The sequence below is a fragment of the Pleurodeles waltl genome, chromosome 3_1 (genome assembly GCF_031143425.1).
Source record: "Pleurodeles waltl isolate 20211129_DDA chromosome 3_1, aPleWal1.hap1.20221129, whole genome shotgun sequence".
In the NCBI taxonomy this organism is placed as follows: Eukaryota; Metazoa; Chordata; class Amphibia; order Caudata; family Salamandridae; genus Pleurodeles; species Pleurodeles waltl.
In genome coordinates, this window is record NC_090440.1 from 1095229530 (window position 1) to 1095301618 (window position 72089).

A 72089-nucleotide genomic window follows, 5' to 3' on the forward strand; every position below is an offset into this window, starting at 1 on the left:
CTCTCACTACTGAAGAAGAAGTTCTGCTTCAAGTTGTCTATACCAACACTGTTGACTCTCCGAGCTTGGGGAGGGTGGATGATGATCTTGCATTAGTTCCATTAACAACGACCAACTTAGAAACATTTGATCAAGTCACCATTACTACAAACGTGACAGATGGTGCTGTCCACAGTGTACCACCGCGAGAAACACCAACTCCTCCATTGACTATGGCAACGCCTTTTGCACGAACTGCCTCTGGTTACTTTGCCGACAACAACGATGGTCTATCGGACTCGTTTGCCTCTTCGACTGCTGACCTGCCAGGTCCATGTAAGCTGATACATTGGCTTAACTATACATATTTTGTTTTTCCATGAATCTGTGGCTTTTATTGACTATGCTAGCATTTTGTCTTTGGATTGGGTTTGTCATTACCTTTTTTTCTGTTGATACATGGTCATTTTCTTCCCGAAAGATCAGCGGTTGAACAGGTGGAGGAGGTGTTGAAACCACATTTTTCGTCAAATAAGGTTCGAAGAGACTTGTCCTTTGTGAACATTTCTGCCGTGCCAATTCCAGATGGGATTGTGTGGGATAAAGTATTGTTTGATATATACGGTCCCACTGAAATAATTCAAATACCGTATGTGCTAAAGTTATCTATGAATGATACAGTAATACCAGGCATTGTATCTGATGATTGGGATGTGAAGACAGTTGACTCAATGATGACAGAATTGCAATATTACACTGTCTATGAAAATGAAGATGTTTACCAGTTTAGAGACAATTATGGTGACATGTTTTGCTATAATTATTATGGGCACCACTTCAGACATAAAGCAAGTAGCCCAAAAACAATATTTGACTATATGCAATGCAAACATTGCCCAACTCCCCCGCAAGGGAGTTCCAAAACTTATTTTGAGAAATGTACATATTTTTCTGGGCATCATCAAAAGAATGCTGAGTCATATTATTTTAAGTTAACTCTGACTAAAGATAAACAAATGTTGCTGACCAACATGAAATTCATATATTCAGACTCCTTTGTTTCCCGGTTGTCAATTGAAGGTTATGAATATTGGTAAAAAAAATGTTGATTTGAAAAGTGTTTGGGGAACAAAGAATTGGCAAACTAAGGGTAGAGAAAATTGTTTAGAGCATGTCTCATTCCTGTTCAAATGATTTTTTAAAATGAAACAGTACAACAGACCAGCTGCTTGGGCTTAGCTACGATCAGAGAATTAAACATGCCCAGTATACCTGCCCCTGCAAAAATTAATAATTGGCAAAAGTACACAAATGCCACCTTTAGTGAGCTTACTGAATGGGTCCAGAATAGTACATTTAACACTTCACTGACACGTCCAGGTGGGTGGTTATTGTGGCCAATAGATACCAACGGGTGTCATCAACGTTTTGTCACCTCCTAGGGGGGTTTCCGAACGAGTCGGTTAGACCCTCGCTATATATCACCAGAACATGCTGAAATAATTACGACATATAGTGTGGGAAAATTGTGGCAGCAATGGCTAAAATCATCCTCGCTAGATGCAGTTAAGACACATCTCACTCTCCTGTCTAAAGACACTGAGTTACAAGATTTTTTGTCAGGCCCGAAGATACCACGTAGGAAGCGTTTCTTGTATGAAGTATACAATGAAATATGGAAACTTTCCCAACGAGAGGCTGCAGCCCGGTTAAGGCAGATAGATCAGGAAAATCTGAAAAAAGCATTAGCTGTTGTGGATAATGGAATTCACACCTTGTCCGACCGAATATATACAATTAATAACATTGTTTCTTCTGCTATAGACATTAAACGATCTGATATGTCTTCTTTATATCATGGACAGAGTCAGACCAGGGCCATTATGCAGTTGGGTTGGACACTTCAGACATTGAAGGCGGGTCGCGTTCCGTGGCAGCAGATCAGTGCCAGGGAAATATTTTTTTCCTTTAATTTGACGCGGCAACAACAACTAATGGCTAAGAAGGAGGCGACTTATGTCATGCTTAACATTGAAAAGTTAGAAAGATTGCCTTTTACCGTGGCCGAGATTCCCTCAGCAGAGTGGTTGATACACGGGTTTATTAATCTGCCTATTTCTACATTACAATTCACTTCTTGTTTGAAACATGTTCCGGTAGGCAGATATGAGAAGCTGGGAGATAGTTACATCCATGAGGTGTGGGAGCTTCCCTTCTTGTACAAATGCCTCAATGGCATGAAAGAGGTCTTTCTTGGCGACAGTGAATGTGAGACTTCAGTCAGCCATTCGATGATTTGTAAGCGGCTGTCCTTGCATGGGGTGTGTAATGCCTCGGTTGCAAACTTGGCTTGCTAACTGAAGGGAGTTCCAGTCCCCTTGATTGAACGCACGATCCAGGTGCTTTCAAACGGCAGCTATGTCCTCCTCAATACTGAAGACTGTTGTGTCATGTGGGCTGGAATAGTTTACGTTGTTTCGGTCACTAAGGTTGTTACTTGCTACGGCAACGTGTTGTTTCCCCCGACTAAAATTAGGGAGGTAGCAGATATTTGGCCTCACATTGCTACTTCCAAGGTGAATTTTGACAAGTTAAGCAGACTGAAGGCTTTGTTGTTTCAGAAGCATGTGGCCCTTACATCTGCACGCGAGACCTACACACTTCAGGTGGCAAGGTCATCGGCAGAAATACAGTCCCTGTTAAATACAAACTTTCTGAGCCACTTTGGTGAACTCGTGGGACGTATATTTAATGCTTCCAGCACGGCTGGATTAGCACATTTTTTCAAAGCTGTTGGTATTGGTTTTGTTCACACCTTCTCTTCCATATTCGGTTTAATACCTTTGGCTGTTCATTCAATTTTCGGAAGCATTTTTGGGGGATTTCCGATAACTTTGGCTTTATTAGCCGCCATTTTACTATTGCTGTTGTTTTTCCGCAATGGCTGTCCCGCCGCAACAAGGACGAATGTGGGCGCTCCCATCAGCGCAGCTGTGTCGTGAACGCATGATACAGTATTTTGGAGAAACACTCCTGGAACATTTGGAGTGTAACTGGTCTCTGTCATTCAGACCGGTTTTGGATTGTGTGCAGCCCGTGTTTCGGTGCCGTTGGTGCTCTTTTGAACATGCACTGGACGTTTGTCTCTCACAGCAACACCCCCCAGTGGTTGATGCTGATCTGTTGATGATCTCGATGAGGGCTCATTACCAGACTTGCGCGCTGCGGCTGCATTTGCTTAGAGAAGCTGATTACAAGATACCCTTCCTGGAGGAAGTTGATGTTGACTCGTTCATAGGCACTGCATGGGAATCCGCCTTGGTTGACACTGGGGCTTTGAAACACACCTGCTCCTTGATAGTTTTTGGCGTGGATTTTCCGGTTTTGTCATCTGCTGACGTGGAGAATCTCCTGCTTTCCATGACGAATGCATGATTTTTACTTATTCTAAATTGACATTATCCTTTGAATTCGGCTTTGGCCGCATGCTCATATTTTAAATTGCAAATTACTATGCTTGTGTGTCCTCTTAACTTGTTGAAATTGAATAGGGTTTTACTTATATTTTAGCTTAGGGCATTTTTAGCTTCGGCTTAAACCACTTTCTACCGACAAGGGGAGGGTGTAGTGTAGCCATTTTTTAATACAGCTTCATGCGCGTTAGCTTAACATATTAGGACTCTGTGCACTTTGCCCTAGGTTCATTTTATTCAACCTGGCACTGATATTTTACAATAACCAGTTTTACGGTCTTGTTTTTATTTCCTTCTATCACACTGTTTAGCTTAGTTCAGCACTGTGTTCTCAAACAATGCATTCTTGCTCACTCTATGCTTCAGTCAAGGCTACAGTATGGTACATTGCCGGTAAACGTGGTAGAAGTTTAGTCTCTAGTGTTCGTAGAAAATACACATCCTTACGTAGGGACATTTTCTTAGAACATCTGCGTGTTAGTTATAAAAAACACTTCCTAGTCCTAGTACACGGGAGAGGGAGATTCCGATCAGGAACCTACAACTAGATGCTGACTGCCCCGTTGCAGATGCTGATGCAGAATACAGGCCTTTGCTCAGGTATGAGGGTTGATGTCCTCCCGGGGGAACCTGAGAGGCAGGTTTAGAGCTTTACATGCTGTGCTCAGAACCTAACTTAGAGAGAACCTGATCTAGTTGCACTATGATAGCCTTATTCTTGTGCTTCATTCTCATCGTTACTATTTTAATCTTACTGTGTTGTATAGTTCTGGTTATTGCAGCTCACGCTTTGCTATCTAAAATGCAGTCGTTTTATTAAACCAATCTTTAAAACTTAAACTGCCTTTGTCATTTATGTATGTGAGACCGCACCGTGTATGAGAGAACCGGTTGTGACCTGAGTGACCACGACTTCCCTGGGAAGTACTAAGATGTCATGCGCTCGGCTGCCCAATTTTCTCTTCCCTTTGGGAGAGATGAGGCACTGCTAGTTAGCCAGAGCAAAGCCCGGATTTAGAGCGACAAGAGTCCTTCACTGTGGGTCAGACTTAGTCCCCCACACTGTGAACGATCTTACCGCTCAAAATCCAGTAGTCTCATTAGGATAATGAGAGCCTATGCGACAGCAGAATGCAGAACACATTGATTCTGCAGACTGTTCCAATGGGGAATAGAGTCAATATTGATTTGCATATGGCTGGGCCCAAATTTGAATGGCATGGCAAGCAAAAATAAAATGATGGATTAAACCCAGATCGGTGACTGGAGGTGAAGGTTTGATTTGTTCTGCATTCCGTCCATCATCTGCTGTTTTTGCACTAAAGTTATGGGCAGGGGAAGCCCACATTTTGCAACAGGATTGACTGTATTATGAGGCAGGAAAAGGAAAGTATTCAGTGTAACTGTGATACTATTACTTCATTACTGTAAGGAAATGCCTCCTTGGCATGGTTACCCGCTGACTTTTTGCCTTTGCTGATGCCAAGTTATGATTTGAAAGTGTGCTGAGGCCTGCTAACCAGGCCCCAGCACCAGTGTTCTTTCCCTAACCTGTACCTTTGTTTCCACAATTGGCACACCCTGGCATCCAGGTAAGTCCCTTGTAACTGGCCCTAATGCCAGGGAAGGTCTCTAAGGGCTGCAGCATGTCTTATGCCACCCTGGGACCCCTCACTCAGCACAGACACACTGCTTGCCAGCTTGTGTGTGCTGGTGGGGAGAAAATGACTAAGTTGACGTGGCACTCCCCGCAGGGTGCCATGCCAACCTCACACTGCCCATGGCATAGATAAGTCACCCCTCTAACAGGCCTTACAGCCCTAAGTCAGGGTGCACTATACCATAGGTGAGGGCATAGGTGCATGAGCACTATGCCCCTACAGAGTCTAAGCAAAACCTTAGACATTGTAAGTGCAGGGTAGCCATAAAAATATATGGTCTGGGAGTCTGTCTTACACGAACTCCACAGCACCATAATGGCTACGCTGAAAACATGGAAGTTTGGTATCAAACTTCTCAGCACAATAAATGCACACTGATGCCAGTGTACATTTTATTGTGAAATACACCCCAGAGGGCATCTTAGAGATGCCCCCTGAAAACATACCGACTTCCATTGTGGGCTGACTAGTTTTACCAGCCTGCCACACACCAGACATGTTGCTGGCCACATGGGGAGAGTGCCTTTGTTACTCTGTGGCTAGTAACAAAGCCTGTACTGGGTGGAGGTGCTTCTCACCTCCCCCTGCAGGAGCTGTAACACCTGGCGGTGAGCCTCAAAGGCTCACCCCCTTTGTTACAGCGCCACAGGGCATTCCAGCTAGTGGAGATGGCCGCCCCCTCCGGCCACGGCCCCACTTTTGGCGGCAAGGCCGGAGGAGATAATGAGAAAAACAAGGAGGAGTCACTGGCCAGTCAGGACAACCCCTAAGGTTTCCTGAGCTGAGGTGACTCTGACTTTTAGAAATCCTCCATCTTGCAGATGGAGGATTCCCCCAATAGGATTAGGGATGTACCCCCCTCCCCTCAGGGAGGTGGCACAAAGAGGGTATAGCCACCCTCAGGGCTAGTAGCCATTGGCTACTAACCCCCAGACCTAAACACCCCCCTAAATTGAGTATTTAGGGGCCCCCCAGATCCTCGGAAAACAGAATCCTGCAACCTGAAGACGAAGAAGGACTGCTGACCTGAAAGCCCTGCAGAGAAGACGGAGACACCAACTGCTTTGGCCCCAGCCCTACCGGCCTGTCTCCCCACTTCGAGAAAAATTGCAACAGCGAGGCGTCCCCCAGAGTCCAGCAACCTCTGAAGCCTCAGAGGACTACCCTGCATCTAAAAGGACCAAGAACTCCCGAGGACAGCGGCCCTGTTCCATAAAGACTGCAACTTTGCAACAAAGAAGCAACTTTTAAAGACCACACGTTTCCCACCGGAAGCGTGAGACTTTCCACTCTTCACCCGACACCCCCGGCTCGACCTGTGGAGAAACAACACTACAGGGAGGACTCCCCAGTGACTGCGACCCTGTGAGTAGCCAGAGTTGAGCCCCATGAGCCCCCCCAGCGACGCCTGCAGAGGGAATCCAGAGGCTCCCCCGGACCGCGACTGCCTGCTTCCAAGAACCCGATGCCTGGTAAAGACACTGCACCTGCAGCCCCCAGGACCTGAAGGATCCGACCTCCAGTGCAGAAGCGACCCCCAGGTGGCCCTCTCCCTTGCCCAGGTGTTGGCTTCCCCGAGGAGCCCCCCCTTGCCTGCCTGCTTCGCTGAAGAGACCCCTGGGTCTCCCTTTGAAACCTATTGCAAACTTGACGCCTGTTTGCACCCTGCACCTGGCCGCCCCCGTGCCGCGAAGGGTGTACTTTTTGTGCTGACTTGTGTCCCCCCCAGTGCCCTACAAAACCCCCCTGGTCTGCCCTCCGAAGCCGCGGGTACTTACCTGCTGGCAGACTGGAACCGGGGCACCCCCTTCTCCATTGAAGCCTATGCGTTTTGGGCACCACTTTGACCTCTGCACCTGATCGGCCCTGAGCTGGTGGTGTGGAAACTTTGGGGTTGCCCTGAACCCCCAACGGTGGGCTACTTTGGACCCAACTTTGAACGCTGTAGGTGGTTTACTTACCTGCAAAACTAACAAATACTTACCTCCACCAGGAACTGTTGAAATTTGCACCGTGTCTAGTTTTAAAATAGCTCATTGCCATTTTTACAAAAACTGTACATGCTATTTTGCTGATTCAAAGTTCCTATGATACCTGAGTGAAGTACCTTTCAATTGAAGTATTGATTGTAAATCTTGAACCTGTGGTTCTTAAAATAACCTAAGAATAGATATTTTTCTATATAAAAACCTATTGGCCTGGAATTGTCTTTGAGTGTGTGATCCTCATTTATTGCCTGTGTGTGTACAACAAATGCTTAACACTACCCTCTGATAAGCCTACTGCTCGACCACACTACCACAAAATAGAGCATTAGAATGATCTCTTTTTGCCACTACCTTACCTCTAAGGGGAACCCTTGGACTCTGTGCATGCTATTTCTTACTTTGAAATAGTAGATACAGAGCCAACTCCCTACAATTACTTCATTACTTTTTCATTTATTCAGAAGACAATACTGTCTAGGCAAATATTTCAACTCATTAATGCCCGTTTAACAACCAAATGCAACAATATTCAACTGAAACGTGACTTGTCAACCTTTGTGAAGTATCTTCAATTGTGCAGGAACACTTTTCACCACGTTTTAGTAACTTTAGATACATTTGCTCTGGAAACAATTTTTTCAAGGAATAAAATCTGCAGATCATGCAGCAGATGATGTATGTGGCAAATGCAGCAAATCCTTAACTATGAAGAAAACGTTGCAGCTGCAGAATCTCATAGTTCCAGTGGCCCTGTTTATTATGGCTTTATATTTTTCTATTGTAATATTCTTTTCTTCTGAAAGTGGTGGGAGGAGGAATTATGTACATACTGAAGCAGCAGGTAAGAATGGTCTTGGAGCTGGTATATTGTGTGAATACAGCATACTTCATTGACTACTTTGACATCTATACGACTCCCGTAGATAACCCTGCTTCAGACAGAATGGAAGTGCATACTACTAAACCATGCGGGGACCTGAGTTTTCTTCAAGGACAACTAGGCCCCAGGATCCGTATTATCCCTTTTAGTGTAGGTGTTAGCCAATAGCTGACACCCACGCTGCCTCCCCAGTGAGTTTGTCGGCCATTGGCCAACACTGGGGGGGTTGTAAATAAAGCCACTTCTGGTGCAAAGCACCAGAGGGATTCCTTTATTATTTTTTAACCCCAGGCTGCTCAGAGGAGATTGCCACAAAGCCCTGTAAACTGCAAGCTTTGACTAATAACACATGCTTTTCTCACATATCTGTGGGGAAAACTTCAGGAATCTGCAGGGAACCAAACATAATTTCCCAAGAGCTTAAGATCACAATGACACCTCACTTGTGTGGGTGGGCCAAGAGCCCTTGACACTAAAGGCCTTAAAGAGGTATGTGGAGACATCAGTGACAAAGTTAGCTGTGGGATTTGGGGCTGTGCTCAGCTGCCACCTTTGGAAACCTACCATCTGCACACATTTTGAAAACTTATATTTGTGGATTCCTGCTGATTTCGGAAGTTACCATAACTGAAATGTAAGGAAACTGTGTGACTTAAGGCATAGTTTTAAGTTTGTAGTGCTGTGGGTAAGAAAAGCTCTTGTGATGCATATAAGGCATACCACCCTGGAATCCTCTGGTTATGTTGTTTTCAAAAATGTCTGTGGTTCAGTAGGTTTGACCAGTTGGCACCACAGCACGGGCACAAATACCACAGCTATCCTGATTGCTTATCTCTCAAAGTAGACCTTTAGGGCCTTTTTGTGTTGTGGTCTAGTGGCCTACCTGCACAAGTGGGGTACAATACTTATTAATGGACAAGTAGGAGCTCAAAGTGGTAGGAGGTATGTGGCTCCCTGCAAATTCCAGAACTTCCTGACACACAAATTTAAGGAAAAATGTATATTTTTTTACCAAACTTTCTGTGTAAAATTACCCAGTGAGAGTTACTCCAGTCACCCCACCCTGGATTCCCCCCGGGGTTGAGTTAAAAAAAAAATGTGCACGTTTTCTAGGTTTCTCTACATGCCGGCAGAGGTCAGACCCAAAATCCACAGCTACCCACTTTGCAAAAAAAGGAGTGTAAAAATGTGATGCATCCACGTTGCATTGTGGTCTGTTTTCTATTGTGGCCACTAGGCCTACCTACACAATTAAGGTACCATTTTTATCAGGAGACTTTGGAGAATGCTGAGTGGAAGGATGTTTGTGGCTCCCTATAGATTCCAGAACTTTCCATGGCAGAAAGGTGAGGAAAAGGTGTTTTTAGTGAAAGTATGAAGTTTGCAAGGGATTCTGGGTAAAAGAGCCTGGTGAAAAAATGACGCTAATGTGGTGATAGTCAGAGCTAGGCCCTTCTCACATTTGGGCTGTAGTCTTAAAAAATGTGTAGGTTTGCTAGGGTTCTGTATGTGCTGGCTGAGCTTGGGCCCAAAATTCACAGCTACTCACTTTGCAAAAGAAGGGTCAGTTTTCAATGGAAAAAAAATGTGGCGCCTATTTTGTGTTTTGGACCATTTCCTGTTGCAGGCATTAGGCCTACCCACATAAATAAAGTACCTATTTTATTGGCAAACCCGTGGGAACGTAGGATAGTAGACTATTTGTTGATACCAATTGGAGTTTGCTGCATTTGGGCCTTCCAAATGTAAGCCAGTGTGCTCCTAAACTCTATATCTTGTGCCCATTTGATAAATGCATAGGTCTCCTTAATATCCATTTTTTGGTCTACATATTTCACCATTTGAATCAGTCTATACCCAGTACACAATGAAAAACCATTGTAAGGTGCGACTTAGTTGTTGGCTTAGGGTACCTTGGGTTCTTGGAGAACCTACAAACCCTATATATCTCCGCACCGAGAAGGGTCTAGTGGAAGTAATGGTAGATTGGTTTTGGAAATTGGCCATTGTGACATTGTAACAAAAAGTTATAGAAGAAAAGGTAACAAATGGCACTTTTCCTACTCTTTTTCAGTATTTCTTTATTTCAGCAGTTAGTTTATTTTGGAAAACCTAATGGGATCTACACATATGACCCTTTGCTAAATTCAACTTTATCTACTTTTCAGAAGTCTACAGCCCAAATTTAAGGATGGCCATCTAATGCCACATTACCATCATTTTTCTGATGCTAATGTGGCATTAGATTCCCCAAAACGCCATGCCATAACTACAAAGTGCACAACGCATGTATTACACCACTTTGCAACCCTTTGCGGCACATTATGCATGCCCAGTGCATAATATATGCAAAGGTGGCGTTTCGGTGCAAGGAGGCCCGCAAAAACGGCTCAGTCAAATGTACTTCTTCATTGAGCCATTTTTTGTGGATGCACGTATTGGAATCAAAGGGCCTACTTGCACTTTGCTCCACTGGGGTCATTATTTTTGATGCTAGTGGAGCAAAGGCCACAATAGCATAAAAAATTTTGACGCTATTGTTCCTAATACTGCCAGGGTGCGCTGTATCTTAAATACAGCGCACACATGATGGCGTGGGGGGGGGCAAGAAAATTGGTGCTTCATGATGTGAAGTGCCACTTTTCTTAAATCTGGGCCTATATTTTTTCTAGATCACCCATGAGTTTCACACTTGTTTCCACCACAAACTGGAAGTAGGTTGAGAGCACATAAAATAGGAAACATTGGCTATTTCTTTGAAAAATGCCAAAACTGGTGTAAAACATTCGTTTTTATTGTTCAGCTTTGCATGTTCCTGCAAGCTGTGAAGATGGTGATTTTAGCACAGCCACCGTTCATTGATGCTATTCTAAAGGAAAAAAAGAAACTTTTTTGCTATTTTTCTCAAAAACATTCAAAATGTAGCTTTATTTTTTACGTATTTTCTCCATCCTTTGCGGGGTGGGGGTTTTGGTGTGGATATTTTATGTGCAGGGCCACTGGAATTATGTGATTGTGTGGCCGCTGTGATTTATAGATTTGCCGCATTTGTCACATAATCCATTATTCTGCCTCATATTCTCCAGATTTTAACAAAAAAATGATTTCAAGCTCTAATAGTTCAAAAGTTACAAAAAATGCAGCAATGTGTGTTGCAGCGCAGTGAAAAGCTCTTTGCAGACCTAGACTTGTCACCTTTTTGTTGCTTTTAGTGCAATATTTAAATATTAACGAGGTACTCATAAGGTGCAACCAATGCCCAGACAGGGTTACCAAATTTAAAAATGATGAAATAATGATGTGATGCTACTACAAATTCTGCCTCCATATTATGCTGCATGATTTGCCTTTTCTCACCGCATACTGTACTCAACTCTGCAGCATAATTTGTCCATTTCCTGCTGCATAATTTTAGTGGCCCTGCTTTTGTGAAAAAAATGTAATGGAGCCCTAAGCATAAACTACCTCAGTTGGCCAAAAGAGGGCTCAGCAGTGGGGGATGGGGAAAGCTCCAGCTGTTAAGCGGTTAAAATAAAGATGTAGTTAGACGCAGTGGGTTAACAACACCTCCGAACCTCAGTGTCACTGCACCTGCTGCACTAATAACAGATGTATCCCTACTTAGATGTCTTAAGATTCTCCCTTCTGCTTTTACTTATATTCTCCCTATCTCAACCCCTCTCTCATCTCCCTCCTCCCTTTCATGCTCTCCTCCCTACCCCGTTCCTCTTTCGCTCTCTTCCCGTTCTTCTGTAATTCACTCTTCGTAATCTCCTTCCCCCCTTCTTTCCTGACATCCTTTTTCTGGCCCATTTTCTCTCTTCCTCTACCCCTTTTGCTTATGTTTATCTTATTTTTCTTTTTCTCTGATTCTTAACTCATTCTCTTATTCTGTTACTTTTCCCTCTTCTCCCCTCCTTTCTATTTTTCATCTTCCCATTTTCTTTCACCCCTTTCCTCTCTTACATGTCTCTGCCATATTTTACTCTCACCAAACCCTTCCCCTTATAAATCTCTAATGAGTAAACACAGAGCTAGGCCCCTGGCAGGCTCTGTGTTTGAAACATTAGGAAAGGGCACCCTACAATATAAATGCAGCGAGTGCAGTGTAAACTGGTATTCCTTCCACTTCTGGACCTTGGTGTCAGTGCACTGGCTACTCTAATTGTAGCTATGTCCCTTATCTTTTGCATGTTGTACACTCAATCAGACTTTCGGATATTTCATTTAAGTGGACCACTGTGAAATACCAGTTTTTGGTGGTTGGAAAAGAAGAATTGATGCACTGACAATTTGTACCATTTGAAAGAATTGCAGGGCCGCTGCATTACATGTTATTTCATTGAGCCATCCACCACACAAATAACCGTGATCCCAATATGGCATCTATGAATCTTTTAACTGTACCTCCAGAGGAAAGATTTGGACTGGTTCGCCTTCAGAGTTGTAGGTGAATTGCCCCAGAAATGTTCCGTTTTCCTCAGCCTCCTCATTCAGGCCCTGAAACGTTGAGGATCATGGTTATTAAACGTGGTATACATGAAAGAGACAACGTTGAATCCTGACCCAAAATGAGATTTATTTCACACCCACTTTTAATTGTTTTTCACTCTCCTTACAGTCACCACATCTTTCCACACATAAACTAACATGCGCCAGAAACCCAGCCACACAATGATCCGAAAATCACACGGAAGAAAAGGGAAGGTTTAGACCTGGCACGTGGGTACACTTGCCATGTCAAATTTACAGTTAAATCTGCACACACAGACACTGCAGTGGCAGGTCTGAGACATGATTACAGAGCTACTTATGTGGGTGGCACATCCAGTGCTGCAGGCCCAATAGTTCCCTTTGATTTACAGGCCCTGGCACCTCTAGTGCACTTTACTACGACTTACTAGTAAAACAAATATGCCAGTCATGGACTGTCACGTTGGCTCTCATTATCCTAAATGAGACTACTGGATTTCTAGGTAACAGTCTCGTTCCTGGTGTGGGGTACTAAGTCTGACCGACTAAGAAGGAACCCTGTCACCTTTAATCCGGTTTTGCTCCGGCTAACTAGCAGTGCCTCATCTCTCCCACGAGGAAGGGATGATTGGGCAGCCGAGCGCATGACTTCCTTAGAACTTCTCAGGGAAGTCGTGGTCGCTCAGATCCCAGCCAGCTCTCTCATTTATGGTATGATCTCATATACAATGACAAAGGCAGTTTAAGTTTAATAGATTGATTTAATAAAACAACTGCATTTTAGATAATAAGGCGTGAGCCGCAATAACCAGAACCATACAACACAGTAGGATTGAAATAGTCACGATCAGAGTGAAACATAGAAATAACACTATCATAGTGTTGATAGATTACGTTCCCTCTAATTAACTTCTATTTCGAGCACAGCATGTTAAGCTCTAAGCTTGCCTTTCAGATTCCCTGGGAAGACATCAACCCTCATACCTGAGCAAAGGCCTGTGATCTGGATCAGCATCTGCAACAGGGCAGTCAGTGTCTAGTTGTGGTTCCCTGGTCGGAATCTCCCTCTTACGTGTATTAGGACAAGGAAGTGTTTTCATAACTAACCTGTCGATGTGGTAACAAAACGTCCCTACGCAAGAATGTGTATCGTCTACATCCCAAAGACTAAACTCCTACCACGTCTATCGGCAATTTACCAGACCGTATCCTTGACTGAAGCACAGAGTGTGCGAGATTGAGAACTCCAGTGCTGAAGTAGGCTAAACAGTGTGATATAAAAAATAAAACAAGACCGTAGAACTGGCTATTGAAAAAATAACAGTACGAAGCTGAATAAAATGCATCTAGACAAAGTGCACAGAGGCCCGATGCTGTGAGCAAAGGAATAAAATGCATCCACGGCAAAGTGCACAAAGGCCTAACGCCTGAAGCAAACGCGCAAAGGCTACATAAAAATGGATACACTACACCCTCCCCTTGTCGGTAGAAAGTGGTTCTAATCGAAGCATAAAAAATGCCCTATCTACAAAACACACATTTCGACAAGTCCAGAGGACACCAAAGCACAAAACTCTAAATTTAAAAATAAGCATGTGACTTGAGAGCCAAATTCAAATAACAATGTCAATTTAGAACAAATCCAGTTCAAATGGAAGTCACGGAAAGCAGGATATTCTCCACTTCGGCAGATGACAAGACCGGAAAATCCACGCCAAACACTATCATGGAGCAGGTGTGTTCCAAAGCCCCAGAACCATCCAAGGCGGCATCCCGTGCAGGGCCTATGAACGAGTCAATACCATCTTCCTCCAGGAAGGGAAGCTCGTAAACTGCCTCACGAAGCAAACGCAGTCGCAGTGCGCATGTCTGAGAATGAGCCCTGACCAGGAACATCAACAGATCAGCATCAACCACTGGGCGGCGCTGCAGTGAGAGACAGAGAGCTAGTGCATGTTCAAACGAGCACCAAAGGCACCGAAACACGGGCTGCACACAATCCAAAACTGGTCTGAACGACAGGGACCAGTCACACTCCAAATGTCCCAGGAGTGTTGCTCCAAAATGCTGCATCATGCGTTCACAACACAGCTGCACCGATGGGAGCACCCACATTCGGTCTTGTTGCGGCGGGACAGCCATTGCGGAAGAATAACAGCAACAGCAAAACACCAGCCAATAAAGCCAAAGTTATCGGAAATCCACCAAAAATGCTTCCGAACATAGAATGAATAGCCAATGGTATCAAACCGAATATGGAGGAAAAGGTATGAGCAAAACCAACACCAACGGCTTTGAAAAAATGTGCTGGTCCAGTAGTGCTGGACACATTAAATATATGTCCCACAAGGTCACCAAAGTGGCTTGGAAAGTTAGTATTTAACAGGGACTGTATTTCTGCTGATGACCTCGCCACCTGAAGTGCGTAGGTCTCGCGTGCAGATGTAAGGGCCACATGCTTTTGAAACAATAGAGCCTTTAGTCGACTCAACTTGTCGAAATTCACCTTGGAAGTAGCAATGTGAGGCCAGATATCTGCCACCTCCCTCAATTTAGTGGGGGTAAACAACACATTTCCGCAGCAAGTAACGACCTTGGTGACCAAAACCACGTAAACTATTCCGGCACGCATGCCACAACAGTCTTCACTGTTAAGGAGGACGTAGCTGCCGTTTGAAAGCACCTGGAATGTGTTTTTAAGCACGGGGACTGGAACTCCCTTTAGATAGCAAGCCAAGTTCGCAACCCAGGCATTACACGCCCCATGCAAGGACAGCTGCTTACAAACCATTGAATAGCTGACAGAAGTTTTGCATTCACTACCGCTAGAAAAACCTCTCTCATGCCATTAAGACATCTGTATAAAAAGGGAAGCTCCCATACCTCATGTATATAACTGTCTCCCAATCTGTCATATCTGCCCACCGGAACATGTTTCAAACAAGAAGTGAATTGTAATGTGGAAATAGGCAGATTAATAACTCCGTGTATTAACCATTCAGCTGAGGGAACCTCCGCCACGGTAAAAGGCATAACATATGTCGCTTCCGTTTTCGCCATTAGCTGTTGCTGACGTGTCAAATAAAGGGAAAAAATATCTCCCTGGCCCTGATGTGCTGCCACGGAACGTGACCCGCCTTCAGTGTCTGAAGTGTCCAACCCAACTGCATAATGGACCGCGTCTGACTCTGTTTATGATATAAAGAAGACATATCTGATCTAATAATGTCTATAGCAGAGGAAACAATGTTGTCAATCGTATATATACGGTTGGACAGGGTGTGTATTCCATTATCCACAACAGATAATGCCTGTTTCAAATTTTCTGATCTATTTGCCTCAACCGGGCCGCCGCCTCCTGTTGTGAAAGTTTCCATATCTCATTGTACACTTCGTACAAAAACTGTTTTCTCCGGGGCACTCTCGGGCCTGACAAAAAATCTTGCAAGTCAGTATAATTAGACAGAAGCGTGAGATGTGTTTCAACTGCATCTAGCGTGGCTGATTTTAACCATTGTTGACATAGTTTCCCCACGCTATATGTAGTAATGATATCAGCATGTTCAAGTGATATGTAGCGAGGGTCTGCCCTACTTGTCCTGAAACCCCCTGAGGAGGTGACAAAACGGTGATGACACCCATTAGTGTCTATGGGCCACAATAACCACCCGCCTGGACTTGTCAATGAAGTGTTAAACGTACCATTCTGGACCCACTCTGTAAGCTCAATAAAAGTGGCAATAATATATTGCTGCCAATCTTTCATTTTGGAAGGGACAGGTATGCCAGGCATATTCAACTCTCTAATCGTTGCTAAGCCCAAACAGCTAGTCTGCTGTACAGTGTCATTTAAAAAAATCATTTGGACAAGAATGAGACATGCTCTAAACAATGTTTCTCTACCCTGTGTCTGCCTATGTTTAGTGCCCCAAACACTTTTTAAATCAACATTTTTCGACCAAAAATTCATACCCCTCAACAGACAGTTGGGAAACAAACGAATTTGAATACAGGAATTTTGTATCATTCAACAGTATTTGCTTATTTGCATGTGGAGTTAATTTAAAATAATATGACTTAGCACTTGTCCGATGATGCCCAGAAAAATATGCAAATTTGTCAGAATATGTTTTAGAACTCCCTTGCGGAGGAGTCGGGCAATGCTCCCATTGCGTATAGTCAAATATTGTCTTAGGACTACTGGCTTTATGAATAAAGTGGTGCCCATAATAATTGAAACAAAACATGTCACCATAATTATCTCGAAACTGGTAAGCATCTTCATTTTCATAGACAGTATAATATTGCAACTCTGTTAACATGGAATTAACTGTCTTCACGTCCCAATCATCAGATACAATGCCTGGTATTACTATATCATTCATTGATAACTTTAGAACATACGGTATTTGAATTATCTCAGTGGGACCATATATATCAAACATTACTCTATCCCACACAATCCCATCTGGAATTGGCACAGAGGAAATGTTCACAAAGGACAAGTCTCTTCGAACCTTATGTGATGAAAAATGTGGCTTCAACACCTCCTCCACCTGTTCAACCTCTGATCTCTCAGGAAGAAAATGACCATGTATTACCAGAAAAAAGGTAACAACAAACCCTATCCACAGAAAAAAAGCCATTGGTGTCATGAAAAGCCACAGATAGTTCCAAGGAAAACTAAATAAGAATCTTTAAGCCAATATATCAGCTTACGTGGACCCGGGTCAGGTGTTGAAGAGGACAAAGAGTCTGATAGACCATCGTCGTTGTTATTAAAACATCCGGAGGCAGTCCTCGCAAAAGGTGCCACTGTAAACAAAGGAGTAGTAGGTGTCTCTCGCCGTGGTACACTGTAGATAACACCCTCAGTAACATCAGCAGTCACAGCGACCTGAGCAATGGATTTCAAATTATTTGACGTCAGTGGAACAATCGTAAGATCATCTTCCACCCTCCCCATGCCCGGAGAGGAAGCAACGTTGGTGCAAACCACCTGCAGCGGAACATCTTCCCCAGTAGTGAGAGGGATTCGGGAACTACTGAGCGTTCCTCTTGGTCTGCTGTGCAGAATCGGCCACATGTTGTAACTTGACATTGTCGATGGAGACAAAGCGATTTTCTTTGGCACCTGCCAACGGCGGTAAAATCACTGTTCTTGTTCCGTGGATTCCCAGTACAGGGACTGGTGCTCGAAACGAAGGGCCAAATTCTTTTTTCACTGCAAACTTTTCACGCACAAGATCCCCAACTCTGGGAATCCAACCAGTAGGTGTTACTGGCTCATCCTTAACTCCAGTGGAGGCAGCACTGGCAGAAGAGTTATCTTCACGGAATTGTTGTAAATCCTGCAAAACAGTGACACGATCATGTATGTCAAAAGGCGTTTCCGCCGCCTCCACACCAGGACCATCTAGATCTGGAACAAACATTCGTCTTCCAAACAGGCACTCATATGAAGTACGACCCCAAAGGGACCTTCTAGGCAAGTTATTCAGTGCTCTCTTTACTCCATACAGGTGGGCTAGCCAACTACGACCTGTACCTATAACTCTAGCCGTTAAGGATTGCTTTAAATCGCGATTTAAACGCTCCACGACAGAATTTCCCTCGGGATGAAATGGAGACGAGAACTGGAGCTGGACCCCCAACGAAGCCGTGGCGTCCCTGAACGCCTTAGAGGCAAAAGCAGGGCCCTGGTCCGAATGGAAAGACGCAACTGCATATGTACCGACAAAGATACGCAAATCTTTAATAACAGTTCAAGCGTCAACCGAGCGTTGTGGCCACACCCACACAAATCTGGAGCACAAGTCTACAGCTACCAAAATGAATTTGTATGCACTATCTGGTGTCAGCGGACCACAATGGTCCAAGTACACACGCTGTAATGGATTATTTGATATCAGAAGAGGCGTCTGCGGCGGGCGTTTAGCCGTCAAAACTTTAATTTGTTGACAGATGTCACAACAAAGGACATACTGCTTCGTCTCTTTATAAAGACCAGGCTACCAATACCGGGCCTGTAACAGCGAAATTGTCGCAGCCACGCCAGCATGTGCAGACGCCATCCCCTCATGTGCTGCAGTAATCAATTGAGGTCGCACTATTTTATTGGGCATTTTGCGTACACCTACGCCTGGAATCTTAACCTCAACGTTCAGCATACCACCCAATGAGTAATGATATTTAGATGGAAATCCTCTAGGATAAGGCGTGCCATCAGCTGTAGCTTTTATGGCTGCCAAAATCTCTGTGTCTGGTTTGGAACTCGAACGAGTAACTGCGGCCACAGTGGCAACTGCCACTACCGATTTCGCGGCTTCATCAGCCAATGTATTTCCAGCAACGTGTATTCCAACACGCTGGTGTCCAAGAGTATGTACAACATGGACTTTAGGAAGCTTCTCCTTCAGATCCGCTACCTTCCCCCACAGCAAACTGTGTTTTATGGTGTTACATTTGGAATCTCTGAACCCATTTAACCTCCAGTAATGCAAATATTCATTAAAAGACTGAACACAGTAATAGGAATCACAAACAAGCAGTGTAAACTGTGCCGGATCCGTATGTTCCAAGGCCAATAATAGAGCTTTCAGCTCAGCCAACTGTGCCGTACAGTCCCCCAATGTCTGTGTATAAGTATGTTGGGGGCAGAACTTCTCCCCCTCCATATGGCCGCTCACCACTGCACATGCAGCAGAATATTAGTGTTTTGTTCCCACCGCAGGTTGCGCAGAGCCATCGGTGTACATGCCTACTTGATATTGATCAATAGGCAACGTGCCAGCGGGAACAGGGTATTCAATTTCATATTGGAAAAATTCCTGTGTCTATAGCTTTGGGTCAAAAATGTAATCTACATCAGTGGCTGTCAAAGACGTAGCCCATTGAATCCATCGCGGGTGAAATGCTTTCGCATTAGGAACACTCGCTTTCGTAACAGCCTCTAGGGCCGGAATCGGGGAAACGACTATGATGCGTTTGCCCTGGGCAAGAGGTCGTTCTTTAATAACAGCCATCTGTACAGCAGTGAGAATCTTCTCTGTTGGTGCAAATCGTTGTTCTGCAGTAGAATACACGTGAGACTTGTAACCTATCGGGACTGTCTCACCTTCATTAAAGGTGACATACGTAAACCAAACGTCCCCAGCTACAACCCTGATGACCAGATGTGTCTTATTGTCCTGTGTGTGTAAATGCTTTTCAGCTAAGAGATCAGTTTGCAAGTCTCGAAGAGTATGTGTATGCTCAATCGTCCAAAACCTACTCGAGAAATCCAGACGAATCAACTTGTACAATTGTTTTATACGTGTAGCATATTCAGCAATGTAAGTTCTGCCAAAATTTAGAAATCCCAACAACGACTGGAGTTTCTTAATCATATTAGGAGGTTGCAATTGTGCAAATTTTTCTAAAAAGTGTGGCGCTAGGCTCTTACCTTCATTCGACAGCTCATATCCCAAGAAAATGACGCTGAGAGAGGCAATTTTCGATTTTTTGAAGTTAAATTTGTAGCCAATGTCTGCAAATCCCACAACAATGCGGGCTACCCGCCTCAAATGGTGTAGTAACTCGTCATCTGTGAGATATATATCATCAACATATGACAATGCTTCAGGGTCTAGTTCGTGCAATATTTCAGTCACACGAGCCGAAAACAGTCCTGGGCTATTCTTATACCCCTGAGGCAAACAACATTTTTTTTTCTGGGAGCCAAACGCACTGAAGCTCGTAAAATCCCTGCTTTCGGGCGCTATATTTTGGCAGAAGAAACCATTCGAGATATCTAAAGTGGTTTTGTATTTTTTACGCACAATATTATTCATGAGTGCTGCGCTATGTGAATTTTGTATAGCATATGTACGTGCATGCCCGTTCAAATGTCTGTAGTCCACCACTATTCTATAAGAATGGTCTGGTTTAGCTACTGGGAATAAGGGATTATTTATCGGCGAGACACAGGGTTCAATAACTCCCTGGTACTCCAATTGTGTAAGTATGTTCCTTACCGATGCCCTTGCTTCATATTTAATAGGATATTGCGGCTGTGGCTGAGGTTCGCCCTTAATCAGAATTACATGATAAGGAGAATCCCTATCCCACCCCACATGATTTCTATATAAGGCAGGTGCTTGTGCCAGAGCCCATATAATGCTATAGGACTCCGCGAGTTCTCCCGGAAGAAGTGGTGAGAACGAAGGTGTAGTAACCTCCTCCCCAACTGGACAGTCGTGTACAAAGTCAGGGGGCCAATCCTGTTCGTCCAGCAAAATGTCATATACCTTGACTACACCATCCCAAAAGATAGCGTTTATAGTGCGCTCAATGTCTCCTTCCAATTGTAAAGTGACTGTATAAACTCTATCGGGATCAGAGACACGCATATCTGCAGTCTCGACTTGTATGAAGTCATCAGTTGCTTTCACCTCCAGATGCTTTAGAAGATTCCGGCGAACTATTGTGACCTCTGCTGCGCTGTCTAACAGTGCTAGTGCCCATGTCTTGTTCTTCAAGAGAACTCTCTTCCTGTGTGGCATGTCTAACTGAGACTGCCACCACTTTTTTATTTTTAAACTGTTGTTTTTGTTGGATCGGTTTCTCTTCCTTTTTTACAGAAACCTCCGAAGAGCGTTGTGATTCCTGTCGGGGTTTCACGTACTCTGTTCTCCGCTCTGATCGCCCACCTCTCTCATTTCTCTTTTCCGATGAGTCCTGAAAGGAACGAGATTGGCGTGCATCAGTATATTGATATCTATCAGGCGTTTTCAAATTATCCCTATTTCTAAGATTATATTTAGACTGAGGGGTGTCCGGTCTCGGAGAGTCTCCCCTTTCCTTTTTAGGTGTCTGTTGTTTTTTCTCCCAGTGCCTCTTATTACCCTCAGGTTGCTGTCGTTTAGTAGTATCTTTACTACCCTTACCTTGAAACTGTGGTTTCTGCGGTCTAGCCCCAAGGCTATCACGACCGATACTGGAATATGTTTCCGCTATTATTCTCGGCAGCTCCCGCTCCTGATCTAATTGCGGGACGTCACGAAGACGCATACGCACCGCTAGCGCCACTGCCTCACCTTTTAGATTACTCAATATAATGGAAGAAACCATGGCAAAATTGCCCATCAGTTGCATCCCCAAATCTAAGGCTGGGGCAGCCCCATATTCATCTTGAATTTGTTTGAGCACTTCCAGTAAGTTGGCTAATGTTGTTGTACTGTGTGCTGTAGTGTAGAGCGCGGCAAACACCGAGCCCCAAGTAATACAATGGTCCACAGTGGGAACCATACCAAACAGTAAACATATCGTCAATATTCTATGTTTATCCTGAGGGCCCGTATGGGGAAATACTGCCTCCAACGTATTAATTTTTTGTGCCAGCCAAAACGGAGTCTCCTCTCGCTTAGCCTGTACTTTACCCATAACAGAGTGTACAGTCGCCGGGTTGATACCCGGAACCACTGCATGTTGTTGCGCTGGGGCAGCACGCGCTGGGTTTGTGTTTAGTGTCTGCATCACAAATTGTACTAAGCGCCTATATGTAGCCGTTAACTCTATGTATAAACGAGGAACTTCAGCCACCACCATGTTAGCAACCGCCGGATGTGGTGTATATGTAGCCAATAAAGGCCAGGTAGGACCATCGTTACTCAGTGGACCTAACCGAACAGGTGCTATGGTGTGGGTAGGGTGCCATCAAGCCAATTATTATGTTCTTGATAAGATAGAGGTATTTCTAAATTAGCATATGCCCTGTACTGTCCAGTGGCATTCGCAAATGTGTAATTGTGAAATGTGTTTGAATTCCCATCTACAGCTGGAAATATGAGCCAAGAATAAAAAAGTTCTGTCCTATAGGCTCCATGGGTGTCCACCACAAACGTGACCGGACCCCCCTGGTTTGTTAGACCATGTGCTAGCACATGAACCGTGAGCGGTTGTCTCATATTAACTGCTATTTGTATTGCCTGGGGGTTCGCCATTATAAAAACAGCGATAGTTCAGAGAAGGCACACCAATATCGGGGTTTTCCTTTCAGAGTTCAAGCTTGAACAACCAACCGCTATAATTAGGATCTACCTATATTGGGTGGCGGAAGTGCCATGGACGTCTCCGTTAACGGAACCGAGGAGTCAATATATATATGAGACCGAGAGAGTCAGCCGGACCCGAAAATTAGAGCCAGACCAATCGTTGGCGGCGCCATGTCACGTTGGCTCTCATTATCCTAAATGAGACTACTGGATTTCTAGGTAGCAGAGTCGTTCCTGGTGTGGGGGACTAAATCTGACCCACTAAGAAGGACCCCTGTCACCGTCAATCCGGTTTTGCTCCGGCTAACTAGCAGTGCCTTATCTCTCCCAAGGGGAAGGGATGATTAGGCAGCCGAGCGCATGACATCTTTAGAACTTCTCAGGGAAGTCGTGGTCGCTCAGATCCCAACCAGCTCTCTCATATACAGTATGATCTCATATACAAATGACAAAGGCAGTGTAAGTTTTATAGATTGATTTAATAAAACAACTGCATTTTAGATAATAAGGCGTGAGCCGCAATAACCAGAACCATACAACACAGTAGGATTGAAATAGTCACGAGGAGAGTGAAACATAAGAATAACGCTATCATAGTGTTAATAGATTACGTTCTCTCTAAGTAAGTTATATTTCGAGCACAGCAGGTTAAGCTCTAAGCTTGCCTTTCAGATTCCCTGGGAAGACATCAACCCTCATACCTGAGCAAAGGCCTGTGATCTGGGTCAGCATCTGCAACAGGGCAGTCAGCGTCTAGTTGTGGTTGCCTGGTCGGAATCTCCCTCTCCCCTGTATTAGAACTAGGAAGTGTTTTTATAACCAACATGTCGATGTGCTAACAAAACGTCCCTACGTAAGAATGTGTATCGTCTACAAACCAAAGACTAAACTCCTACCACGTCTATCGGCAATGTACCAGACTGAATCCTTGACTGAAGCACAGAGTGAGCAAGTCTGTACTATTTGAACTCCAGTGCTGAAGCAGTCTAAACAGTGTGATATAAGAAAATAAAACAGGACTGTGGAACTGGCTATGGAAAAATAACAGTACGAGGCTGAATAAAATGCATCTAGGGCAAAGTGCACAAAGGCCTACCGCCTGAAGCAAACGTGCAAAAGCTACGTAAAAATGGCTACCCTACACCACCACCCATATGGCCAGTACAGTGGACCAGGATCTCCTGGGCATGGCCATTGCACCCAGTGCCATGTAGAAGGTCCCACTTCAGGGCCCCCAATGGCACTAAAACAAATAAATAAAATACTTACCTTTACTTACCTATACTTACCTGGGATGAGGTCCCCCATCCTCTGCTGTCCCTGTAGTGTGGGTGTTCCTGGGGCCTGGGGAGGGCACCCTTGGGCTTATTCCATGGAGTTTCACCATGGAAATAGGCCCACAGGACCCCTGACCCAGGCGTTAAATAATGGTGCAAAGCCAGCTTTCCACCATTATTTGACCCTTCCTCCTCCCTGTGTGTGATTTTAGCACAGGGGATAAATATGGTGCTAAGGCCATAGAGTCATTTTTTGTACGGGAAGGCCTACTTTGCTTCTCATTGACGCAAAGTAGGTTTTCACTTCCAAAAAATGACTTTAACTCCATAAATTTGGTGCTAGACAGGTCTAGCGCTGAAGTATAAATATGGAGTTAGTTTTGAACTGAATTTGCGTAAAACAAGATGCACATTCTGTGCAAAACAAGTATAAATATGCCCCTAAAAAGAATGGTTTATAATGGTTGGTGGTTGGGCACTAAGCTTAGTTTATAATTGCTGACAGCCATTAAGCATGGTTTAGAATGGCTGATGGTCATGCACTAAGCATGATTTATAATGGTTGACAGTCCGGCACTAAGCATACACTTAGAATACCCTTTCTGAACAGCATGTGCAACATTTGTAAAGTAGGGGTCCTTCCTCTCAGCAGCATCTAGTGCTTGTTTGAAAAATACAAAAGACTCCTTCTAGCCTCTTTACCTTTTCTCTTTATATGCTCTGTTCCCTCTCTACTTTCTCATTTAATAAATTCCTTTTCTCTTCTGCACCCTCTGTCATTACTTTTCGAGTTGTCTTTGTTTCCTCTTTTTACTTTGACCTGCCTTGTTTCTTTCCATTTGTGCTTGGTATTTTTTTATTGTTAACTGCCTGCCTACATCCTCACTCTTCTTTGCTTCATATTTTTGTGTCCCATGCCCCCATTTCCTTTCTTAAGCTCTGCAAGCAGAGTAGTCATGGCAAGGCAAGGGACTCATCTGAGATGATGACTATAGACTTCTACACTTCGATTTTTCTTACACTGTCCCTCAACAGCAAAGACTCAATCCTATATCAAGTAGGAGAAACCAATGATATCCAGAAAGAAAGGAGGACAAGATGGAAGCACAGGGCCAGAAAGGATGTGGAAGTGGGGGAGCCAATGGAGAAGTTTTATCAAATTAAACTATGGTGTTAATTAGGAAGAGAGCACCAGAGTTGGAGAGAGTGGAACAGAGTAGGAAAGTGTTGAGATCTATATTCTGCTACTACAGATAGACTATCCCCTTGCTAAAAGGCAAAGATACCACCACGGGGAGGGGTGCTGATCCTCCTGCCACTTAAACACTATGTAGGGGGTCCTGGCTTAAGGCAATACTTTAAGGCTTTGTGGATAAAAGAATAACTAGAGCATAGCACTTTAGTTCATAGCACTCATGAAAGTGTGGGTCAAAGGGAGAGCAAGGAACAAAAGGAGAGCAAAACTAACTTATAAGAAACCTGCATGGTTACTAGTGTCCTGGAGAAGCAGGTAGAAGAGAAACAAGCATGAGAACACTACTTTGATCTGGCACCAAATGTATGTCACTGGTTATTATCTAGATTTAAGATCTATTTAAGATCCCTTCATTCTTTTTACATGCCTTCTTTCAATAGATCAGTTGTACATTGGAAAAGATGGGTGTACCATACAAAACCGCCAAGCGGTGACAGCACTGCACCTGTAGCGAGCCCAACCAGACTGAAATCTAAGTCTTGTTCGGGTTGTCGGTCACAATATTAAATACAGCAATATTGTCTGACAAAAACGTTCAGTTCTGAATATTGTTTTAAAAAAGTTCATCCATTAAGTGTAAATTTCCTAATGTTTATTGAAATTGGAAATTGCTTTGCAGACAATATTTAGGAAATGATATTTATATCTGACAAAATTCTGAGAATTATATTATGGTACCACAACTGTATGGAACACACCCTTTAATGTTTTACTACACTGTATTTTCCTGGATTTGGTATTCTGCCTCTTATTTCCTGCTCAGTATTTGACTTACATAAATAGCGAAATCCTTGGGGGCACTACTGATCTCCGCTAGACGGGGGATTGCCATGGCAATGTGGTGCAAGGTTACAGCAGCTGGCTGGAACTTTTCTGTCAGCTTCACCAGAATCTGGCTCTGATCACTGGAGAAAGGCCAGCAGTTTCCGGGATGGACGTCAGGCTCCAGAATGACCTCTGGGTTTGATGTAAAGCTCCACAATGCAAAGTTGTGCCAACGCATTCGGGCAAGGTTCTTCTTGTAGCCTTTTGAGGTCCTGCTCCTCACAATGTTGGCGCGTGCCGATTTTAAGGCATAGTCGGCTATACGAATATAATTTTCATGCACTGTTTTCATGGCGTCATTAACAATTCCTGTAACTTCCTGTGAAAATGAAAAATATATCAACATTCTTTAAAGAGAAACAAGAGTTCTGACCTAAGAGTTATACACACCTAATAAGGCATTCAGGAGAGAGATGGTATGGTGCAATTGAAAAGGGTTATGTAATGGTGCAAAGGTACACTGAGGAAATCTGCAGTTATGGAATGGGTCTTTGGACCAGACATAGTTTTGTTAATACACAGCACTGGGTTTTGTTTGGATAAACAGCCGTTTGATGGTCCATATCGATCACTTGGTCTCTTTGTATACACAGGGTCATTGGGACTTAGTAAAAACACAAGATTATTATAACTCCAGAGTTACACAAGGCCACTTTTAATCCAGATTTCCATAGTGTCACTGAGACTCAATTGAAACACAGGTCAATGATCTTCAGTGGAAACAAAGGGTCACTGGGACTCTGTAGAACAGTGACACTAGAGTTAAAGAGAGTTACTGGGACTCCATATATGGACATTCTCACCTGAGGAAAATGGAAATACAGGTGGTGTGGCATTAGGATTCAATAGATACACAGGGGCCTTCAATCCAACACATACAGTGCCTGGACCTTCAAGTCAAGAAATACACAGTGACAGGAAGCCTAGTCATGAAAAGGGTCACCATGACAACATGAATAATGATAATGAATACGAAGACAGGAATTCAAAAAAGTGCCCAGTACTCCACAGGTACACTTGATCACTAGTTCACCAGGCCTCACAACGATCAGCAAGATTCCTAGGACTCCAAAGATAAACAGGGTCATTGAAACACAGTGTTACTCAAGGCCAATGCCTACACATGACTGTCCCTGTAAAAACATTGTGAATAATACTCCAGGGATGCACAGGATCCTTAGGACTATACTGATGTGGCTGCACTGATTTCAGATTCATACATTCTCAGTGTAAATTGGAGCCATTAGATATCATCAGTCACTGGAAGCCTGTGCATATAAATGTCCACAAGAACACCATGGATTAAGATGGTGACAAGTACTTTGTTGAGACACAAGATGCACATGACTCCACAGATACACATGAACACTATGACTCCATGGGTATATGTTATCACAAAACAAAAAGGGACTCTATGGCTCCATGGAGGCATAATGCAACTGGACATTAGGAGTCCATGGATGTACATGTTGACTGGGAGTACAACAATACACATGCGTTTTGGGACTCCGTGTGTATTCAGGGTCACCTGCATGCCAATTCTCCGTAACATCACTTTAACCCTGTTAATAAAATGGATTGCTTGGACTCCATAGATACTTAGGGGCATATTTATACTCCGTCTTGCCCCGTATTTAAACTTTGACACCCGTGCCCTCGGACGACAAAATTCCACTGTGTGCGTCATTTTGGATGCGGCAACCCGCCTTGCGTTACTTATATGCAAGGTAGGCGTTCCCGTCCCAAAAATGGCTTAAAGGGCCATGCGTCGTATTTATGCTTTCGGGCAAAAATGACACACAGCCGGGAGGCGGAGCCAGAAAATGATGCACAGCCCGATTTGCGTCAAAAATGAACGCCTGGGTCAGGGCAGGCATTAAAATGGGGCATACACCTCTGTATTTAATCAGAACACACAGAATAAACAGCAGAGCAGCAGAGCAGCAACAGGGAGCCATGGAGGTGATTCTAATCCAGCATGCACGCAGACGCAGACCCCAGCAGCAACAACAGCAGCTGCAACAACACTAGCAGGGACCCCAAAGGCAGCGCAGAAGGCAGGAGAGGATATTCCGCCCAAGAACAACCCTTCAGGGCCTCAGGGAACACAACATCATACAGATGTACCGGTTGAACTGGCAGGCACTTCAGCAACTGCTGTGAAACATTGAACAGCAGTTGGCCCCCACTTTGGTGACACCCCGCACCATCCCAACAGAAACAAAGCTGCTTGCCGTACTTCACATGCTGGCAAGTGGCTCTTTTCAAACAACTGGTGCCCTGGTTGGCGGAATATCACAACCATCATCCTCTGCCTTTTTGCCCAAAGTACTGGACGCCATCATTCAACTGACACCCCGCCACATCTGCTTCCCTAACACACTGCAGAAGCAGCAGGAAACTAAACAGGGGTTCTACGCAATCAGTGGCTTCCCACATGTCCTTGGTGCAATCGACTGCACACATGTACGCCTTGTGCCACCTGCTGCAACTGAACACCTCTAACGCAACAGGAAGCATACACATTCCATCAACGTGCAGGCCATTGTCGATCACCAAGGATTGATCACTAACATCGTGGCTAAATATCCTGGAAGTGTACATGACTCATACATCTTCCGTCACTGCACCATCAATGAACACTTCCAGGATGGACGGTATGGCAATGGACTACTTGGTGGTAAGTACAAAAACCTACTTATTTACACACTGCACAGCAACCCTCTAGGACACACAACACATACACCACAACAGCAACATGTCGACAGGAACACACTGAGGTCGTGACATCCCTAGCCATGTTTCTTAAGTCACCATTGAACCTGTCACACATCGGAATTTACTGTATAGCCTAATGTGAATATGTCAATGAGTGTGGTTGCCTAAATGTCACCTTGCAAATTGTAAGTGTCCCAATGACCTTTACATTAATACATTGCATAAGTCTAAAGGTATGGGATGTCCAGGGTACTTCCATATGAACGTGTTAACAACACTTTCAATTTTAAATCTGTATGGAACTATCATCTCACCCCCCAGTGAAGACACACGGACACCTGTATCACAAGTCACAATGCTAGGGAGGGCAAACTGTACTGAAAATCCCAAAACATACTGCTGACAAACGGTTAGCAGACAAACACTCGTTCAGCCAAGGAAACAACACAATGCAGATGGTACAGCCTACAAGCATAGGATGTCACATTAGTACACAAAAGAGTCACAGACAACACAAGACAACTACTGCCATTAAAGGTCTTTTCAATAGTGCCATCTACATCAACATGATCCCATTCATTTTCTCTTGCAGCTGATCAGGGGTATGGCATCCAGCCATGGATTATGACACCATTTGGCAACCCGAGTACAGCTGCAGAGCGTGCATACAACGAGGCCCATAGGAGGACACGCAGCATTGTCGAGCGGACCTTCGGCATCCTCAAGTCAAGGTTCTGCTGCCTCGACATCACTGGTGGTAGCCTCCTATATTCCACCGAGATGGTCTGTAGGATCATCCCCACATGTGCAATATTGCACAACATTTGTATCAGAAGAAACATTCCCCTCCTGGAACCAGAGCCACACATGCCTGAAGAGGAGGAAGAGGAGGATGTTGACCTGCAACAGGAGGGGGAACTACAGAACACAGCTGCTGGTATACGCAGGCGGCAATAGATTGTAAATAATTTCTTCTGAATATGATCACCTTCACCACTTTAGTTAACTAATTTAAATAAACACCTATTATAATCACCATATCATGGTCTGGCTATTCCTTTTTACACACCTTCATCTCTACTTATCAGAATAAGATTGTTGCCTCATTGCTGAGATACTGAGTAGGACACGGAACATCCCAGAGCTTATGTGATGCCTAATATACAATGGTCACATACACACACACTCTTAATGACATATATCATATACATTTCTCCTTTGAAGGCCTATAGCAGAGGACCACAACTATTTCACACATGCATGTTGAAAGCAAGGTCCAAAGCAGCATATGGCACACAACTATGACACCATCACTCAATAAGGGGAAAACAAGCCTCATACGTGAGGATGTTAATGTGCTTTGGCATCACTAACAGGAATGTCTGACAAGACCCTTGACAGCAGTTAGTCCAACTGCATCCAATATTTGCAAGGAATATCTGTGACTAGAGTTCCATAGAAGCAGAACATAGACAGCACAAGTGCCACACATATGACATGCATTGCGCACATGACATTCCATGTACATGTCAGCCCATTTCCTAACTCCTGACACACCCATGCACCAGGTCACAACCCACCTGTCGGAAGAGGTCCCTGGAATACTAAGATGTGTACCCTGATAATACCTCCTCTACAAACACAGACCAACATTAGCCAACCAGTGTGCTACACCCTTTCCTAAGGTATGCCATTGTCAAAGAACTTCTGACAGCATGGACATCAGGTAAATTTATACACTGTCTTCTAGTTTCAAAGCCCTGTTAGCACATGTAGATTGCTTCCCCTTGTGAAAATGTCTGTTGGCCCTTAGAATGCAAGTCTCACCTACAGGACTGGTGAGAAACAGATGCAGCCCACACTTGTGATCACCTCCATGCACACCACCCATAACAAAAAGCACTGCCACTGATGATGCCTGGAACAGCATAGGAGTTGCCATTATGTCAAATACATCGTCAACCATTGATAGTAATTAAGCTGTGTAACACAGCCCTTGGGTTCATTTGTCACCTTCAAAAACACAGGACATACACAGATTGACATGTCTAGTTTGTCCTCCAAACAGTCTAATTTAGACCACTGATTATGTAACTTGTCCAGTAGCTGGCTCCTGAATCAACTTTCATTCTGTCAGCCTGACTGGCAACTGTCTGTGCGTCACACTAAAGTATTCCTGTGTCTACATATGTACCACACTTGCGTTAGCAAACCTGCCATTCATCAGGGGGCATTGGGCATGGGCTTCTACCATGCATACACAAATACATTGTAAAGCATCATCTGCCTTTTAACTGTACCATTTGAGTTAAATCCTCTTGGAAATGCAAAATTCATGGCCCATCCCTTTTCTGGGTTGCATTTATGCATGAATGACAAAGTGTGACAGTGTCCCAGGGTCATAGGCAGGGCTTGGGTACGGGGCTTTCAGCACAACGAGCCACCTCTGATAATGTACATGACTAATACACAAATGTCCGAACCATGACAGTTCACACACAGCATCACAGTGCGCACAACATAATGATGGGCTGTGTGTGGTGAATAGCTGCGAGAATAAACAGCACAGAGGCTATGATGTTCCCAGATTCAGTGGGAAGTGCAGAGGCCAACCTGTGTACAAATGTTGTAATGACACCTGCCGGAAATGAAATTGAGACATTATCTCACTTAGCACACCAAGGTTGCCCTGTTGACTGTCTCATTACACGTCTTTAGTGACAGGGTGGGACCATCCACATGTTGGTTCACATGTCCACATCTACTTTACTCACATTGATCAACAAAGGATACTCAGTAGTTATAGGAATAGCTGCCACTGACTCATGATGAGTCCTGGTCCGAACTGTGACAAATTATACCCCAAACAATCTACAGGATCATCATTGGACCACACACATGAACAAGACACCTATGTTCAATTGATCACTGGAAATATGTGGACACGTGCTGTCTTGTATGCTGGTCCACCACAGCCACTTGATAGTTGGGGCTTACTTCTACGGCCTCAACTGTGGTGTCATCATACATATGAGATTGACCCTTGTCTGTCTGTGCAAACAACATGGTACCCACTTCCTCAATGCATGTGTATGACTCACTGTGGGATTCATCAACTAGTGCTTAGGAAGCTCTTACCAATACTCTAGGACATAGGATGTAGAAATTGTGGACCTTTGACATGAACATGTGTCTGCCATCCATCTGGTGCATGCTATGTCACATGTGGTGTCTACGTGACCCTTAAACTTGGAAGTATACTTTGCGGGTGTTGTTACATGTATGACTAACACATGCCCTTGCTCATTCCAATTTTTACTTGCATCTTAGGGTTGGACACATGGACGTCACATTCATACAACCAAATGTACAATAATGCTTCATGTGATGTACACACACACACCTGTTCAACCAACAAATTAGTTGTCAAAGCACACACTTTGAGCCAAAGGCAATTAGGTATTGTACATATGTGCGTCACATTGCTATCCTCTCCTTATGGCCAACATGCACAATTTGTGCCACACATATATGTAGGCCACACTTATGACCATCTATGACGTCAGGCAACTGTAAACATACTGTGAAGGGTGTAGTGGATGATGTTCCGTTGCAGTATGATGTCGCACATGTGAACAGACACCATCAACACCATACTGTCTTCAATTAGCCAATCTCTGATGTGTTCCAAATGTAAAATAACCAAAAAAGAAGTAAAAATGCCCCGAACCAGTCAATGCACTGTAATTTTGACGTCCCTAGCGGTGTGCGTCATTTTTTGTTTAACAAAACTGTATTTGCGTCATTTTTTTGGACACACAGGAGTGAAATATAGCCCGCATCCAGATATTTGTACAGTCCATGTATCATTATGTGGATGCGGGTTAATATTAACGTCTGTGCATCAAAAAAAATGACGCAAATACAGTTTTGTGCAACAAAAAATGACGCATAACGCGAAAAAGGCGGGACTTTTCATTCAGGAAGTGATGTAATAGGATATCCTGTTTACAGATCATGTACAGTGGGTGTACTTTCACTTTGCAGTCTATGATCCTTCTAGACTTTGTGGCTGTGTAGAGAGTGTTGTCCAGAGATTTTGTGCTGTATGTGTCCTGTGTGCTATCTGTAAAGTCCTTTTGTGAAATAAATTTTGTTTGTGTATACTGTAGTACTGTGTTTTGTCTACATTTGTCCATTTATCTTGTGTATTTCTTGTTTGTGGGAGTCTGTTGTGGGTAGTGTTAATTTGGGGATAGTTGGGCTCTTTTAGTGCTTAGGTTTACTTTTTTTCTGTCTTTTTACCCCTACTTTCACCCATTTCCCCTTTCTATTTCTTTTACCCCTATTCCTTCTCTTCAATTAGAAGTATGTCTGGTAGGCCACGTCTTGGCAGGATGGGGGAAGAGGAGTTGGGGGGCTGCATCTGGCTGGTGACACATTTCTTGCCGCTCATGATCCAGGCAGGGTCATACAGGGGCACCCTACAGAGGCGCGCAGAATTCGATGGGGAAAGGTGCTGCATCACCTGCAGCGTGTGTATGCCAGCCAGAGGAGTGACCACCAGCTGAAGCACCGGTGGGCTGACCTCATCACCAGGGACAGGATCTCTTGGACCACCTGGGAATCATGATTGGTGGCACTGTTGGTGAGTACGACTATTGTTATTGTGCACAAATGAATGCTTTGTAGTGACATCAGTGGATTAGTGCAATGTCTGCCAGCTAACTTGATGACTGTGTGTAATTTTGGGGACATATAAGGGGATCATTGATGCACTATGGCACGGATCACAATTGCTAGCTGTCAGGTAGCACGTGCTCAGCAAACTTACAGGTAACTTTACCATGAAGGAAATTGGTGCGGCCTTTCTGTCAGCACAGCTAACAAAATAGGAGCCAATCATGTCTATATAGGGTACTATTGACAGAGAAGTACAGATGTACCAACATTTAGGCCAACTATGTTGACGCAATTGCTAGACTGACTTTAGAATCACTACATGATGCTGAAAATGAGTGCTGCCTTCACAACAATTTATAATAGCAAAGTGCCTCAAACATTGGTCTCATGTGAGTCTGGTGAGTGTGGAAGGGAAGCATTCACAGAAGTACTATGAATGTGTGGGATTATAGTGTTTCTTAATCTTTTTGGATAAATGTCAGTTCATGATTTGAATACATTGTGTAAAGGTGTAAGGTGCCCTCAGCTAACATCGTAAGATGTTTGTTGGAATCGGTTGAGCCACAATCCAAATATGGATGGCAGTCCAAGTGTATGCACATGGCTTTACATCTCCATGGTTGGTGCAAATCACCATAGCTGGGCCACATCAATTGACTATACTGTAACAACAGGATGGCTTACAGGAGTCCCTGCCCCTCCCTCTGTACATTGGTCCTATGTGCACTAAATGTGTCACGGCCAAAAGACATGTTTGACTGGTAATGTAGTCCTCAAGTAACCAGGCGTTGGATGTTTCTCTTGGATGCACATGATGAGATGATTACACTCCATATTTTTTAGTGCTCACCAATTATGGGGCAAGTGTGCAATCACATGATAGTTAGGACCAATGTATGTGTGCAGATATGTGTGTAACTGTCACAGGAGACCCATGCTATGTACAAGTTGGCCATGAAATATCAGATGCAGTACCATCATGTCTGAATGGCTGCCATTTACTTATTCAGCCTACACATTGTAAATGATACTGAAAATGTTGCACTGTGCACAGATTTTGAGCACATTTCTTCCTTCCATATCTTACAGGTGGACCGGCGCCCTACACTGTGGGAGAGGTGGCGATATTTGAGGACCCCGACCACTACAGTAAGTGTTGATATGTCTGTTATGTGTTGTGTTTGCTGGTTATGGACTCGTGTGAGTTGGACGCATAGCAAGGTGTGATGCTGTGGGCAAGTTTTTCACTTGTTCCAGGAGTGGGAATGCAGTTTTCACATGTTTTGAGTTAGCCAATGCGTATCCAATGGTATCATGTAGGGATTGTAGGACATCCCTGTAGGCCCCATTGTGAGTACAGGGGATTGTCATGTCTCTGACACTTGTATCACCAAGAGTCGCAATGGAAGTCAGCCCCTATTTAGTCAGCCTGTCAGACCCACATTCTCTAAGATTGGTGGAGCTAATAGCTTCCCAATAGACACCTGCTTCACTATTTACCTACGTAATTTTGAAACAGTAGGTAGAACCTCCTAGCATCATGTACTTCCATATGTAGTGCATCAAGTCTGTGGAACCTGAGTGTAATGGCCTAGGTGTGCATGAAATTCATGATCATGGGCGTTCTAGCAACTCTGTGTCTGATGTAAGTCAGGCCTCACTGGAAGTATATGTTGTGTACTAAGTTCTGTTTTTCCTGACATGTCTGACCCTATGAGTGCTCTAGGGTTTGCTGACTCCAAAATGTAGGTAGACCTTACCTGTAGTGTGTCTGTAGAGACAAACATGTGTGGATTAGCCTATACACTCCTCGGTGTACATGTTGTTGGCAAATTATAGTTGTGTATCCACCGCCCCCCTCAAACACGGCCATGGGTTTGTGAATGGGGTACCTAGTATTGATGCTACCAGTATGTTGCACATACCTGTGAATAAGTGACGGTTTGGTTGCATACTAGTATACACACTCAGGTTTGGCACTTGGTACCATACTGGAAAGTCCAGTTACAACTTGCAGACCATGTGGCTTTAATTTTGCTTTCCGTACACTGACATTTGTTGCCCAGCTCTTGGTGGAGGATATGCAGCATGATTCTTAGATGTTAACTGTCAGAACTCAGATAGCAAGTCAAGGCCAGTTGTTACCCATCTTGTGGGTTATGAATGTGCTTTGTGTGATGTGACCTTTGTTGTCTGGCCTGCCATGTACTTCCTCAGGGACATTCGATGCTCTGTATTGTGATATGAGCTGTTATAAGTACAGTTGATGTATTGTCTGATTAACTTGCTGTGCTGTTTCAAACAATTCAGTTACTAATGTGGCATATCTGCATTTGTCTTCACAGCAGCTAACATGACTCCAGACCAGGTCCGTGAATTTCAGTGTCGGGCCATGCGATACCAGCACATCCTGCTGGTGGAGTCGGGGTTCCGGAGGATGGCCCGGCGATATCGCCATGAACGTGCCTCCGGGGCATGGCGAGCCTTCCCACAGGGTGGGCCTACTGTGCCCACCACAGCCACCACAGAAACAACCACCAATCTGAGCCAGGTGGCCCCACCCACAACTGCCTCTGTTGAATCTACATCTGCTGGACATCCTGGCCCCAGCATTGCCACCGGTGCAGGACAGCCCACACAGACCTTCCCCACCGGTACCCAGACTGCCACTGCTCCAGCTGTTGACCCTGCAGCCTTCAATAGACTTGAAAACAAGATGGACAAAGTGCTGCGCAAGGTGAGCCACCTGAGCCGGGAAGTGCAGCACATTAAACGGCGGGTCAAGGATATCAAGAGGACCCTCCGGAGGGCCAACCTCTAGGCAGTTCAATAGATGGACATGATACCCTCCTCTCCCTCCTCTTTCCTTGTTCTTATACTTAGTGGGCTTAGGGGGCTTAGTGTTAGGTTAGTATAGGCTGTTAGTTTAGTCAGTGTTAGTGGGTGGGGGTAGGGGGTCGTGCTTCTTTCTTTTTTGACTTATTACATGTGTGGGTGGGTGGGTATTGGGCTATGTTGGGGTTCTTGGGAGTAAAAAAAAAAAAAAAAAAAAATGACCAAAAAGAGATATATTTGTTTAGGATAGTATAGTATGTGTTTAGGTTAGTATGTGTTGTCCTCAATGTGTACCGTCTCATAAGAGGGGTAGGGGTGGGGGGTAGATGTTTAGAACATTTCGTTTCATGTGATAAGTAAGTGTAGCTTAGGTTAGTTAGGGACAGTTGTGGGTAATGAGTAGTCAGGGTAGATTAGGGTAGGTAAGATTTTTTCCTCAGTTTCCTCATCTATGGTTAGCTTTTAATAAATATTTGGTTACCCCTTAACCCCTTCGCTGCCAGGCCTTTTCCCCCTCCTGTGCCGAGCCTTTTTTTGGCTATTTGGGACAGTTCGCGCTTAGGCCCTCATAACTTTTTGTCCACATAAGCTAACCAAGCCAAATTTGCGTCCTTCTTTTCCAACATCCTAGGGATTCTAGAGGTACCCAGACTTTGTGGGTTCCCCTGAAGGAGGCCAAGAAATTAGCCAAAATACAGTGAAAATTTCGTTTTTTTCAAACAAATTGGAAAAAGTGGCTGCAGAAGAAGGCTTGTGGTTTTTCCCCTGAAAATGGCATCAACAAAGGGTTTGTGGTGCTAAACTCAGCAGCTTCCCAGCTTTCAGGAACAGGCAGACTTGAATCAGAAAACCCAATTTTGCAACACAATTTTGGCATTTTACTGGGACATGCCCCATTTTTGCAATTTTTTGTGCTTTCAGCCTCCTTCCAGTCAGTGACAGAAATGTGCATGAAACCAATGCTGGATCCCAGAAACCTAACCGTTTCTGAAAGGTAGACAAAATTCTGAATTCAGCAAGGGGTCATTTGTGTAGATCCTACAAGGGTTTCCTACAGAAAATAACAACTGAAAAAGAAAAATATTGAAATTGAGGTGAAAGAAACATACATTTTTCTCTACGTTTTACTCTGTAACTTTTCCCTGCAATGTCAGATTATCAAAAGCAATATACCGTTACATCTGCTGGACTCCTCTGGTTGCGGGGATATATAGGGCTTGTAGGTTCATCAAGAACCCTAGGTACCCAGAGCCAATAAATGAGCTGCAACCTGCAGTGCGTTTTCATTCTATACCGGGTATACAGCAATTCATTTGCTGAAATATAAAGAGTAAAAAATAGCTATCAAGAAAACCTTTGTATTTCCGAAAAGGGCACAAGATAAGGTGCTGAGGAGCATTGGTTATTTGCACATCTCTGAATTCCGGGGTGACCATACTAGCATGTGAATTACAGGGCCTTTCTCAAATAGATGTCTTTTTTACACACTCTCCTATATTTGGAAGGAAAAAATGTAGAGAAAGACAAGGGGCAATAACACTTGTTTTGCCAATCTATGTTCCCCCAAGTCTCCCGATAAAAATGATACCTCACTTGTGTGGGTAGGCCTAGCGCCCGCGACAGAAAATGCCCCAAAGCGCAACGTGGACACATCCAATTTTTTGAAAGAAAACAGAGGTGTTTTTTGCAAAGTGCCTACCTGTAGATTTTGGCCTCTAGCTCAGCCGGCTCCTAGGGAAACCTACCAAACCTGGGCATTTCTGAAAACTAGAGACCTAGGGGAATCCAAGATGGGGTGACTTGTGGGGCTCGGAACAGGTTCTGTTACCCAGAATCCTTTGCAAACCTCATAATTTGGCTAAAAAAAACACATGTTCCTCACATTTCTGTGGTAGAAAGTTCTGGAATCTGAGAGGAGCCACAAATTTCCTTCCACCCAGCGTTCCCCCAAGTCTCCCGATAAAAATGATACCTCACTTGAGTGGGTAGGCCTAGCGCCCGCGACAGGAAATGTCCCAAAGCGCAACGTGGACACATCCATTTTTTGAAGGAAAACAGAGGTGTTTTTTGCAAAGTGCCTACCTGTAGATTTTGGCCTCTAGCTCAGCCGGCACCTAGGGAAACCTACCAAACCTGTGCATTTCTGAAAACTAGAGACCTGGGGGAATCCAAGATGGGGTGACTTTTGGGGCTCTGACCAGGTTCTGTTACCCAGAATCCTTTGCAAACATCAACATTTGGCTAAAAAAACACATGTTCCTCACATTTCTGTGGCAGAAAGTTCTTGAATCTGAGAGGAGTCACAAATTTCCTTCCACCCAGCATTCCCCCAAGCCTCCCGATAAAAATTATACCTCACTTGTGTGGGTAGGCCTAGCGCCCGCGACAGGAAATGCCCCAAAGCGCAACGTGGACACATCCAATTTTTGGAAAGAAAACAGAGGTGTTTTTTGCAAAGTGCCTACCTGTAGATTTTGGCCTCTAGCTCAGCCGGCACCTAGGGAAACCTACCAAACCTGTGTATTTCTGAAAACTACAGACCTAGGGGAATCCAAGATGGGGTGACTTGTGAGGCTCTGACCAGGTTCTGTTACCCAGAATCCTTTGCAAACCTCAAAATTTGGCTAAAAAAACACATGTTCCTCACATTTCTGTGGCAGAAAGTTCTGGAATCTGAGAGGAGCCACAAATTTCCTTCCAACCAGAGTTCCCCCAAGTCTCCCGATAAAAATGATACCTCACTTGTGTGAGTAGGCCTAGAGCCCGCGACAGGCAATGCCCCAAAGCGCAACGTGGACACATCCAATTTTTTGAAAGAAAACAGAGGTGGTTTTTGCAAAGTGCCTACCTGTAGATTTTGGCCTCTAGCTCAGCCGGCACCTCGGGAAACCTACCAAACCTGTGCATTTTTTAAAACTAGAGACCTAGGGGAATCCAGGATGGGGTGACTTGTGGGGCTCTGACCAGGTTCTGTTACCCAGAATCCTTTGCAAACCTCAAAATATGGCTAAAAAAACACATGTTCCTCACATTTCTGTGGTAGAAAGTTCTGGACTCTGAGAGGAGCCACAAATTTCCTTCCACCCAGCGTTCCCCCAAGTCTCCCGATAAAAATGATACCTCACTTGTGTGGGTAGGCCTAGGGCCCGCGACAGGCAATGCCCCAAAGCGCAACGTGGACACATCCAGTTTTTTTAAAGAAAACAGAGGTGTTTTTTCCAAAGTGCCTACCTGTAGATTTTGGCCTCTAGCTCAGCCGGCACCTAGGGAAACCTACCAAACCTGTGCATTTCTGAAAACTAAAGACCTAGGGGAATCCAAGATGGGGTGACTTGTGGGGCTCTGACCAGGTTCTGTTACCCAGAATCCTTTGCAAACCTCAAAATTTGGCTAAAAAAACACATGTTCCTCACATTTCTGTGGCAGAAAGTTCTGGAATCTGAGAGGAGCCACAAATTTCCTTCCAACCAGCGTTCCCCCAAGTCTCCCGATAAAAATGATACCTCACTTGTGTGGGTAGGCCTAGCGCCCGCGACAGGCAATGCCCCGAAGCGCAATGTGGACACATCCAATTTTTTTAAAGAAAACAGAGGTGTTTTTTGCAAAGTGCCTACCTGTAGATTTTGGCCTCTAGCTCAGCCGGCACCTCGGGAAACCTACCAAACCTGTGCATTTTTTAAAACTAGAGACCTAGGGGAATCCAGGATGGGGTGACTTGTGGGGCTCTGACCAGGTTCTGTTACCCAGAATCCTTTGCAAACCTCAAAATTTGGCTAAAAAAACACATGTTCCTCACATTTCTGTGGCAGAAAGTTCTGGAATCTGAGAGGAGCCACAAATTTCCTTCCAACCAGAGTTCCCCCAAGTCTCCCGATAAAAATGATACCTCACTTGTGTGAGTAGGCCTAGAGCCCGCGACAGGCAATGCCCCAAAGCGCAGCGTGGACACACCCAATTTTTTGAAAGAAAACAGAGGTGTTTTTTGCAAAGTGCCTACCTGTAGATTTTGGCCTCTAGCTCAGCCGGCACCTCGGGAAACCTACCAAACCTGTGCATTTTTGAAAACTAGAGACCTAGGGGAATCCAGGATGGGGTGACTTGTGGGGCTCTGACCAGGTTCTGTTACCCAGAATCCTTTGCAAACCTCAAAATATGGCTAAAAAAACACATGTTCCTCACATTTCTGTGGTAGAAAGTTCTGGAGTCTGAGAGGAGCCACAAATTTCCTTCCACCCAGCGTTCCCCCAAGTCTCCCGATAAAAATGATACCTCACTTGTGTGGGTAGGCCTAGGGCCCGCGACAGGCAATGCCCCAAAGCGCAACGTGGACACATCCATTTTATGAAGGAAAACAGAGGTGTTTTTTGCAAAGTGCCTACCTGTAGATTTTGGCCTCTAGCTCAGCCGGCACCTAGGGAAACCTACCAAACCTGTGCATTTCTGAAAACTAGAGACCTAGGGGAATCCAAGATGGGGTGACTTTTGGGGCTCTGACCAGGTTCTGTTACCCAGAATCCTTTGCAAACATCAACATTTGGCTAAAAAAACACATGTTCCTCACATTTCTGTGGCAGAAAGTTCTTGAATCTGAGAGGAGTCACAAATTTCCTTCCACCCAGCATTCCCCCAAGCCTCCCGATAAAAATTATACCTCACTTGTGTGGGTAGGCCTAGCGCCCGCGACAGGAAATGCCCCAAAGCGCAACGTGGACACATCCAATTTTTGGAAAGAAAACAGAGGTGTTTTTTGCAAAGTGCCTACCTGTAGATTTTGGCCTCTAGCTCAGCCGGCACCTAGGGAAACCTACGAAACCTGTGTATTTCTGAAAACTACAGACCTAGGGGAATCCAAGATGGGGTGACTTGTGAGGCTCTGACCAGGTTCTGTTACCCAGAATCCTTTGCAAACCTCAAAATTTGGCTAAAAAAACACATGTTCCTCACATTTCTGTGGCAGAAAGTTCTGGAATCTGAGAGGAGCCACAAATTTCCTTCCAACCAGAGTTCCCCCAAGTCTCCCGATAAAAATGATACCTCACTTGTATGAGTAGGCCTAGAGCCCGCGACAGGCAATGCCCCAAAGCGCAACGTGGACACATCCAATTTTTTGAAAGAAAACAGAGGTGTTTTTTGCAAAGTGCCTACCTGTAGATTTTGGCCTCTAGCTCAGCCGGCACCTCGGGAAACCTACCAAACCTGTGCATTTTTGAAAACTAGAGACCTAGGGGAATCCAGGATGGGGTGACTTGTGGGGCTCTGACCAGGTTCTGTTACCCAGAATCCTTTGCAAACCTCAAAATATGGCTAAAAAAACACATGTTCCTCACATTTCTGTGGTAGAAAGTTCTGGACTCTGAGAGGAGCCACAAATTTCCTTCCACCCAGCGTTCCCCCAAGTCTTCCGATAAAAATGATACCTCACTTGTGTGGGTAGGCCTAGGGCCCGCGACAGGCAATGCCCCAAAGCGCAACGTGGACACATCCAGTTTTTTAAAAGAAAACAGAGGTGTTTTTTCCAAAGTGCCTACCTGTAGATTTTGGCCTCTAGCTCAGCCGGCACCTAGGGAAACCTACCAAACCTGTGCATTTCTGAAAACTAAAGACCTAGGGGAATCCAAGATGGGGTGACTTGTGGGGCTCTGACCAGGTTCTGTTACCCAGAATCCTTTGCAAACCTCAAAATTTGGCTAAAAAAACACATGTTCCTCACATTTCTGTGGCAGAAAGTTCTGGAATCTGAGAGGAGCCACAAATTTCCTTCCAACCAGCGTTCCCCCAAGTCTCCCGATAAAAATGATACCTCACTTGTGTGGGTAGGCCTAGCACCCGCGACAGGCAATGCCCCGAAGCGCAATGTGGACACATCCAATTTTTTTAAAGAAAACAGAGGTGTTTTTTGCAAAGTGCCTACCTGTAGATTTTGGCCCCTAGCTCAGCCGGCACCTCGGGAAACCTACCAAACCTGTGCATTTTTTAAAACTAGAGACCTAGGGGAATCCAGGATGGGGTGACTTGTGGGGCTCTGACCAGGTTCTGTTACCCAGAATCCTTTGCAAACCTCAAAATTTGGCTAAAAAAACACATGTTCCTCACATTTCTGTGGCAGAAAGTTCTGGAATCTGAGAGGAGCCACAAATTTCCTTCCAACCAGAGTTCCCCCAAGTCTCCCGATAAAAATGATACCTCACTTGTGTGAGTAGGCCTAGAGCCCGCGACAGGCAATGCCCCAAAGCGCAGCGTGGACACACCCAATTTTTTGAAAGAAAACAGAGGTGTTTTTTGCAAAGTGCCTACCTGTAGATTTTGGCCTCTAGCTCAGCCGGCACCTCGGGAAACCTACCAAACCTGTGCATTTTTGAAAACTAGAGACCTAGGGGAATCCAGGATGGGGTGACTTGTGGGGCTCTGACCAGGTTCTGTTACCCAGAATCCTTTGCAAACCTCAAAATATGGCTAAAAAAACACATGTTCCTCACATTTCTGTGGTAGAAAGTTCTGGACTCTGAGAGGAGCCACAAATTTCCTTCCACCCAGCGTTCCCCCATGTCTCCCGATAAAAATGATACCTCACTTCTGTGGGTAGGCCTAGGGCCCGCGACAGGCAATGCCCCAAAGCGCAACGTGGACACATCCATTTTTTGAAAGAAAACAGAGGTGTTTTTTCCAAAGTGCCTACCTGTAGATTTTGGCCTCTAGCTCAGCCGGCACCTAGGGAAACCTACCAAACCTGTGCATTTCTGAAAACTAAAGACCTAGGGGAATCCAAGATGGGGTGACTTGTGGGGCTCTGACCAGGTTCTGTTACCCAGAATCCTTTGCAAACCTCAAAATTTGGCTAAAAAAACACATGTTCCTCACATTTCTGTGGCAGAAAGTTCTGGAATCTGAGAGGAGCCACAAATTTCCTTCCAACCAGCGTTCCCCCAAGTCTCCCGATAAAAATGATACCTCCCTTGTGTGGGTAGGCCTAGCGCCCGCGACAGGCAATGCCCCGAAGCGCAATGTGGACACATCCAATTTTTTTAAAGAAAACAGAGGTGTTTTTTGCAAAGTGCCTACCTGTAGATTTTGGCCTCTAGCTCAGCCGGCACCTCGGGAAACCTACCAAACCTGTGCATTTTTTAAAACTAGAGACCTAGGGGAATCCAGGATGGGGTGACTTGTGGGGCTCTGACCAGGTTCTGTTACCCAGAATCCTTTGCAAACCTCAAAATTTGGCTAAAAAAACACATGTTCCTCACATTTCTGTGGTAGAAAGTTCTGGACTCTGAGAGGAGCCACAAATTTCCTTCCACCCAGCGTTCCCCCAAGTCTCCCGATAAAAATGATACCTCACTTGTGTGGGTAGGCCTAGCGCCCGCGACAGGCAATGCCCCAAAGCACAACGTGGACACATCCAATTTTTTTAAAGAAAACAGAGGTGTTTTTTCCAAAGTGCCTACCTGTAGATTTTGGCCTCTAGCTCAGCCGCACCTAGGGAAACCTACCAAACCTGTGCATTTCTGAAAACTAAAGACCTAGGGGAATCCAAGATGGGGTGACTTGTGGGGCTCGGAACAGGTTCTGTTACCCAGAATCCTTTGCAAACCTCAAAATTTGGCTAAAAAAACACATGTTCCTCACATTTCTGTGGTAGAAAGTTCTGGAATCTGGAATCTGAGAGGAGCCACAAATTTCCTTCCACCCAGCGTTCCCCCAAGTCTCCCGATAAAAATGATACCTCACTTGTGTGGGTAGGACTAGCGCCCACAAAAGGAAATGGCCCAAAACACAACATGGACACATCACATTTTTTCATAGAAAACAGTGCCTACCTGTGGATTTTGGCCTGTAGCTCAGCCGGCACCTGGGGAAACCTAGAAAACCTGTGCATTTCTGAAAACTAGAGACCTAGGGGAATCCAAGATGGGGTGACTTGTGGGACTTGGACCAGGTTCTGTTACCCAGAATCCTTTGCAAACTTCAAAATTTGGCTAAAAAAACACATGTTCCTCACATTTCTGTGGTAGAAAGTTCTGGAATCTGAGAGGAGACACAAATTTCCTTCCACCCAGCATTCCCCTAAGTCTCTCGATAAAAATGGTACCTCACTTGTGTGGGTAGGCCTAGCGCCCACGAAAGGAAATGGCCCAAAACACAACGTGGACACAACATATTTTTTCACAGAAAACAGAGGTGTTTTTTGCAAAGTGCCTACATGTGGATTTTGGCCTCTAGCTCAGCCGGCCCCGGGGGGGGGAAGAAATGCCATAAAATAAATTTGAACCCCCCACCCACCCCAAACCCTCCCTGCCCGGGAGTGACCCTTGCCTACGGGGTCGCTCCTCCTGCGTGACATTGTCGCCAAAAAACAAATCCCCAGTGCCTAGTGCTTTCTGCCCCCTTGGAGGCAGATTGACCTAAAATTGACCAATCTGCCCCCAAGGGGGGCAGAAATGGTCTAAATACAATTTGCCCCCCAGGGGAGCCACCCTTGCCTGATGGGTCGCTCCCCATCTCTAAAAAAACAAACAAACAATAAAAAAACACACAAAAAAATTTGCCCTGGCGCCTAGAGGTTTCTGCCCCCCCTGGGGGCAGATCGGCTGGGGCAGAAATGGCCTAAAATAAATTTGCCCCCCAACCCCCTCCCCCCCTGGGAGCGACCCTTGCCTACGGGGTCGCTCTCCGTGTGTGACATTGGCGCCAAAAAACAAATCCCCGGTGCCTAGTGGTTTCTGCCCCCCTTGCATCCCTGACTTGGGGGGGTAGGGGGGAACCCCACAGAGGGAGCGCTAGCGCTCCCTCTGGGCTCTGTGCACAGGACGTAATGGTTACGTCCTGGGCACAGCAGCACTGTGCCTCAGGACGTAACCATTACGTCCTGGGCACAGAACCGGTTAATAGTATGTGTTGAATGGTACTTGATCGTGGGTGTGGATTCCGTGTACATCTCTTTTGTACTATAACATCTGTGTCCAATGCTACACACAAATCCCAACTGAGCTGTACGATTGGCAGCTAACCCAGAGCTACCTTGCAAAGTGTCTACCCTTTGTTGCAACCACCAATCATAGTTAATATGGATGACAATGTGTTTCTGTTGATAAGTGTGTTTTCAAAGTCACTAACAGTGCTTCCAGACTTGATATTGGGGAAACAGTTTTAGGTCTGACTGCAGTGTGATGATCATGCACACCCTTATAAGATGATTTCTCATTAGGAATCTTGTATTCTTGTCTTCATGACCCTCATACATCATTTGTGACACAGTTCGGCATGATTACCTATTTGTATGTTAACTCAGACACCTTCATTTGTGCAGTTTTTTTAGTGTTTACTTAGATTAGTGTGGCATGTTTATTGTGTTATTTTTGCACGTTGACAACATTTAGCGGGCACTATTTGATGACTTACTTATCCCCTGAGGAAGCATTCTTCTGTCCAACACAGCATGGTGGTGTATAGTTTCTCACTTCATCAGATTATTCCCTCAGGATCGGCAGAGTATGATGCAATCATGGTCACTGTGCAGATTTCTCTAACTACATAATTTCTGGACAGTTGTATTGACAAGCTACGTTATTTGTCAGTAGGGACATTTCAATTATCTACTGCGCAGTTGATATGTCACATTACCCAGAGACAGATTTGTTGTGTAAGTGCTATTTATTGAAAAGTGCTGTAGTGCTATATGTACATTGTCCATGATTGTGAGTCCATTATAGTGATATCTTCCATTGTGATCCAACACAAGGGTTTACCAATATGCTTTTGTCATGCTGGGGTTGCTGTTTCAGACAGTGCAGAGGGACAGACTTAGCCAATGAGTAGGAGAGAGACAATCACTGGGCTGGGTGACAAGATATACAGTGGTTAGCAGAACAGTGCTTGAGTACAGTTGTTATAAGACTGTCATGTTTCAAAACGCAAGACTTTGGCAATAGTTGGCCATGTGGCATGGACTAGTGCTTCCGGGTACTTTTCCTTGTGAATGTGATCTGTTCCATGTCTTCTTCTTCTGATGTGTGTGTTGCCTGCTTTGTCCTTGTTGTTGTTGGTTGTGAAGGGGCAACACACACCTCAGTGTTAGAAGACGTGGAGTCAGTCATCCCGGTGGCTGCTCCCTGTGAAGGTCTTAAGGGCAATACTGCTGCAAGGAGGGCCTGCTGGTTCTTGAGAATAGCAGCCACATCATGATGGTAGGCAGCCAGGTCGGCCCTGAGGGGTTCAATGTTGCATTCCTGCACGCGTTGACAGGATTGCTGTTGTAGGTGTTGGGTCAACTGTATTACAGCTGTGCTGATTTCCGTCTGGTTTTTCTGCAGTTCCTGCAAGATAGATGTTAAGGCTTGCATAGCTGCTGCCTGATCTGCAGATGACATCATGCACAAACGCACCCCCTCAAGGCTGGCTGCCATATTTTGCATCCCCACCCGCACCTCCTTGGCCAGCTCCCGCTGTACTCCAACTACAGTTCTCTCAAAGCTGGTGCCTGTGTCGTCTGAGTCCTCAGCTGTATTGGAGCTGGCAGGTCTTACAATTGGGGTGGCGGGTGGATCCTCTGTGATGGCTGCTTGTTCTGTGCTCCTCCTTTTGACTGAAGGTGGGTCTGGAGGGTTTCAAGGACCTTTTGGATAGTCTCCTGGGGAATGTTTATTGGCTCGTCATCCATGTCATCAGGGAAATCTGGGACAAGCATATCAGCAGGAGATCCATCTTCCTCTGCAATGAAACAGGGTAAAATGAGTGTGTCTGTGTTGTGACAATTTTGACGTAACGTGCCTGTCTCATGATGAATTCACTTTGTGATCTTGTTTTGTATTAATATCTGCAGTCGTTCAGATGGGAATTGTTTCAGGCATATGGCCCACCTGTGTGTCACATGTATGTTATTGAGTTATCAGACTTGTCAGCCTCATTGCCTCTAGGTGTTGCTTTATGCCAAATAGAGAATTGCCACCTTCTTTTCCTACTCGACCCTCCGTGTATATCCATTCTCATGGTGAGACCTTTCACTGGCTGTGGGTGTTCTGATGGCCCTGGCAGCACACTTAACTATCAGGACCTGCCCTAATCCCTGATCGTTCACATCGACTTCAATGTAATTGACATGTTGCATATCCTATGCATGGCATAGTTATGATCTGATATGGATGTTGACATTGTTAATGGGTCCTGCTGATGTTGGGTAATGTGTGTTACATTGGATTGCCCTGATAGTCGTATCAGTGTCCTATTTCGTCCTCTGACTGTGCAGGTGTATTTCAGTGACCAGTTACATGTGTCCCCTCCTCAATGCTGTTGTCTGAGCAGTATGACATTTGTGATGTTGCCTTGTTACCCAGGCACAGGATGGACCCTGACATATACAGCATGGGTGTGTCCTTAGTGCTGTGTCGCTCCTATTGTTGTTTACTTTGGCTCATGTTTGTGGCAACTATGGGCATTGACATTTGAGTGTACTGGGGCCTTTGTCTTGTTTCAGGAGATTGTTGCAGATGTCATCCTCACCCCCTAATTTAGGTATGAATGTTCCGTGGGGAGGTTACTACCATTGGCTACTTGAGCTGCACACAGATCAGAGGTGGTAGTGGCAACTGTTGTCGCAGTTATATTGCAGTTGTCGGTTTGGCTAGAGGATTGCTAATAGGGCCCTAGTTAATGTAGGAGGTATGTTGGCTGACGAGTGCCAGGATGTCAGTTTGATGTAGTGGCCTTCCCTCCTGTCGTGGCTTTCTCTTTGCTCCATCGTTGGCATGACAGCATGCCCCCATGGGACTGTTGTTGGTGTTGTGTAATGGTGTGCGGAAAAGATCGTGAAAAAGAGAGAAGAAAGAAGAAAGAAAGCCAGGTCCCTGGAAAATTAATTATTTTGGAACAAGAGCCCTCACTCACCAAAGGTGACATACTTCATCCTCGGGCTTTGCTCCACGTCAGGCCGGCGCTGCAATGCCTGACGGGCCCCTCAAGGGGGGCTCTTTGCCGGAGATCTTTTGAGATATATGCCCGGTTTAAAAAGAATAGGGTATAGGATTGGAAAAATTCTATTTAAAAATAACTAGAGGTTAGGCAAATTTTATTAAATAATCCAACCACTGTCATGATTAAAACCAAAGAGCGGGGAGAGAAAAGAACAAGGTCTACGCTTTAATCATGACAGTGGTTGGATTATTTATTAAAATTTGCCTAACCTCTAGTTATTTTTAAATAGAATTTTTCCAATCCTATACCCTATTCTTTTTAAACCGGGCATATATCTCAAAAGATCTCCGGCAAAGAGCCCCCCTTGAGGGGCCCGTCAGGCATTGCAGCGCCGGCCTGACGTGGAGCAAAGCCCGAGGATGAAGTATGTCACCTTTGGTGAGTGAGGGCTCTTGTTCCAAAATAATTAATTTTCCAGGGACCTGGCTTTCTTTCTTCTTTCTTCTCTCTTTTTCACGATCTTTTCCTTAGATCAGGACCCAATGTGGTTTTCCTGATTATAGTTACGTTGTGGAACTGTGTATACCTTGTTTTTGTACATGTATTGGGAGCTCTATACACAGGACCAGGATTTTTCTATCCAAATCTCCCTTTTTCCAAACCCCTCTTTTAGTTGGTTTTTGGTGTAATGGTGTGCCCCAGGTCTTCTCAGAATGGGCCATGCCCCCCTGCCATGCCCCTTTACCCATGCCACTCCATGTATTAGATGACTTCCATGCAATGTGTAGTAGGTATTCCCCCCCCCGGTTGCAGTTGACATTAGTGCATTTCAATTCCCCATGCGACTTACCCTGCATGTGTGTTGTGTCCTGGTAGTCTGCACTGTCCTGTCCTTGAATCCCTGTGATGATCTCCTCAGGGATGACGGCTGCGACCATCTCCTCCATGTGGTCCAGGGCCTCCTGGTGTGCTGGACTCCCCCCTCCAGTCTGCAGTGCTGCCTTCCTGTTCCTGGCCATCTTTTCCTTGGTCCTGCGTTTGCAGTCATGCCAGCGTTTTTTGCACTCGATGACTGTTCAGCGTACTTCAGCCACACTGTTAATCTTGTCGACAATTTGTTGCCATATAGCCTCTCTCCTACTGATTGGCAACTTTGATGTGACAAACAGTTGGTGCTGGTGTTCCATCACCTCTTTAACCAGGATTTCCTGCTCCTCTGCACTGAAGCGACACTTTCTTTTCTTCTTAAAAGTGTCCTGGTTCTTGTGTGGGTCCTCCTGGCTGGTTCCTGGTCTGCTGTCATCTTCCTGGGGTCTGTAGTGGCATCTGGGATGCATTTTGTCTCTCCTCTGGTGAAATGGCTGTGTTCGCTGTGTTTTTTGACGCTATTACGTAAAAAAAATGGCGCATATCCGGTTTGCGGTGTCGCAAATCGACCCACAGTCATTTCCGCTGCGTTAACGTTGTTTTCCTTTACGACTTGACGCCGCGGTGTGCGTCAAAAATAATGACTCCCACCTGTTGTTTGCGCCGCCGAGCGTCAAAGTATAAATATGACATCCGGAAGGCGCACCAAAATGGCGTTAGCCGGCGGTAATATTTTTGACGCAAAACTGCGTAAAAAAAAATGGCGCATATCCGGTTTGCGGTGTCGTAAATCGACCCACAGTCATTTCCGCTGCGTTAACGTTGTTTTCCTTTACGACTTGACGCCGCGGTGTGCGTCAAAAATAATGACTCCCACCTGTTGTTTGCGCCGCCGAGCGTCAAAGTATAAATATGACATCCGGAAGGCGCACCAAAATGGCGTTAGCCGGCGGTAATATTTTTGACGCAAAACTGCGCCAGCAAAGTTTTGCGTCAAAAAGTATAAATATGGGCCTTAATGTTACTAAAGGTTAATTCACATGCAAGGTCAGTGGGACTCCATGGATACATAGGGGGTGATTTTAACCTTGGCGGACGGCGGAGGCCGTCCGCCAAGGTACCGCAGTCAAATGACCGCACCGCGGTCAAAAGACCGCGGCGGCCATTTAAACATTTCCGCTGGGCCGGCGGGCGCTCTCCGAAAGAGCGCCCGCCGGCCCAGCAGAAATGCCCCTGCAACGAGGACGCCGGCTCAGAATTGAGCCGGCGTAGTTGCAGGGGTGCGACGGGTGCAGTTGCACCCATTGCGTATTTCAGTGTCTGCAAAGCAGACATTGAAATACTTTGCGGGGCCCTCTTACGGGGGCCCCTGCAGTGCCCATGCCATTGGCATGGGCACTGCAGGGGCCCCCAGGGGCCCCGCAGCACCCCCTACCGCCATCCTGTTCATGGCGGGTTTCCCGCCATGAACAGGATGGCGGTAGGGGGTGTCAGGATCCCCATGGCGGCGGAGCGCGCTCCGCCGCCATGGAGTATTCCCCCGAGCAGCTGAAAGTCGGCGGGAGACCGGCGACTTTCCGCTTCTGACCGCGGCTGATCCGCCGCGGTCAGAATGCTCGTGGGAGCACCGCCAGCCTGTTGGCGGTGCTGGGTCAGAATGACCCCCATAAAGTCATTCAAGGTCCATGTACACACAGGGAAAGTACGACTCAGAAGATAAGCAGGTAATTAGCACTCCAAGATTACGTCCCCATGTGTATACAGGATAATGTAGAACCCAGAAAGTCATTTGCAGTTTACAGGTAAATACAGTCACCTCAGTCCTATGCATTAATAGGACTACTATGACATCGTAATTATAAATGTTAAATATGTCTTTGTGGACACACACCATGCTCATAATACCATATATATCCATATCTTCCCCAGTATCTCTCCACAAAGAATGGAGGCACATATTACTAAACCATGGCCACTAGGATTCCTTGGAAACAGAGTATCATTAGGGCTACATGGATGTACATGAAAACCTCAATCCTATTGGTATACAGGCTTGATACAGATTCAAAAAAAACCATGGCCTTGGGAATTTGTGCTCAAATCAGACTCTTAATCCTATTGACAAATCCTGTGCAATACAAAGTCTTTGATGTACATGTAAAGCAAAGAAAAAACAGGTATTAAAGTAATAATGCAGTTTCTACACTGCAAACAAGGATTTCAGAAAGTCACCTTTTTAATATGATGTGTGGTTGGGTTTTGGATTGTAGATGGACCCATTGTTTGTCATAAGCTTCATAATGTCTCATTGTGTTTTGTATTCTACAATTTTGTATGATGTCTTGCTGAGTTTTGGATTCTAGAATATACTTTTGCTTGGTGTGTGGTTGAGGTTTCTATATTCTTAATGATGTCTGGCTGGATTTTGGATTCTAGAAATTGATTTCACTTTTGAATTATTGAATATCTCTATGTTTGATTCCAGGACGTTTATTATTTGTTATGTTGTTGGGGTTTGGCACAAGAGTGCCCCTGAACACAATTCAGTAGAAGGATGAGTTAACTATAAATTTCACCCCAGGATAGAAAGTCATACATCAGGAGGACAGGGAGTCAAGGGGGATCAGGAATCAAGGAATTAGGGGGCATATTTATACCCCTTTTGCACCAAATGTGCGTAATCTTTTTTAATGCATATTCAGTGCAAAACTAACTCCATATTTATATTTTGATGTTTGACCCGTCTAAAATCAAAATATTGCAGTTTGCACCATTTGTTAGATGTGTGAACCTACCATGCGTCAATGAGATGCAAGGTAGGTGTTCCAATCTAAAAAATGGTGCTAACCCATAGCACTATATTTATCCTCCCATACTAAAATGATGCATGTGTGGGAGGAGTAGCTTATTTAACTCCTGGGTCATGGTTAAACACCATGGAATGGGTCCACGGGTGCCCTCCTCAAGCCCCAGGAACAGCCACACCCACACCAGAGGGACACCAGAGGATGAGGGACCCCATCCCAGGTAAGTAGGGTAAGAATAGGTAAGTAATTTATTTTAAATTAAAGTGCCATCGGGGGCCCAGCTTGGGGCCCCATGCATGGCACAGACTGCAATGGCCATGCCCAGAGGACCCTGGTCCCCTTGCTGGCCATTGGGGTGGTGGACATGACTACTGTCTTTACTAGACAGGAGTCATGTGGTATGAATGGTTTTGCATCAGAAAGTAACGCTAGGCTGGTTAGAATCATCTTTTTTACTCTAACCAGTCTAACGTCATTTTTTGGGGCAAAATCCCCTTCTCCGATACTACCAGCCCCAGCTAGCTAACATCATTTTTTATTTATGCTAGCTCACCCTTTGCACCGGCTTGCACCACTCCATAAATATGGTGCCCGGCTGGTGCTCAGGAATAGCCCAAGCCGGTGATAAACGTTTTGGTGCAAAACCTTGTTAGTGCAGTTTGCACCAAAAAGTATAAATATGTCCCCATGAGTCTACGGGTTATGATAGTGGAAGGCAATGTAGAATGGCAAATTGGAAATAAATCAGACATTAAAACCAGGGCAAAAAGTGAAAGGGAAAGAAAGAGGACCTTCAAATGCCAAGAGAAAGGACCCGTGGGTCAATGCATAAGAGCTCACTAGAATTGTCCCAGTAAATTAAAATTAGCCATCCATGTTCAAAGTATCTAAGAATTTAGCCAGGAGCCAAATACTCCATTCATGAAATAGTTCTCCCTCATTCATCAAACTACAACTATTGATAACATGTTCCCAGCAAACATTATAGAATGACTTCAGTTCAGTTTCTGATCCAGCAGGATCTCTAAAGATGACCAGGAAACACCACTATAGCTGCTCAGTTTAGAGAGAGCCATGATGTGAAAGCAGTCAGCCTCAGAAATAGACTTAAGTAATTTGTAGTGTCACCCCATGCTCCTCTTATTACAGATGACTGTCAATGTAGTGGCATTTGCTGTTCTTCCAATGGAAATTAGCCCAATTACCCAGACGTTATTACTCTTGAGTGTACTGAGAGGTTGCAAGAGAAACCCTAAAATATTAAGCCCTAGATATAGGTGATATAGATCGTCACTTTTACTAATCAGATTACATCTCTGTACAGTCACACTAATACTTCCCTTCTACAGGACTCTTTCTTTCCATGTTGCTCAAGAGGTTTGTTGAAAAAGAATATGATCAACTTGTATATCAAAAGCACATTGGAAAATCAATTAATACAATTTGACTGAAATGTAGTAGGACATTTTGAATCCAAAATTTCAACGAGGCAGAATATTGTTAAAATATCGAGGGAAAACATAGTGAAACGTAAGTGGACAGAGAGGGGTAAGGATTTACCATTCTTAAGTCCACATCTACGTCGTCTGTATATATACAGCCAAGGTACATATATATATGGAGTTAGGTATAGAAAATGTATAGAAACTTGGGCCATATGTACAAACACATTTTCCCATTGACACAGAATGGGAAAATCCCTTTGCTACATCTGGCCCCTTATCTTTTACTATTTTGTTACTTGATATTGTGCTAACAATATTCTGTTCTTTTGATATTTGGGATTCAGTATTCCCAGCCTACATCTGTTAACTAGCAATGTAGAAGAGCTACACCTCTAGTATATGCCAATCACATCCTTATATTGTACCATTGCATCTTATACTTCTGTCTATCTCTATACACAAAGGCTGTTGTAATGTCATAGTCCAGCTGCTGCTTGATATTAGGACTGCTGTTAGGTCAATATAGATCTGATGCAATGAACGAGATTGTGAGATATTAATTTGAATGTGTACGATTTAAATCTCAAAACAATAAATACAATTATACAATTCTAATTTTAACAACATTACAGAAACAGCATAATATTTTTCAGCGATTACGGCATAAAATATTAAACACACAAGTAAAATGTCTAAATAGAATTAAAGGAAGAGATAAATAAAGAATCATTGTTCCTTGTATACACAAGTACTTATTGTTAGGCTGATAAAGGTTCTGAATTTGGGGGACTTTCTCCGGTTGTCATGCTTTGCCAAGTATCTCTAATGCGTGCTTCCAAAACATTTCTACTGGGGATGATACATTTGAGACCTGATTTATACTTTTTGGCGCTAAACTGCCCTCACACAGTTTAGTGTAAAAAAGTATACCACCGGCTAGCGCCATCCCAAGACGCCAGCTGGGCACCATATTTATGGTATGACGGTAGCTGGCGGAAAGGCCCGGCTAGTGTAATAAAAAAGGATGCTAGCCGAGGGGGGGAGACGTAGGGGGAACAGGGGAGTTAGCATCAAAGGATGATGCTAGTATAGGCAAAGGCATAAATAATGCCTCGAACCAGACCAGCATCATTTTCTGATGTTAAAACCACATGGACATGACTCCTTGATAGGAGTCATGCCCACCACTCCAATGGCCATGCCCAGGTGACATATGTCCCCTGGGCATGGCCATTGAGCCCAATGCCTTGTAGGGGGGCCCCAGTTTGGCCCCCCTATGGCACTACAAAAAATAAAAAAATATACTTACCTCTACTCAGCTATACTTACCTGGGATAGGGCCCCCCATACTCCTTTGTCCCTCTGGTGTGGGTAGGGGTGTCTCTGGGGCCAGGAAAGGGCACCTGTGGGTTCTTTCCATGGTCTCTGACCATGGAAAGAAGGTCCACAGGTCCCCTCACAGCTGCCCTGACCCAGGCATTAAATAATGGCAATAAGCAAGCTTAAGGTCCCCATTGCATGTGCTTGATTTTAGCACGGGAGGATAAATATGGCACTGAGGCCATATCGTCATTTTTTGCCCAGGAACGCCTACCTTGCATCTCATGGACGCAAGGTAGTTTTCCGTAGGCAAAAAATGACTTTATCTCCAATATTTCTGCGCTAGACATGTCTAATGCCAAAATATAAATATGGAGTTAAGTTTGCGCTAAAATAGCATTCAAAATTGACGCTAATTCAGCACAAACAGAGTATAAATATGCCCGTTGGTTTTGCTGAACAACTTAATTCTACAGCTGATGGGAGGGTCATATATGCCTCTTAGTTGAAGAGCAGTGACATATATGTGTTACACAAAACTGGCTTTGCTGGACAGAGGCAGGTTAGATGGCGCATGGTCTCTAAGCTCGGGCACAGAGGTGGCATACAGGGTCTGCTCAGGAATCCATCTGCGACAGTCCTCAAATTCTAGGACAGAGATACACAGGAAACAACAAACTTTTACAGTTGTTTTACTTAGCCAAATCCGTGGTGGTGTGAATACACCTGACACTGCCACTTACTTAATGCTGAAGATAGTCAATACCTTAAAAGAAATCAGATAGTAAAGTAATCAGAGATTAAAGAACCTTCACTCTGAAATACTAGTGCATTAAAACTTAAAATAAAAAGCATTGGCAAGGTCAAACAAAATTCTGTTGCTGCAGAGCTATTTCTCTATCAGCTCTTATTTCATGCACTATATTTTTTTATTAGTTGACCATTTCAAGAAAAAATACTTCCATTTTGGAAAGATAAACTAATCAAGCATTCCAAGACAGCCTTGAATGCACATGCACACAGACGCAAGGGTTGCCGGCTTGTAATGGTTTTTGTTATATTTTGTCAAAAGCATTCTAAGGTAGGCGCTGATGCATGCACATGCATTCATATGCATACCCACTTATGGCCACCATGGAATGATTATTGAAAACCATTGGCTGAGTGTGCCCGCATGGGCACACACAAACAGCTATTTTAAAATGTTATTGGCAAAGTATTACAAAAAACATTATACAATGGCTCCCTTTGTGTTTATGAATGCATGTGCATGCATGTGCAGCTGTAGGAAATTGATTTACTGGTTGAGGGGGAGAACCCATACTCAAGCAGCAACCACAGTTCTTGTCCGGGTGGCACACAAGCAAACCCCTAATTAACCTGTGCTTAACCCTCTTGCAGCGTGGCACAAAGCAGGCAGGCTTAGCTTAGAGGCAATGTGTAAATGGTTTATGTAGCACTCCAAATGATAATCAAGTGAAAACAAAATAGAAGAAAAATTACATATTAATTTAGAAACATAGAGTAAAATTTAATAAATTAACTGACACTAAAACGACAAAAATCAAATCAGTAGAAGTGGAGCTTTTCAGTTTTAAAGATTTAGGTGGAAACAACATCTAAATGCACAGAGGACCAACTGTAGTTAACTGGTCATGCCAGACCAGGACAAAGTCACAAATTCAAGTCAAATGCAATGAGGTGCAAGATGGATACAGGAAGTAAGATAGGCCCATTGAACAAAGTACCTTCAATCCAGGCTGTGGAACATTGTGAGATTCTGCCTGGAGGATGCATTGCACAGTGGCAATTTTGAATCTGAGCTCGGGTGTGAGGCCCTGTGTGGAGGATGCGGGAGGATGCATCATGTAGATGCGATTATAGGGATCTGTGGGCTGCAATGCGAGATCCTGCACTGAAGATGCATTGCACAGCATTCATTCCGAGGAGTTCCAGGGCTGCAATCTGAGGTCCTACGTAGAGGAATTTCCAAAGAAATGCAGGGTCCTGTTTTGAATATCTATGCTCCAAGGTGATGCATCAATGCGCCTCAGTTCTGCTTGGATCACTGCTGGGCTGGCAGAGAACTTTCAGGCCCACTTCTCAGGGTCCAAGATTGGGTGTCACCAATGGGTGCAAGACTCACAGCAGGTGCTGGGTACAAGGTGGTTGGTCGGAACCTTTTCTGACGGGGATGCTCTGATCAGGAGGCCAGCCAACTAGCTGTTGGAGTCACTCTAGGTTCTAGGCTCAAGATTCAGGTCCAGTCCTTTTCACTTGGGCAGCAGAGCAGCAGATTAACAGGGCAGCAGAGTAGCAGTCTGTCTTGCAGCAGAACAGCACAGCAGTCCTTCTGAGTCTTCCACGGGTCCAGATGTGTGTTGAAGAGCTGAATCTGAGGGTCCACTATTTGTCCTTGGTGGCAGCTTTGGAGTAGAACTTTCTAGGGTTTTCACCCCCCCACAGGGGTTTGGAATTTCCTGCCTCCCTTCCCTGGCCTTAGTATGTTGGGGCATAAAAGACTAGTAGTAAACCCTTCGTGAGCATGCTAATGCAGGGTCTTTCTGATGTGCAAGCAAGTTAGGAGACAGCTCCGCCCCCCTATCAAGTCAGATATGGCCCATCCTACCAATACCTATTACCTCGTCAAAGACCAACTGCCAGCTACATCTACACATGGGACCTAGGATATAGGCTGCAGGAATCAAATGATTAGGAGACGAAAATGCCAACTTTCATTTTCAGAATTCTGACTCAAAATCCAACTCTACCATTAAAGAGGGTTTCAATTTACAATACCTTAGAAACTCAACTCAACATTCCTACCCGCTCTCAATGAAAAGTTATCTCTTATTAAAAGTAACAAGGTAACCCAATGTTATCTTATGGGAGAGGCAGGCCTTGCAGTAGTGAAAAACAAATTTAAGAGATTTTCACTACCAGGACATGCAAAACTTAAAAGTACAGGTCCTACTTTTTAATTACGCTGCACCCTGCCCCATGGGCTGTTTTAGGGCCTACCCTAGGAGTGCCTTATATCCATTAAAAAGGAAGAGCTGGGTCTGGCAAAAGGTCTACATTACCAGGTCATAATGGCAGTTTACAACTGTATGCACAGACTGCAATGGCAGTCCTGAGACATGTTTACTGAACTACTTAAGTGGGTGGCACAATAAGTGCTGCAATATGTCTTTGTGGAACACAAATACCATGCTGAGAGACAGTGCTGCGGATTCTACTGATAGAAAACATCGGAGCTTTGAGGCATTTTGTAATGAGTCATCACTCTCTCCTTTTGTAATTCACGTTATGGTTCATGGTTGGGACATAGGGCCTGATTTAGATATTAGCAGATGGGTTACTCCAGCAAAATCTAAATACCATTTTGTCCAATAAGATTTAGATTTAGACGGACGGAATATCCTCCACCATTGTGAAGGAGTAACCCGTCCACCAATGGCTAAATCAGGCCCATAGTGTCAAATGGCAGCCCTCAAAGAATTCCCAGTATTGCACCCACTATGTTTGAGAAAGGATCACCCTGGAGACACTTTTAGACCCTGATTTATACTTTTTTGTGCCTCATTTGTGTCATATTTTGATGCAAAAGCAGCACAAAATTACAAAATATAATTGTATTTTGAAAGTTTCTGCCACTTTTGTGTCAAACAATGACGCAAATGTGGCAAACAAAAAGTGTAAATCAGGGCCTTAGTGGCTTGAGAAATGAACCAGAGGCATGTTGGCAATCTTGGACTTGATCCAGTTTTAACCCCTTCTGTGCCCAGGACGTAATGGTTAATGGTAATGGTAATGGTTACGTCCTGAGGCACAGTGCTCGTGTGCCCAGGACGTAACCATTATGTCCTGGGCACAGAGCCCAGAGGGAGTGCTAGCTCTCCCTCTTTGGGGTCCCCCCCCACCCCCTCCAAGGCAGGGATGGAAGGGGAAGCCGTTCCCCTTCCACCCCGACCTCCCTACACCCCCTGTGACATCAGCGTGCGATAGCGCACTGATTGTCACAAGGCCTCCTCCCTGAGCTTCCAGCGCGATCAGAAGAGAAATGCAAAAACATTTCTCTTCCGATCACGTGGATGAGGCCGAGAGACTTCAAAAGGAAGGAAAGTTATTTCCTTCCCTTTGAAGTCTCTCTCAGCGTTTTAGCAGACGGATTGCAAGCAATCCAGTTGCTAAAACGCCCACTAGACACCAGGGATTTTTTTTTTAATGAACTTGGCATGAGGGAGCGACCCCTTGGGCAAGGGTCGCTCCCAGGGGGGGCATTTTTTTAAAATACCTTTTCTGGGGCAGAAACCTCTAGGCACCAGGGAGCATTTTTTTACATTTTTGAGGATGGAAGCGACCCCTTAGGCAAGGGTCGCTCCCCTAGGGGGCAAATTATATTTAGGCCATGTCTGCCCCCCTTGGGGGCAGATTGGCCTATTTTTATGAGGCCAATCTGCACCCAAGGGGGACAGAAACCACTAGACACCAGGGAGTTTTTTTTGTTTTTTTTTGCGAACTTCACGCAAGGGGAGCGACCCCTTGGGCAAGGGTCGTTCAAAGGGGTGGCATTTTTTTTAAAGGCCTTTGCCTATAATTAGGTCGATCTGCCCCCAGGGGGGGCAGAAACCTCTAGGCACCAGGGGTATTTTTTTTTCTTTTTTGTTTTGTTTTGTATTTTTGAGGTGGGGAGCGACCCCTTAGGCAAGGGTCGCTCCCCTAGGGAGCAAATTATATTTAGGCCATTTCTGCCCCCCTGGGGGGCATATCAGCCTATTTTAGTTAGGCCGATCTGCCCCCAAGGGGCGGCAGAAACCACTAGGCACCGTGGATTTTTTTTGTTATTGTTGTTTTACAGATGGGGAGCGACTCCTTAGGCAAGGGTCGCTCCCCTGGAGGGGCAAATTGTATTTAGGCCATCTGCCCCTAAGGGGGGCAGAAACCACCAGTCACCGGGGATCATTTTTTTTGTGCCAACGTCACGCAAGGGGAGTGACCCCATAGGCAAGGTCGCTCCCCAGGGGTGTGGGGGATCGGGGCAAATTTATTTAAGGCCATTTCTGCCCCCCTGGGGGCAGATCGGCCTATGGGCAGAAACCTCTAGGCGCCATGGCAAAACATGTTTTGTGTGTTTTTTTTTAGAGATGGGGAGCGACCTATTAGGCAAGGGCCGCTCCCCTGGTGGGGAAATTGTATTTAGACCATTTCTGCCCCCCTTGGGAGCAGATCGGCGGATTTTGGGTCAATCTGCCCCCATGGGGGGCAGAAACCACTAGGCACCAGGGATCTTTTTTTTTGCACCATGGTCACGCAAGGGGAGCGGGGTCGCAAGGGGCGCTCCCTGGGGGTTGGGGGGTGGGGCAAATTTATTTTAGGCCATTTCTGTCCCCCTGGGGCTGGCTGAGCTAGAGGCAAAAATCCATAGGTAGGCACTTTGCAAAAAACACCTCTGTTTTCTTTGAAAAAATGTGATGTGTCCACGTTGTGTTTTGGGCCATTTCCTTTCGTGGGCGCTAGGCCTACCAACACAAGTGAGGTACCATTTTTATCGGGAGACTTCGGGAACACTGGGTGGAAGGGAATTTGTGGCTCCTCTTAGATTCCAGAACTTTCTGTCACCGAAATGAGAGGGAAAAGTGTTTTTTTGGTCACATTTTGAGGTTTGCAAAGGATTCTGGGTAACAGAACCTGGTCAGAGCCCCACAAGTCACCCCATCTTGGATTCCCCTAGGTGTCAAGTTTTCAAAAATGCGCAGGTTTGCTAGGTTTCCCCAGGTGTCGGCTGAGCTAGAGGCCAAAATCCACAGGTAGGCACTTTGCAAAAAACAGCTCTGTTTTCTGTGAAAAAAATGTGATGTGTCCACGTTGTGTTTTGGGCCATTTCCTTTCGTGGGCGCTAGGCCTACCCACACAAGTGAGGTACCATTTTTATCGGGAGACTTGGGGGAATGCTGGGTGGAAGGACATTTGTGGCTCCTCTCAGATTCCAGAACTTTCTGTCACCGAAATGAGAGGAAAAGGTGTTTTTTTGGCCAAATTTTGAGGTTTGCAAAGGACTCTGGGTAACAGAACCTGGTCAGAGCCCCACAAGTCACCCCATCTTGGATTCCCCTAGGTGTCTAGTTTTTAAAAATGCGCTGGTTTGCTAGGTTTCCTCAGGTGTAGGCTGAGCTAGAGGCCAAAATCCACAGGTAGGCACTTTGTAAAAAACACCTCTGTTTTCTGTGAAAAAATGTGATGTCACCTAAATGAGAGGAAAAAGTGTTTTTTGGTCAAATTTTGAGGTTTGCAAAGGATCGTGGGTAACAGAACCTGGTCAGAGCCCCACAAGTCACCCCATCTTGATGGGTCCACGTTGTGTTTTGAGCCATTTCCTTTCGTGGGGGCTAGGCCTACCCACACAAGAGAGGTACTATTTTTATCGGGAGACTTGGGGGAACACAGAATAGCAAAACAAGTGTTATTGCCCCTTGTCTTTCTCTACATTTTTTCCTTCCAAGTGTAAGGCAGTGTGTAAAAAAGACATCTATTTGAGAAATGCCCTGTAATTCACATGCTAGTATGGGAATCCTGGAATTCAGAGATGTGCAAATAACCACTGCTTCTCAACACCTTATCTTGTGGCCATTTTGGAAATACAAAGGTTTTCTTGATACCTATTTTTCACTTTTTATATTTCAGCAAATTAATTGCTGTATACCCAGTATAGAATAAAAACCCATTGCAAGGTGCAGCTCATTTATTGGCTCTGGGTACCTAGAGTTCTTGATGAACCTACAAGCCCTATATATTCCCGCAACCAGAAGAGTCCAGCTAACGTAACGGTATAGTGCTTTAAAAAATCTGACATCGCAGGAAAAAGTTACAGAGTAAAACGTGGAGAAAAATGGCTGTTTTTTCCCCTCAATTTCATTTTTTTTTTTATTTCAGCCATTATTTTCAGTAGGAAACACTTGTAGGATGTACACAAATGACCCCTTGCTGAATTCAGAATTTTGTCTACTTTTCGGAAATGTTCAGCTTTCTGGGATTCAGCATTGGTTTCTCACCCATTTTGGTCACTAACTGGAAGGAGGCTGAAAGCACAAAAAATTGTAAAAATGGGGTATGTCCCAGTAAAATGTCCTAATTGTATTGAAAAATTGGGTTACCAATTCAAGTCTGCCTGTTCCTGAAAGCTGGGAAGATGGTGATCTTGCCACCGCAAACCCTTTGTTGATGCCATTTTCAGGGAAAAAACCACGAGCTGCCTTCTGCAGCTCTTTTTTCCCTTTTTTTTTAAAGAAAAAAAAACTATATTTTCACTGTATTTTGGCTAATTTCTTGGTCTCCTTCACGGGAACCCACAAAGTCTGGGTATCTCTAGAATCCCTAGGATGTTGGAAAAAAAGGACGCAAATTTGGCGTGGGTAGCTTATGTGAACAAAAAGTTATGAGGGCCTAAGCGCAAACTGCCCCAAATAGCCAAAAAAAGACTCGGCACAAGAGGGGGAAAAGGCCAGGCAGCGAAGGGGTTAAAAGATATGACTGAACATAATTGAAATGCCCGATTTGCTAAACGTATGCAGAGCTGCCAAGTGTCCCTATTCTTGTAAAGCACCCTCAACCAGTCCTGACATTTTAGCTAACAGTGCATTGAATTATGTAGCTTTTCAATTAACACTGTAAGGATGTGTTCAAAAACTCCACATGCACTGATGCAAAGTGATTTTGGCTTAAAAAAAAAGCCAAAATTGACTGCAGGTTTTCTCAAGTTTTTAAAAGACCATTTGCTAGATAATGTAGCAAAAGAAATAACGAGAATTCCCTACAGGCGTGGCTTTGGCGCCACTTAAGATGGCTGCCTGATCGGGGGACTCCGCCACATGATGGACCTTCGGTGCCTTTTTCAGCATCTTTCATCAACTCCAGTGATGGGAAAACTATTTCTAAGAGCATCGGAATGCTGGCACAACAGATTTATTGCCTTTGCATGTCAGGTGAAGCCCACACCTAAACGCTTTTCTCGCAAATGTGGCTGCTGCTATACTCGCGACCGGAATTTTATTTTTCTTCGGCCTGCATCCTGCCGCCTTTCACCTCATGGAAACAATGTACATTACTGCTAAACATGGTATTGAACTCTGAAGTGCAACATTTCAGCTTTTATGAGCGACTCTTCTTATACAAAGCCCTTTGTATATAAATGTACTTTTCTTAAGACTTTCCCTGTGGCTTACAGTTGATCTTCACACCTTGCTCCTAAATACTTTTTGCTTCTCTACTAAACATGGTCTTGTGACTAATAAACATGGACATTTCTTATTTCAGCATAAATAAATGACGCTTGCTTGACATAATCATTTCTTTATTAATGTGCATTCCTTGAGGCACTTACTTGGGATTTCAATTGGAAACTGATGTTTAAGCATCCACACACCTTGCTCCTAAGTACTCTTGCCTTTTGAATTACTGTTATATCTGCCTGACTCAGGGTAAAACGTTACCATTGTATTGTTGTTACTATTACACATGAACTCTCTTACTACATTGAAAATATAGAATCAGACTGGCTGTCATTTGATACCCTAAGTGTTAATGGATAGACTGAAGAAAATCTATACCTCTACCTCTTCGAAGGTACAATCACACCCCAACTCTTGCACATATTCTAGTGGTTTGTTGACCGTTAACATATATTCTCCTGGAGACATGGTGCATTCAAGTACTCCTCACTCTTCTTCATTACCTCTCTCCTCGATTTATGGCCTTCCAGAATATATTGAAGGATCTGATCCTGTCCCTTTTCTGCATCTGTTCTTACAGAATTGCTGTATCTACCTCCATCCACTATTCTAAATATTCAAAGAGCACACAGATGAGATCCTCGTCTCTCTATTCCTACATCCACCACCAAACTAAGAGGTGTTATTCTCCTGTTTCTGGAATTTACTGACCTCCTAAAAGTTCTTAATGCTGCCAACCAAAAAAAAACAGTTTAGATGGTTGGGCAAAATGATTTTCTTGTCACAAGATGTATCTAACGCCACAGCCAGTAGATGGAAGAAATGTCTCAGCCTTCATCCAGCTTTACGTATTTTAGGAGCTTGATATGGACTGTTTCATCCATGCTTATTTAAAGTCATGTATCAGAGCAAAACCACCTCATATGAAGATCCATCTGAACTGGAGAAATCTATTAATGCTCATGTTGTAGACAAGATGGAAACTGCTGGTCCTTCTACAAGTTAATAGGTCTGAATCTTGTTTTCTAAGTTAGTATGTTATGCATGTCCATATATTGTCTTTTGTTTTGGTGATATATCTGTAATACCATATTATTATTATTATTATTATTATTATTTTTTTTGCAGATCCATAAGAGTCCTATACATTGTTCTTCCCCCTCCCTCCTATGTGCAAATCACCCGGCTGTGGTGCGTAGTTCCCTTGTCAGGTGTGCCATTGTCATTTGTGTTGTCTCCACCCCATTCTCCTTTGTCTCATTTAGTCAGGTATGTTTTTTCAGTCATCATTTTATGGCATGTTCTGTCTCTCTTTGATTCTCCTTCATATTTTCCTTTATTTCTCTCACCTTTCTCCCTCTGCTTTAATGCATTGCATTTCAATTCCTTCTTATTCTTCATACCGTTTGTAACTCTAACTATAATTCTTTTCCATATCAATTAGTCCTCATGAATGCCTTATTATGTTTATACTGTGTCATTCAGAGTAATCTCACAGATTAATAAAGGTTGTATTAACCCAATTAAATGACAAAGAATACTATCCCATCTGGGGAACTCTGATCCCAACGTAGTCCTGCTACATGAAACTCACCTTACAGAACTTGAAGCTTTACATTTTAAATGAAGTTGGATGGGTTTGTTTTTTGTTTTTACCACTTCAAACAAAAAATGGTGTTATTGTCTTGTGTAGGGAACACCCTGATATATCTGTACTGTCACAAGAAAAATATAATATTGGCAGATGGATCATTCTTAATCTACTGATAGACAAAATACCAGTAACTGTTTTGACTATCTATGCTCCAACTGAATTGGATTGCACATTCTGGCCTGTATTTGCAAACAAATTTACACAGCATCACAATTCATATTTTAACCTAACAGGTTACTGTAAACACATTAGGGATCTATTTTTAGATAGACAATCCCCAGTACATTTTGTACCCAATAAAATGCATAAAAACTTTCACTCCACTATTATTAACAATGCATTAGTGGATTCTTGGAGTGTATTTAACTCCACTTCCTGAAATTATTTTTACTAATCTGAGATTATTCTTACTACTCTACTTTGCATGATACTCTCACTAGATTATATCATATTTGTCTTCCAAATCTCTAGCACAAAACATTGTCCAATCAACCATTGACTCCATAATAATCTCAGATCATGCCATGGAAACTACAGACTTGGACTTGGTTCCCCCTCAATCAGATAGCCATAGATGGAGATTGAATAACTCATTGTTTAAAGATTTTCTTCATCCTTTACATCATTTACTTCTGAATTTTTCTCACTCAATAACTCTACAGCTATCTCTCCTCCTTTACTATGCAACACAATAAAGGCAGCGGCTTTGGGTTTTATTATAGACTATGTAGCAGAAACTAAAGAAAAAAACACACAAAAGAAAGCAAACCATTGTCATCTTCAATAAACCATTTAGAACAAAACTATTTTTCTTCCAAATCGAACACTGTCCTTCAACCTCTACTTAAAGCCAAATTACACTTTAATTCAAATTATATTAATGAGGCTTCCTCTATTTTGCTTAGGAGTAATGCTCCTTAGTAGGGTGAGATAAACAAAACTGGTAAACTATTAGGTAATTATTTGAAGTTAAAAAAAAACAACATCCCACAATTGACTCATTAATAAATTTGGAAGGTGTATAGATCACAAAACAACAAGATATCTTAAATTAATTTGTTAATTTCTATAAAAATCTATGTACTCCTGATTCACCAAACAATCAATCTCATATAAAAGAATACCTCCTACAAACTCCTCATTCTGTTCCTTCTCAGTTAGCCTTCAAACCTCTAAAAGTAAATGTCACTAGTAATGACATTTCTCAAACATTAAGGGGCATTTTTATACTTGGTTTGCGTTGAATTAGCGTAATTTGTTTTTTTAACGCTAATTCAGCAAAAACCTAACTCCATATTTATACTTTGGCACTAGATACGTCTAGCACCAAAGTAATGGAGTTAATGTCATTTTCTGGACGTGGAAACCTACCTTGCGTCAATGAGGTGCAAGGTAGGCGTTCCAGTGCAGAAAATGACGATATGGCCTTTATGCCATATTTATCCCCGTGCTGAATTAAAGCACAGGGGATAGGGCCTTAAATAATGGTGCTAAGCTTGCTTAGTGCCATTATTTAACACATGGGTATAGGCAGGCGTTAGGGGATCTGTGTGCATGTTTCCATGGTCACAGACCATGGAAAGAGCCCACAGGTGCCCTTCCCTGTCCCTAGGGACACCCCATGCACCCCCAACCACAGCAGAGGGACACCACAGGATGGGGGAACCATCCCAGGTAGGTCCTGGAAAGTATATGTCTTTAATTTGTTTTTCCCACTTCGGGGCCCCAACCTGGCCCCCCCTGCATGGCATTGGCCCCAATGGCCATGCCCAGGGGACATTTGTCCCCTGGGAATGGTCATTGGGGTGTTGGCCATGACTCCTGTTTTCACCAAGACAGAAGCCATGTCCATGGGGGTTGTGTGCCAAGAAATGGCTTTACCCTGCTTAGAGGTATTTTTTTGCCTCTAAACAGTGTAGTGGCATAATTCGGCGCACAACCTACGGTTTCCCCTATGCCTCCCATACCCGGTTTGAGTCATTTACAATGACGCTAACTGGGCATTACCGCTGGCTAATGCCATTCCATAAATGTTGTGCCCGGCCGGCGTCAAGGAATGGCGCTAGCCGGTGCAATACCTTTACACGCAAAACTGCGCTAATGCAGTTTTGCGTATAAAAGTATAAATGTGGGCCTAAATTCATTGAAAAAAGGGAACATGCCAGGACCAGATGGTTTTAGGGTAGAATTTTATTTTACACTTCTCAAATATTATCCTCCCTCAAATGTTAAGTCTTCTACAATACTTATAGAATCTAAATCTACTTCTGGTAAATTTCAAGAAGTCACAATTTGCCTTATTTATAAATATAGTAAAGATCCCACTCAGTTAAAAAAATTATAGGCCTATTTCACTGGTAAGCGTTGATTACAAGAATTTTGCTAACCTTTTAGCCCTCCGATTGGATGCTTTTCTCCCTCATCTTATTGGAAAAGAACAATCTGGTTTAATTAAAGGTTGATTAGCATCTGATAATACTATATTATTTCATAACGTACTAAGTAAATCTCCTCTTCAAACTCCTCTGGCTGCAAGTATAATGGACACAGAGAAAGCATTTGACAGATTTAGTTGGGACTTATTGTTAAACTCGCTAACATGGCTTGGCTTTGCTCCCAAAATCATAGAATAAATTTCATTTCTTCATCATTCACCATGCACTTCTGTTTTAGTAAACGTGAAAATATCTGCATATTTTTCTCTTCAGCGTGGTGTAGAAAAAGGTTGTCCTCTTTCTCCTTTATTGTTTGTCTTAGCTTCTGAACGTTTTCTTCCGTGCATTCTTTCAAACCCATCTATAGCTGGTTTCCAGTTTGGAGATTGTCACTTAAAACTAGTAGCTTCTGCAGATGAAATTCTTATCTTTATTTTTTCTCCAGAAATGTCTGTTCCAGGTCTACTTCAACAAATACCTATTTTTTTCTAAAGTTTCCCGATATAACATCAATAAGGATAACACTGAAATTCTTCCTCTTACCAAATATACATTCAAGCAAGCTTTTTATAAAATCTGGATTTTCAATGGGCTACATCTCCCAAAATTAAATATTTAGGTGATTGGTTCATTAAATCCATACTTGATTCCATTCAAATTAATTTCTAAGCCTTTTTTACTAAACTTGAGAATTTGCTTTCTTCTTGGAATCCTGTCTTTTTAGCTTCATGGGGCATGTAGATTCTATTAACCCCTTCGCTGCCAGACCTTTTCCCCCCTCAGGTGTCCTGCCTTTTTTGGCTATTTGGGGCAGTTTGCGCTTAGGCACTCATATCTTTTTGTCCACACAATCTACCAATGCTAAATTTGTGTCCTTTTTTCCAACATCCTAGGGATTCTAGAGGTACTAAGAGTTTGTGGGTTTCCCTGGAGGAGACCAAGAAATTAGCCAAAATACAGCAAAATGTTCATTTTTTTTTAAATTGGAAAAAAGGGCTGCAGAAGAAGATTGTGTTTTTTCCCTGAAAATGGCATCGACAAAAAGGTTGCTGTACTAAAATCACCATCTTCTATGCTTTCAGGAACAAGCAAACTTAAATCAGAAAACCACATTTTTCAACACAATCTTGACATTTTACTGGGACATTTCAAATTTCTACTATTTTTTGTGTTTTTAGCCTCCTTCCTGTTAGTGACAGAAATGGATATGAGGCCAATGCTAGATCCTGGGAAGTTAAACATTTCTGAAAAGTAGACAAAATTCTGAATTCAGAAAGGGGTCATTTGAGCAGATCCTACAAGGTTTTCCTACAAAAAAATAACGGCTAAACACAGCCATTTCTCACCACATTTTACTCTGTAACGTTTTCCTGCCATGTCAGATTTGCACAAGCCATAAACAGATACGTCTGCTGGACTCTTATGGTTGCAGGGATATATAGGGCTTGTAGTTTCATCAAGATCCCTAGGTACAGAGAGCCAATAAATGAGCTGCACCTTGCAATGGGTTTTCATTGTATACCAGGTATATACAGTAATTCGTTTGGTGAAATATAAAGAGTGAAAAATAGGTATCAAGGAAACCATTGTATTTCCAAAATGGGTACAAGATAAGGTATTGAGAAGTAGTGGTTATTTGCACATCTCTGAATTCCAGGGCCCCCATACTAGCATGTGAATTACAGGGCACTTCTCAAATAGATGTCTTTTTTACACACTGTCTTACATTTGGAAGGGAAACATGTAGAGAAAGACAAGGGGCAATAACACTTGTTCTTCTAGTCTGTGTTCCCCCAAGTCTCCCGATAGAAATTGTACCTCACTTGTGTTGGTAGGCCTAATGCATGCGACAGGAAACGTAACATGGACACATCACATTTTTACATTGAACTCTGACCTGTTTTTTGGAAAGTGCCTAGCTGTGGAATTTGGCCTCTAGCTCAACCGGCACCTACGGAAACCTACCAAACGTGTGCATTTTTAAAAACAAGACACCTAGGGGAATCTAGGATGGGGTGACTTGTGGGGCTCTCACCAGGTTCTGTTACCCAGAATCCATTGCAAACCTCAAAATAGGGACAAAAAAACACCTTTTCCTCACATTTCGGTGACAGAAGGTTCTGGAATCTGAGAGGGGCCACACATTTCCTTCCATCTGGCATTCCCACAAGTCTCCTGATACAAATGGTACCTCATTTGTGTGGGTAGGCCTAGTGATCGTGAAAGGAAATGCCCCAAAACACTATGTAGACACATAAAAATTATCAAATACAAAACTACCTGTTTTAACTGGGGGCACCTACGTTTTTGGTCCTGGTCTCAACAGCCATATAGGGAAACTTACCAAATCAACTGTTTCTGAAAACTAGACACCCGAGAGAGTCCAGGGAGGTGTGACTTACGTGGATCCCCCTGTGTTTTTTTACCCAGCATCCTCAGCAAAACTCAAATGTAGGTAGAAAATCACATTTTTCCCACATTTCTGTGTGGAATCACTGCACCGGGACAGATTTCCTACCACCCAGCGTCCACCTCAGTCTCCCGGTAAAAATGATACCTCACTTGTGTAGGTGGGCTAAGTGCCTGTGACAAGGAAGAGCCTAAAACATGTCAAAAATGAGGGGGAACCAAAACGGGTCCAAAAGGGCAGTTTGGAAAAAAACATTTTTAGGCTGACAAGTGGGGCAGAATGTTTATCGGTAGAGATGAGACATTGCTGAGTGGTAGAAAGTTTGTGGATTCCTGCAGATTCCAGAATATTCCATCACAAAAATGTGGGAAAAACATGCGATTTCCAGCAAAGTGGGAGGTTTGCAGGGCATTGTGGGTAAGGAAATGGTGTGGGGTGCATGTGAAGCACACCACCCTAGACCCACCCAGATGTTTAGTTTTCAGATGTGTCTAGGTCTTGTGGATTTTTCTACATGGCAGCGTCACAAAGTCCAAAAAGTGCAGCCTTCACCATTCCAAGTGGGACGATTTTGAAAGTTAGACAAGTGCTCATGGCCCAAATGTAAAACCAAAACCCAAAATAATCAAATGTCCTCTTGCTTGCCATGGGATAAGATGTTGTAATGTGCAAGGGAGAGCTGAAAGACTGTTACCCCCTTCAGTTGGGGTGAGGGCATAACCATGCCCATCCTGGTTGGTAGCCACGAGCCCACTATTTTTTTTTTTTATTCCCTAGCATCTAGTAGGCTTTCTGCCCCCCCCGGGAGTTGATCAGGGGTAATTGTCCCATTTGCCCACTGGTGGGCAGAACAACTTTGGCCCCATTTATTTGGGGTGGGGGTCTGTACATACCCCCACCCTCTTTTGTTGAAAAAAAAAATCTTCCCTGGTCTCTGGTGCGCTTTCTGCCCCCGTTGGGGGCAGATGGGCCTTCCATAAATAGGCCGATCGGATCAAGGGGCTGCCCCCCCAAAACAAAACCCACACATACACACTCCAATCCCTGATGCCTAAGTGGTTTCTGCCCCACCTCAGGGCAGATCGGCCTAATAGAAATAGGCCAATCTGCCCCAAGGCCTCAGGGCAGAAATGGCCTAAACAAAATTTGCCCCCCCCCGGGGAGTGACCCTTGCCTAAGGGGTCACTCTCCTTGCCTGAAATTGGTGCAAAAAAAAGTTGCTGATGCCTAGTGGTTTCTGCCCCCCTTGGGGGCAGGTCAGCCTAATAAAAATAGGCCGATCTTCCCCCAAGGGGGGCAGAAATGGCCTAAGATAAATGTGCCCCCCAGGGGAACGACCCTTGCCTAAGGAGTTGCTCCACTTGCGTGAAACTGACCTAAAAAACAAATCCCTGGTGTCTAGTTGTTTCTGCCCCCCCAGGAGCAGATTGCCCTAATTTTAATAGACGGGTCTGCCCCCAGGGGGGAGAGAAATGGCCTTAAAATAAATCCCCCCCTGTGGCACGGACCTTGCCCAAAGGGCCGCTCCCCCTATTAAAAAATTTAAAAAAACGAATTCCCTGGTGTCTAGTGGACATTTCTGCTGCCCGGTCGCATCGCGATCAGTCAGCCAAAATGCTGAGAGAGACATCAATGGAAAGAAAAGGCCTTTCCTTTCCTTTGATGACTCCCTCGCCCCTTCCACATGATCGGAGGAGAAATGCTGAGCTTCCAGTGCGGAGGGGGCAGCCTCTGATGAGGTCAGCGTGTGATCGCACATTGACATCATTAAAATGCCACAGGAGGTCGGGCGGAAGGGAAAGAGATTCCCCTTCCATCCCTGCCCATGGGGCCCTGCGAGGGATGGGAGGCCCCGGGGGGAGCGCTAGAGCTTCCCCCGTGGGCTGGTACATGGATGAGGTGGTTACGTCCCTGGCACCTGAGCGCCACAGCAGCAGACGTAACCACCTCGTCCAAGGCACCTGAAGGGATAAAATGATGATATCTCCTCTCATGCTATAGCTTCTCTATATGATGCCTTTTCATATTCCCAGCTTTGTTTTCCAAAAAACCAACACCTTACTCACCAAGGGCCTGACTTATATGAACTTATTTAGCGTGTAAAATTATAACGTCGGCTAGCACCATTCCTGACGCCGGCTGGGCGGCATATTTAATGACGGTGCTAGCCTGCGGTAATGCCCGGTTAGCGTCATTGTAAATGAGGCTGACTTGGTGGGGCAGGCGTAGGGGTAACCAGAGGTTGTGCGCCGAATTATGGCGCTACACTGTTTTGAGGCAAAAGAATTGCCTCTAGGCAGAGTAATGCTATTTTCTGACGCACAGCCCTCCTGGAAATGACTCCTGTCTTAGTAAAGACAGGAGTCATGCCCACCACCCCATTGGCCATGCCCAGGGGACAAATGTCCCCTGGTCATGGCCAATGGGGCCAGTGCCATGCGGTAGTCCCAATGTTAGAGCCCCCCGAGATGGAAATATTACCGGGACCTACCTGGGATGGGTCCCCCATTCTCCGCTGTCCCTCTGGTGTGGGTGGGGGTGTCCCTGGGGCCAGGGAAGGGCACCTATGGGCTCTTTCCATGGTCTCTGACCGTGGAATCCTGCCCACAGGTCCCATAACGCCTGCCCTGACAAAGGCGTTAAATAATGGTGCAAAGCAAGCTTTGCACTATTATTTGACCCCTCCTCCCCCGCGTGTGATTTTAGAATGGGGGATATATATGGCGCTTAGGCCATTGAGTCATTTTTTGCACGGAAATGCCTACCTTGCATCTCATTGATGCAAGGAAGGTTTCCACGGCAAAAAAAAGATGTTAACTCCATAACTTTGGTGCTAGACTGGTCTAACATCAAAGTATAAATATGGAGTTCGTTTTGCACCAAATTTGCATTAAAAGAATGACGCAAATTCGGCACAAACAGGTATAAATATGCCCTC